We start from the raw sequence: 69,692 nt of genomic DNA on the forward strand, positions 1-69,692 counted from the left end.
GATATGGATCCATATGATATAATCCTGGGCATGCCCTGGCTTGAGAAGCACGAGCCCTGGATCGACTGGCGAGGCAAGGCAATCGGTGCCAGCCTCCCTGCGCAGTCCGACAGAGCATTAATGAGGCATGTTCCCACCTCTGTCAGGACCCGGGGCGCCCGCAAGGGTTGCATGGGTACCGAAGCATCCAGCAGATGCTTGGGAGTCGTCGACGTATATGACGACTCCGAGGACGCTTCGATGGTGGCGGCGCCCAGAGGAGGCGCTGACCCAGTGGGTAACTTAGGTCCACAAGCGGGTAACATAGTTCCACAGACAGCTGCAGCTGTCACGAACGCTGGTAATAGCGTGTACAAGGTGGGTAACAAAGCTCCACACACGGTCGCCCAGACCATAACTGAAGAGGAAGACGCAGGTTGCGCCTTCTGTGTGGGCAACATAGTATCACATGAGGCCTCGAGTGCCTCGGATGTCGTAGCAACGACATCCCTAGACGTAGGCAGCAAAGCTCCACGTCACGGTCGCCGTCGTCAACGACGCCGCCGCCGCCTCAAGTCGGATCCGAACTTTGTTCCGATCGACGCCGCTTCAAGCGACTCGGAGGCCAGGGCCCGGGCTCCTCCGACAAGGCCGGTGGAAGAGTGTTATCACATCTTCGATGGCGAGACCGGTTTACCCATCAAGGCATCTGGTGTTTACTCGGAACCGTTGCCAGAGGTTGCAGAAATACTGAACCTCGAGGAAATGACGGCCGAGTCTTTCCTGGCCAGCCTTAAGGCTGGAAAGGTTGCCGAGATGGTGCTCATAAGACCTGAGTCCACTTGGGAGGAGCTGAACTCATATTCTGTCTTGGACGAGGACGTCCTGGAAGAGCTGAGCAAGCAGCGTCAGACGCGCTTGGGTTATGAGATTCTTATGAACCCCAAGGATCCGGTGTATCCTTTGGTGACGGAGTATGCGGACGTGGTGAACAAACGCCCACCGACCCAACTCCCACCGGATCGAGGCGTTCGGCATGAGATCGATCTAGTGCCTGGCACAAAGTACTGTATCATTAGACAATGGCCTCTTCCACGTAAACAGTGCGAGGTCATCGATGCCTTCTTCGCTGCGAAAGCGAAGGCAGGCATGGTGCGTGACTCAAAATTCCCGCACTCGACGCCAACTTTCTGCGCTCGGAAGCCGAACGGGAAGCGACGTCTAGCTCATGCTTATAACAAGCTGAACAACGCGACGGTGCTGGTCCAGACACGAATCCCGCGAAAGGATGTGTTGCTGAACAACATGACTGGAAGCGTACTGTACAGCGCGCTGGATTTGGTAGACGGATACTACCAGATCCTGATGCGCTATAGCGACATCCCGCTCATCGCGGTGAGCACTCCAAGCGGCATGCTTTGGGAGTGACTCGTCATGTCGCAGGCCTTGTCTAACGCCTCGACGACATTCAACCGCCTGGTGACGCACTTTTTCAGGCCATTGCGCGCCTTCGTACAAACGTACTTCGACGACATCTTCGTCCATAGCCGTGCTGAGGGAGGCAATACGGCTATGGAGGTGCATCTGGGGCACCTCCGTCGAGTGTTGGGCGTAATGCGAGCGAACAAGCTCTACGCCAACATCGACAAGTGCGTTTTCGCGTCACCAGAGATTAAAGTTCTCGGTTGCTTCGAAAGCAACGTGGGCATTCGGGCTGACCCAGACAAGGTCCAGGCCATTGTAGCATGACCAACGCCCCGATCCCAGAGGGATCTTTGGAAGTGGTTGGGTTTGGCCAACTACCTTCATAAGTACAGTCCAGGGTATGCGGGTCTCGCTAAGCCCTTGTCGGGCCTCCTTCAGAAAGACGCCGACTGGCGCTGGGAGCAAGAGCACCAGGACGCCTTTGACAGCATCAAGGCCAGTCTCCAAGAGGCCCCTGTCCTGGCGCTGCCGGACGAGACGAAGCCGTTTAGCGTCATCTGCGATGCCTCCGACTATGCCATCTGTTGTGCACTGCAGCAGGCCGACACGGCTGGACACGAACGAGTCATCTCGTTCCAGTCCAAGCAGCTCAAAGCCGCCGAGCGGAACTACCCTGTCCACGACAAGGAGCTCCTGGCAATGAAATATGCCCTTGTGAAGTTTCGTGTTCACCTTCTGGGCACTAGGCCCTTTGTGATCTACTCAGACCACGCGTCCCTGAGGACGGCGACTAGCTCGCCTCACCTCTCCTAAAGAATGGCGAGGTGGCTGTCCTTCTTCGCGATATACAACTTCCGCGTCGAGTACAAGCCGGGCAAGCTCAACGTGCTTGCGGACGCCCTCTCTCGGCGTCCTGACTATGAGTTGGCCCACATCACGCGGGTGACAACGGATCTATATGATCGGATACGCATGGCGTATCGGGACGATGAGGCTGTCGCGCCTATCGTCAAGTTCCGTATAGCAGGAACGAGCGCGAAGTCCGACTGGCTCTCGTCGCGACAGCGCTCACGGCTCCACCGATATGAGTTGAAGGATGGCCTCCTCTATTACCGGGTGGAGGCCAATGATCTTCCACGGGTGGTCGTACCCAACGACGAGGATCTAAAGTTCGATATCCTCGCGGAGGCGCACGACGCGCCCTCCAGCGGCCACTTTCCCTCCAGCGGCCACTTGGGTCGCGAGAAGACCTTCCTGTCGATCTCTCAGTCCTTCTGGTGGACCCACGTGTACAAGTGGGTCGCCCGGTACGTTAAGACATGCGAAACATGTCAGCGGATCAAACCGGCAAGGCCCTCTTCGGCTCCACTACAGAGCCTGCCCGTTCCGGCTGACTGTTGGAAGTCGATGAGTCTTGACTTCATCTTTGGGCTTCCCGCCGACGGACACGGCAACACCGGGGTTTTGGTGCTCGTGTGTCGGCTGAGCAAGATGTACCATCTTGCTCCAGTACCGGTTAGCGTCACAGGCGAACAAACCGCGAGGTTGTTCGTCGATGGCGTGTTCCGCTATCACGTTCTCCCGGAGAAGATTGTATCGGACCGAGACCCGCGGTTCACGGCTGCGTTTTGAAAAATGCTGTTTCCTTTACTGGGAACTAGTCTGTAGATGTCCACTCAGACCATCCACAGACAGACGGCCAGACAGAGCGCGTCAATTGAGTGCGCGAGGACACTCTGCGCAGTGTGTGCACGGAAGCACCACGTACGTGGTCGAAACAGCTTCCAGTTGTTGAGTTTGCGCTCAAAAACGCGGTGCACGCGTCCACGGGGTTCACGCTGCTCCATTTGAACGGCCTCTGTCACCCCAGAGTGCCTCTCACTCTTCGAGAGCCACTGACCCCTCTATTCTAAGTGGGGGAGAGGCTCGGAAAGCCCGTTTCTTCCATGTCTCGGATGTGAGACTACGGAAACAAGTGGAATCCTTTATGGATACCAAGCTGAGCGTTGTCAGCAGGGTCCGCGATGCCATGGCAGCGGCCCAGGAGAGACAAAAGGAGTACTCTGACAAACATGGAAGAAGAAACTTAAGTGCATTTTAAGGTGGGGGGACTTAGTGCTATTAGACACGAGGAGCCTACCGCTAGATACTGTCAGCTCAGTCGGCAGCAACAAGCTGAAGCACCGCTTCATTGGACCATTCGCAGTGTTGGCCAGGCATGATGCGTCGTACACCATCGACCTGCCAAAGTCAATGACGACACACCCGACGCTCTACGTTGGACGTCTTAAGCGGTACTTTGATCCGCAGGGGGGTTGCTGACTCGGAGACCCACCTAAGCTTAACCCCTCGAAGCGAGGGCCGGCCACAGACATCGACGAGGGCATCGGAGCAGGCAACAAAGCCTCGGTCAAAACAGCAAGGCTGCGGCCAAGACCGTACGCCGGAGGGCCCTCCTACGAACGGACCCCGGAGCCATACGTCGAGCACGTTGAGTACGTCAAGTACGCAACATACGCGTACGACTGGGAGTGCGCTGAATACGGCACCGGACGTGGCAGCAGAGCCTCGATACGTCGGATCATGCGGAAGACCTCGTCAAGATCAGACGAAGAGACCCACCGGTCCATCCGCAGATGCAGGCTCGAGCCCGCACTCTCCAGCAGGTCCAGGCGGCCCGCAAGACGAGCGAGCACGCCTGATTCCCGGTCTAGGCGGCAGCATCTCCCCCGGCTCCAAGGCCAAGTGCAATCTCAAGCACGAGGACACGTTGACAGAGGCGGTCAACCTCAGGGCCCTGTGTCGAGCCCGCAGTCGGAGCACTCGAAAGAGAGTGGCTTTCGGGAGGCGCCGAGTACTCGTACTCGTACGAGGGCACCTCCGCCCCTGCTTGACCGGAATGTTGAAGTCCACTTCCCCGTGGAGCGGATCCTCCAGAAGCAACGGCGTCGCGGTAAGCGACAGCTCCTCGTGAAGTGGAGGGGTTATGCCCACTCCGAGAACTCGTGGGAGCCGATTGAACGGCTCTTGATTGACTGCCCGAAGGCTGTCGCAATCTGGGAACAGAAGCGGCGTCAGCTTCATAAGTAATTTGGGGTTTCTTGCCCGAACGGGGTACGGACGATGAATACATTCCTTACCCGCGCTCATCATGAGCGCTAGAAGCCGCGCGCTTCAGGGTGTCCCTTGGCAGCATGCGCTTGCTGATCAAGTGGGCAAACCTCACACAAAGATCACGCTGGTCCCGGATGCGGGGCAGCAGCTGATCTTCATGGAGTTCCCGAAACTCCGTGGGTGAGTACTTAAGAGACTCCACCCATGCCCAGAACATGTCCTCAAATGAGTCCCACGTGGGACAGCTCTCGGGCATAACCCAGGGGTATCCCCAAAGAGGATAGAGACCACCCCGGATCTCGGGCTTCTTACGACAAGTCGTGAAGTCCTTTAGAGGGATGCGGTGTGCCGCGAGAAGCACACACCGAGCAGCCTCCAAGCTGTCAACGAGCAACTGTTCTTTCTGAGCAAGGGCACGTTCGTAGATGCTCCTAGAAGTGTGGCCGCCCACAAGGCCACGAGGAGCGACGAGAAGCTCTAGGAAGAGGTCAGCCCCAGAGCTCTCCTCGGAAGGCCAATACCCTCTTGAGTTGATGGCAGCTCCCTGGCTGACGGGTGCCACCACCGAACCCCCACGCACATGCTGGGCAGCTTTGAGCTCCTCCCGCTGCTGGTCGAGGTCATTCGAGACCCCCCGGGGCTCAGCGATAGCACCCTTCCCCTCCTCTTTTTCCTCCTTCTCCTCCTCTACATCCGAGCCGTCGAAGATACTCTGATAGGAGTGTTGAGTCTCCTTCTCCTCGCGGAGTGGAGACTTAGAGGCTGTACGCTTCTTTGAGGGCTTGGCGCCTTCGGCTTTAGAGGCCTTAGCACGCGCAAGGCCCTCGGCAAGCGAGAGACGTTTGCAAGGATTCTCTTCCTCATCGCCACCGGCTTTGGGAGTGTCCTTAGCCTTGCCGGCCGGACTATCAGAGCGCACAGACGTCCTGGGGCTGTGATCACCTTGATCACTAGCGAGCGACTGCACGCTGTCATCCTTGTGCTCACTGGGCACTGGGCTGTGCCAATACCCTCTTGAGTTGATGGCAGCTTCCTGGCTGACGGGTGCCACCACCGAACCCCCACGCACACGCTGGGCAGCTTGGAATTCCTCCTGCTGCTGGTCGAGGTCATTTGAGACCTCCCGGGGCTCAGCGATAGCACCCTTCCCCTCCTCTTTTTCCTCCTTCTCCTCGCGGAGTGGAGACTTAGAGGCTGTACGCTTCTTTGAGAGATTGGCGCCTTCGGCTTTAGAGGCCTTAGCACGCGCAAGGCCCTCGGCAAGCGAGAGACGTTTGCAAGGATTCTCTTCCTCATCGCCACCGGCTTTGGGAGTGTCCTTAGCCTTGCCGGCCGGACTATCAGAGCGCACAGACGTCCTGGGGCTGTGATCACCTTGATCACTAGCGAGCGACTGCACGCTGTCATCCTTGTGCTCACTGGGCACTGGGCGGTGCCAATACCCTCTTGAGTTGATGGCAGCTTCCTGGCTGACGGGTGCCACCACCGAACCCCCACGCACACGCTGGGCAGCTTGGAATTCCTCCTGCTGCTGGTCGAGGTCATTTGAGACCTCCCGGGGCTCAGCGATAGCACCCTTCCCCTCCTCTTTTTCCTCCTTCTCCTCGCGGAGTGGAGACTTAGAGGCTGTACGCTTCTTTGAGAGATTGGCGCCTTCGGCTTTAGAGGCCTTAGCACGCGCAAGGCCCTCGGCAAGAGAGAGACGTTTGCGAGGATTCTCTTCCTCATCGCCACCGGCTTTGGGAGTGTCCTTAGCCCTGACGGCCGGACTCTCAGAGCGCACAGACGTCCTGGGGCTGTGATCGCCTTGATCACTAGCGAGCAACTGCACGCTGTCATCCTTGTGCTCACTGGGCACTGGGCTGTGCCCCCCTACAGAGCCCGCAGGAGCATCGTGCGTGCTCTCGGACTCGGCTTCGTCCTCACTGCCAGAGTTGAACTCACGTTCCACGAGCCGAGGGTTCAGACGATTGCCTGAGGCCGAGGGCGACGGACTGCGGCGCTTGCTTGCTCGCTTGTCCACAGCCGCGTCACCCGAGGAACCGATCGCCTCGGAGGCCACTTGAGTAGCCTCCTTGAGTGCCGAGCCTTTGCCGTGAGGCTTAGTGCTCTTGGCTTGCGCCTTACCGGCAGCAGCCTTGGAACGTGTCGTAGCACTGCTCTTAACAGTGCCACGAGGCCTGATTAACGGTCGAAGTGGAGACCTAGAAGAAGAGCGCACAGACTGCTGCTTGAGGCTCTAACTGTGAAGTAAGCCTCCGCCGCGCTCGCGCGGCCAAGTCGATGGTTTTCGACTTTGAGAATGAGAGTTTGTGACGAACACCTCTTCATTCTGATTGGTCGGTAAACCGAACCTAAATGGGGGAGGATGTAACGGGGTACGTAGCCCTAAGTGTACCCTGTGTACATGAAGTGTGACACTTCACACTTCAGGAGTATGACACGTCATACTCCGGGATATTTGGTACAAAGTACCAAGGTCGTTCAAAGCCAACCATTGGTCAACGACATTGCATTTCTATAGGTGACTAATAGTTTGTATTAAACCCAAACTTAATCTACCTATAAATATACTCAGTTTACAATCTATCTTATTTAGGTCACTTCGCTCTCTTTTAAATAAAGAGGGGACCTGTGAACTGCCGTTCACTGAGATTTTGTATACTCTCGGAAGATAACTTCCTCTAGCGCAAGGTGCTGTGTGACCCCGTCACACAAAGGGATTAAACCGTTTTGCGTTGCATGTAAATGCAGCTGTCATCCGTGTTTTGTCCTTCTTTTTCGCTTTCTGGTGACAAAATAGTACAAACACACGCTGGTGTGCAGCAAGCACACACAGATGTGGGTAAGATGTGGGTAAGAGCTGTCACAGCTGCAGTGGACAGACAGTGGGACGCAGCCACGGGCCATCCAATGCGAGGTCGCGTCCCCAATAAATTAACCAATCAGAGCTATTACCAGTGAAGAAATCTATCGCAGCAAGGCGTGCCTCGGACCTGAAAACCGGCATGGCGGCGCTCGCGTGTGGACTTACGGCTATTACACTACGAATGGACACTGTGACTACTCTACGAATGCATTACGACTACAACGTGGGCGCGGCGTGCCTCGGACCGGCATGACGGCGTTCGATTGGAGGAGATAATCGTTGAAGCCTGGTTGATCTTGTGCAGCTCGTGCGGTGCGAGTTGAAGGGGCTAGCCCCTATACCGCTTCAGCTAATGGCTGTATGGAGTTAGTCATGTTTCAATGGTTTGATCGTGTGCACTTCAGCGACGGCTTTTCCTGTGAGAATGCAACGAAGAAATTAATGTATTAATTGCTGTAATAGAATGTGATCTGTTTGTTTGTTCTTCTTCCGCTTCAGCTTCGATGTCAGCGCGCCCACTTTGCGACGTTTACGCTGTCGATACTTCCGCAGCTCGCATGATGGGAGATTCGTTGCTGGCTCCGATGTGGGTTTTCAAACAGTCAGAAAGAGAACCTTCCCGTCGACACGCCGGTTGTCAAGGATGGTTCTCATCTGGTAAGTCGGCTGTGCTGTCAAGGCGACACCAGCTGGCAACACCCATTTCATTTCGCCCGCATCATTCTCGTGGCTTGTCGCATCAATGTGACGGGCCTTAGTGATTCGGGCCCGCAGTACGGCGTCAATAAGGCGGCGTATGGCGCTGGCAACGTCGTTAGCCGAGCCTCGTTGAATAAGATCCCAAGACCTTAAAAAATGGGCGGCCGCTTGGTCGAGGCGGCCCCACCCACGCTCCCTTAAGGTGCTTCTGGCACCATTCGAAGAATGCTGTCGCGGGGGTGGGTGGAGTGGTGCTGTCAGCGTGGTCGTGCCCGGTGGAGTCCATCTTGAGGGCGAATTCAGAAGTGAACATAGAATGAGTAGACTTCATATAGTACATATTTATAGTTGCGTTTCGTTTATCTAGTTAAAATAATCAAGAAAGGTGTTCTATTCAGGTTTTTCATCTATTTAAAATTATTGAGAGGGCTGTTCTATTTAGGTTTTCCACGAAGGTTGAGCAGTAGCCGTTTTTTTCACTGACAAGGTTTATTTGTTAGCTCTAAATTAGAGCGAAAATGTCTAAAACTTACTCCAAGCTAAGTGCGTGCCCGTTTGTCAGAGGACGACCAGCAGGAACTCGAGCACTTGCTACGCCATGTGAGCTTGTTTGTCCAGTGCGGCGACGCTTCCTCACGACTGTGCGATTGACGAGGGTTCTATTTCCGTCCAATCCAGTGTAGCTTATAACTTGAAGAGCAAACAGAAGGTGAATGCGAATTGCAAACTTGAAGTAATACTTACACTCACACGTCATCGTAGTAACATCGACGTTCCATTCACCTTCCGGTTGACCCTTTGTCTCCATGCGAGCATAATTGACGCCCATCTGGGCCTACACAGGAGCTGTTTCTCGGTTGCGCTCCAGCTCAGGCAGATAAACGCGAGAACAGCCGCGTGACAGCACTCGAACTACATTTGGGTTTGAGGAAACCAGCAGAACTCAATGCTCGATCGGCCAGGAGTCATGTCAGCAAGAAGATCGCGACGCCGGAAATCTTTCACTCGAGCTTTTAGTTGCTGGGTTGGTTCCGCTAGCTCCTTAAGCATCTTAGGATTGACGGACTGGTGCTTGCAGCAATCAGCAAGCAGCTGGAGCAATGCTCCGATCTTGTGCTTCGGTTGTAGAGTGTAGTCGCGCTTGATCAGCCGGTTGAACTGTTCTACCGGGTTGTTCGTTGTGGTGTATCCATGTGGTGTATGAAACCACTGCCAGCACCAGAATACGCTCGTCACCCATGTGCGCTCGGATTAACTTCGAAATTTAGCCAGCTGCTCTTCACATAACTATTTCACCATCACATGCTTAATGTGTTCATCATAGACAGATGAAGTCGGCGCGAAATGAAGGTCATTAATGTCAGCCATCACATGCTCGCATAGGCGGTCAGGAATTCCCTCGAGCTTCTGGTGAACCTTGGCCATTACGTGGTAGAAGCACATCAGGTACACAAATAAACGGGCCACATTAAAAACCTTCACTGCTGCATTTTGTTGACCAGCTTCGGCATCCGCCATGACGAGCTTGACGACCGTTTGCCGCCCTAAGATTGACGCAAAGACCCTGCGCAGCTCAGTAAGCGCCAGCACTTAGATGACTTCCGAGCGTTTGGGATGTAATGAAGAGAGCCACAGGATGAAACGACCGACACTTGTCCGAGATGCCACACACAATAACGGGATACCCGACTTGGTTCAACTTGAAGGAGGCGTCCATGTGAAACACAAATGATTCCGGGTCGCGCGCCGTATTTAGAAGAAGTCGCTTGGTTGTCAGTCCCACCAGAAATGGCTTTTCGTCAGAGCCGTCTCCCACATCCGGTTTGCCGCATGCGTCACGTTTCCATCCGAACGATAATGGGTTCGTGTCTGAGACGGTCGGGCCATAAGCTATCTGGTCAATCTGGCCCCGTATTTCGTCATAGTCGTCATTGTGGTGCAGATTCTTCTTCGAATATGTGACGGGGTCACACAGCACCTTGCGCTAGAGAAAGTCGGCTTCCGCGAGTGTACAAACTCTCAGTGAACGGCAGTTCACAGGTCCCCTTTGCCTAAGGGAGCGACGTGACCAATTTAAGGTAAGTTAAAAACTAGATAATTTTATAGGTGGGCTAAGCTTGAGTTAAATATAGAAACTATATGTCACCTATAGAAAAACAATGCCATCAGCCAATGGTTGGCCTCGGACGACCCTGGTACCATTGTACCAGATATCCCGAAGTATGACGTGTCACAATTCATATAACTAGGGGTCCACTAGGGGCTACGTACCCATTCTCAAAGTCGAAATACATCGACTCGGCTGCGCGAGCGCGGCGGAGGCTCACTTCCCAGTTAGGGTCTCGAGCATCGATTGAGCGCTCTTCTTCTTGGTCGCCACATCGACCGTTACCATGCCTCGTGGCAATGCGAAGAGCGGTGCTAGGACACGCTCCAAGGCTGCTGCCAGTAAGGCGCAAGCCAAGAGCGCTAAGCCTCACGGCAAAGTCTCTGCTCTCCAGGAGGCTTCTAAGGTGACCTCGGAGGCGATCGGCTCAACTGGTGACGCGGCTGTGAGCAAGCGTGCGAGGAAGCGCCGCAGTCCGTCACCTTCGGTCTCCCCAGACAACCGTCCGAGCCCTCCGTTCGCCGAACGTGAGCTCACCTCGGGCAGTGAGGACGAGGCCGAGTTCGGGAGCACTCACGATGCTCTTGTGGGCTCCGTCAGAAGGCACACTCCATTGCCCAGCGAGCACAATGACGACTGCGTGCAGTCGCTCGCTAGTGATCACGGTGATCACAGTCCCAGGACGTATGTGCGCTCTGAGAGTCCTGCCGTCAAGGCTAAGGGCACTCCCAAAGCTGGCGACGACGAGGAGGAGAAACCTCGCAAACATCTCTCGCTTGCTGAGGGTCTTGCGCACGCTAAGGCCACCAAAGCCGAAGGCGCCAAGCCCTCTAAAAAGCGTACGGCTTCGAAGTCTACACCGCGAGGAGGAAAAGACTGGGTACTCCTATCGGGGCCTCTTCGGTTCCTCGGGTGAAGAGGACGAGGGGGAGGAGGAATAGGAGGAGGATGCTATTCCTGAGCCCCGGGGGATCACTAACAACCTCGACCAGCAGCAGGAGGACTTCCAAGCTGCCCAGCGAACGCGTGGGGGTCCGGTGGTGGCACCCATCAGCCAGGGAGCTGCCATCAACTCAAGAGGTTATTGGCCTCCCGAGGAGAGCTCTGGGGCTGACCTCCTCGTGACGGTTCTCGTCGCTCCTCGTGGCCTCGTTTACAAACGTACCTTGGTCCAGACGGTGCAGTTGTTTGTCGACAACTTGGAGGCGGCCCGATGCATGTTTCTCGCGCCGCACCGAGTCCCTCTAAAGGACTTCACGACTTGTCGTAAGAAGCCCGAGAGCCGGGGTGGTCTCTATTCTCTCTGGGGTACCCCTGGGTTTATCCCGAGAACTATCCCAAGTGGAACTCATTTGAGGACATATTCTGGGCTTGGGTGGGGTCTCTTAAGTACTCACCCACGGAGTTACGGGAACGCCATGAAGATCAGCTGCTGTCCCGCATCCTGGACCAGCGTGATCTTCGTGTGAGGTTTGCCCACTTGATCAGCAAGCGTATGCTGCCAAGGGACATTCTGACGCGCGCGGCTTCTAGCGCTCACGATGAGCGCGGGTACGGAGTGTCGTTAACGTCCGTACCCCGTTCTGGCAAGAAGCCATGGACTACTTAAGAAGCCGCCGCCGCTACTGTTCCCAGATTGCGACATCCTTTAGCAGTCAATCAGGAGCCGCTCAATCGGCTCCCACGAGCTCTCGGAGTGGGCATAACCCCTCCACTTCACGAGGAGCTGTCGCTTACCGCGACGCCGTTGCTCCTGGAGAATCCGCTCCACGTGGTAATGGCCTTCTCCGTTCCGGCCAAGCAGGGACGGAGGTGCCCTCGTAAGAGGACGAGTACTCGGCGCCTCCGGAACGCTACTCTCGACCGAGCGCTTCTCCTGCGGGTCCGACGCAGGGCCCTGAGGTTGACCGCTTTCGTCAACGCGTCCTCGTGCTTGAGATTGCACTTGACCTTGGAGCCGGGGGAGATGCTGCCGCCCAGACCGGGAATCAGGCGTGCTCGCTCGTCTTGCGGGCCGCCTGGACCTGCTGGAGAGTGCGGGCTCGAGCCTGCATCTGCGGATGGACCGGTGGGCCTCTTCGTCTGATCTTGACGAGGTCTTCCGCATGATCCGACGTATCGAGGCTCTGCTGCCACGTCCGGTGCCGTATTCAGCGCACTCCCAGTCGTACGCGTATGTTGCGTACTTGACGTACTCAAGGTGCTCGACGTATGGCTCCGGGGTCCGTTCGTACGGGGCCCCTCCGGCGTACGGTCTTGGCCGCAGCCTTGCTGTTTTGACCGAGGCTTGGGTGCCTGCTCTGATGCCCTCGTCGACGTCTGTGGCCGGCCCTCGCTTCGAGGAGCTGGGCCTAGGTGGGTCTGCGAGTCAGCAACCCCCCTGCGGATCAAAGTACCGCTTAAGACGTCCAACGTAGAGCGTCGGGTGCGTCGTCATTGACTTAGAAAGGTCGATGGTGTACGACGCATCATGCCTGGCCAATACTGCGAATGGTCCAATGAAGCAGTGCTTCAGCTTGTTGCTGCCGACTGAGCTGACAGTATCTAGCGGTAGGTTTCTCGTGTCTAATAGCACTAAGTCCCCCACCTTAAATACACTTAAGTTTCCTCGTCCACGTTTGTCAGAGTACTCCTTTTGTCTCTTCTGGGCCGCTGCCATGGCATCGCGGGCCCTGCTGACAACGCTCAGCTTGGTATCCATAAAGGATTCCACTTGTTTCCGCAGTCTCACATCCGAGACATGGGAGGAACGGGCTTTCCGAGCCTCTCCCCCACTTAGAATAGAGGAGTCAGTGGCTCTCGAAGAGTGAGAGGCACTCTGGGGTGACAGAGGCCGTTCAAATGGAGCAGCGTGAACCCCGTGGACGCGTGCACCGCGTTTTTGAGCGCAAACTCAACAACTGGAAGCTGTTTCGACCACGTACGTGGTGCTTCCGTGCACACACTGCGCAGAGTGTCCTCGAGCACTCGATTGACGCGCTCTGTCTGGCCGTCTGTCTGTGGATGGTCCGCAGTGGACATCTACAGACTAGTTTCCAGTAAAGGAAACAGCATTTTCCAAAACGCAGTCGTGAACCGCGGGTCTCGGTCCGATACAATCGTCTCCGGGAGAACGTGATAGCGGAACACGCCATCGACGAACAACCTCGCGGTTTGTTCGCCTGTGACGCTAACCGGTACTGGAGCAAGATGGTACATCTTGCTCAGCCGACACACGAGCACCAAAACCCCGGTGTTGCCGTGTCCGTCGGCGGGAAGCCCAAAGATGAAGTCAAGACTCATCGACTTCCAACAGTCAGCCGGAACGGGCAGACTCTGTAGTGGAGCCGAAGCGTGCCCTGCGGATTTCACCCGCTGACATGTGTCACATGTCTTCACATATCGAGCGACCCACCTGTACATGTGGGTCCACCAGAAGGCCTGAGAAATCGACAGGAAGGTCTTCTCGCGACCCAAGTGGCCGCTGGAGGGAAAGTGGCCGCTGGAGGGCGCGTCGTGCGCCTCCGCGAGGATGTCGAGCTTCAGATCCTCGTCGTTGGGTACGACCACCCGTGGAGGATCAGTGGGCTCCACCCGGTAATAGAGGAGGCCCTCCTTCAACTCATATCGGTGGAGCCGTGAGCACTGTCGCGACGAGAGCCAGTCGGACTTCGCGCTCGTTCCGGCCATAAGGAACTTGACGATAGGCGCGACAGCCTCATCGTCCCGATACGCCATGCGTATCCGATCATATAGATCCGTTGTCACCCGCGTGATGTGGACCAACTCGTAGTCTGGACGCCGAAAGAGGGCGTCCGCTAGCTCGTTGAGCTTGCCCGGCTTGTACTCAACGCGGAAGTTGTATTCCGCGAAGAAGGACAGCCACCTCGCCATTCGTTGGGAGAGGTGAGGCGAATTTGTCGCCGTCCTCAAGGACGTGTGGTCTGTGTAGATAACAAAGGGCCTAGAGCACAGAATATGAACCCGAAACTTCACATGGGTATACTTTGTTGCCAGGAGCCCCTTGTCGTGAACAGGGTAGTTCCGCTCGGCGGCTTTGAGCTGCTTGGACTGGAACGAGATGACTCGTTCATGTCCAGCCGTGTCGGCCTGCTGCAGTGCACAACAGATGGCATAGTCGGAGGCATCGCAGATGACGCTAAACGGCTTCGTCTCGTCCGGCAGCGCCAGGACAGGGGCCTCTTGGAGACTGGCCTTGATGCTGTCAAAGGCGTCCTGGTGCTCTTGCTCCCAGCGCCAGTCGGCGTCTTTCTGAAGGAGGCCCGACAAGGGCTTAGCGAGACCCGCATACCCTGGACTGTACTTATGAAGGTAGTTGGCCAAACCCAACCACTTCCAAAAGATCCCTCTGGGATCGGGGCGTTAATCATGCTACAATGGCCTGGACCTTGTCTGGGTCAGCCCGAACGCCCACGTTGATTACGAAGCAACCGAGAACTTTCATCTCTGGTGACGCGAACCAGCACTTGTCGATGTTGGCGTAGAGCTTGTTCGCTCGCATCACGTCCAACACTCGACGGAGGTGCCCCAGATGCACCTCCATAGCCGTCTTGCCTCCCTCAGCACGGCTATGGACGAAGATGTCGTCGAAGTACGTTTGTACGAAGGCGCGCAATGGCCTGAAAAAGTGCGTCACCAGGCGGTTGAATGTCGTCGAGGCGTTAGACAAGGCCTGCGACATGACGAGTCACTCCCAAAGCATGCCGCTTGGAGTGCTCACCGCGATGAGCGGGATGTCGCTATAGCGCATCAGGATCTGGTAGTATCCGTCTACCAAATCCAGCGCGCTGTACAGTACGCTTCCAGTCATGTTGTTCAGCAACACATCCTTTCGCGGGATTGGTGTCTGGACCAGCACCGTCGCGTTGTTCAGCTTGTTATAAGCATGAGCTAGACGTCGCTTCCCGTTCGGCTTCCGAGCGCAGAAAGTTGGCGTCGAGTGCGGGAATTTTGAGTCACGCACCATGCCTGCCTTCGCTTTCGCAGCGAAGAAGGCATCGATGACCTCGCACTGTTTACGTGGAAGAGGCCATTGTCTAATGATACAGTACTTTGTGCCAGGCACTAGATCGATCTCATGCCGAACGCCTCGATCCGGTGGGAGTTGGGTCGGTGGGCGTTTGTTCACCACGTCCGCATACTCCGTCACCAAAGGATACACCGGATCCTTGGGGTTCATAAGAATCTCATAACCCAAGCGCGTCTGACGCTGCTTGCTCAGCTCTTCCAGGACGTCCTCGTCCAAGACAGAATATGAGTTCAGCTCCTCCCAAGTGGACTCAGGTCTTATGAGCACCATCTCGGCAACCTTTCCAGCCTTAAGGCTGGCCAGGAAAGACTCGGCCGTCATTTCCTCGAGGTTCAGTATCTCTGCAACCTCTGGCAACGGCTCCAAGTGGACACCAGATGTCTTGACGGGTAAAGCAGTTTCGCCATCGAAGATGTGATAGCACTCTTCCACCGGCCGTGTCGGAGGAGTCCGGGCCTGGACTCCGAGTCGCTTGAAGCGACACCGTCATCGACGGCGACCGCAACGTGGAACTTCGCAATTCACATCTGGAGATTTCGTGGTGCCGACATCCGAGGCACTCGAGGCCTCGTGTGATACTATGTTGCCCACACAGGAAGCGCAACCTGCGTCTTCCTCTTCAGTTATGGTCTGGGCGACCGTGTGTGGAGCTTTGTTACCCACCTTGTACACGCTATTACCAGCGTTCGTGACAGCTGCAGCTGTCTGTGGAACTATGTTACCCGCTTGTGGACCTAAGTTACCCACTGGGTCAGCGCCTCCTCTGGGCGCCGCCACCATCGAAGCGTCCTCGGAGTCGTCATATACGTCGACGACTCCCACGCATCTGCTGGATGCTTCGGTACCCATGCAACCCATGCAACCCTTGCGGGCGCCCCGGGTCCTGACAGAGGTGGGAACATGACTCACCAATGCTCTGTCGGACTGCGCAGGGAGGCTGGCACCAATTGCCTTGCCTCGCCAGTCGATCCAGGGCTCGTGCTTCTAAAGCCAGGGCATGCCCAGGATTATATCATATGGATCCATATCGAGAACAGTGATCTGTTCGAGGCTGTCAAAGTCCTCAAACTTGACGGCCAGATCCACTTGGACGTTGGGGACAGTGACGACCTTCCCGTCGGCCAGTCGCACTGACACCGTCCCGTTGCCCTTGCTTTCTCTCAAAACATCGGAAAACTTGTTGCTATTACGTGCAACTGTCTGGCGGCGTGCGAAGCTCTTTGACGCCCCAGAATTGAAAAATATTTAAAGGGTGATCGTAGCCCCGTACACATCCGTGTACTACAAGCCACCCGCCACTGCTCTTTGCCGATTCGAGAGTGCGAAGCCTCTCAGGGGCTAAGTCCCCGTGGTACGCGCCACCCGCTCACCTCTCACGAAGGCTTAGTTCTTCCTTAGTAGGGCGCCGCGCCCCTACTGGTCTCTGGCGTTCCCCTGTCCCCGGGATCCTGGCTTCTGCCAGCGACTCTTGAAGATGGGCTTGGGGAAAGTCCACGTGCGGTGTCTCTTCGCAGGGCAGTCACGCTTGAAGTGGCCTAGCTTCCCGCAGCCGAAGCAGCGAATGTCGCGCTGCTCGGCGGACCCGAGTTCCATGGGAACTGGCCCGGTGGGGTTGGCTTGACCGGGATCGACACATAATTCTCTGGCCATGCTGAGGCTGGCGTGCGCCGCTGGCGGTGGATGTATTTCTCTTGAAGAGTCACTTGAATCGCCTCTTCGAGGGTGTTTGACGGCACCCAGAACAGCTGAGTGCGCGCCGGGCCCACTCGAAGGCCCTCCATAAACACTGTCATCTTGACGTGTTCGTTGAGTGGGCTTCCCTTTAAGGTTGCCGTGATCTCCCGTATCTCTTGGGCGTACTCGTGCAGCTCGCGCCTTCCTTGCTTGCACGAGAGGAAGCGCGAGCGCTGGTGGTACTCGTAGCTCGCCGGGAGGAACATGGCTCGGAGCTGTTCGCGCAGCTGAGCCCAGGATGTGAAACATCCAGGGGATGTTGCTTCCCGTGTGTACACCCAACTCTTAGCACGGCCGCTAAGGTTGGAGAGTGCAAAAGCAACACGCAGTTGCTCGGTCGAGATCAGAGCCGCGTCCATCGCGAGCTCTACCTCTCGGACCCAGAAGTAAAGGCTCTCGTCTTTCTTCCCTTCATACGGCTTAACCTTCAGCCGTATTGGCTTCGGGTGAGGCGGATTTGCTTCCGCCGCCGGAGCCTGCAGGTTCTCCCGCACATGCGCGATGAGGCTCTGCTCGTACGCGTCGAACGCATTGACGCGCTCGAGCTGCTCTGCCGGTGTTGACACCACCAGGCTCTGCAGGGCCTCCATCCCGAAGATGCCTGCCATCTTCCGAACCGACTCGAACTGTGAGTCGTTCAGATGGGAGAAGTCGTTCCTATCCATGGCGTCGAACTTCAGAGAGGTTCAAATAGTCTGGTTGCGTTGGCGTGGATTGACTACAAGTGCTACCAAGTGTGACGGGGTCACACAGCACCTTGCGCTAGAGAAAGTCGGCTTCCGAGAGTGTACAAAATCTCAGTGAACGGCAGTTCACAGGTCCCCTTTGCCTAAGGGAGCGACGTGACCAATTTAAGATAAGTTGAAAACTATATATATATCTAGGTAAGCTAAGCTCGAGTTAAATATACAAACGATAAGTCACCTATAGATAAGCAATGTCATCAGTAAATGGTTGGCCTCGGACGACCCTGGTACCATGTACCAGATATCACTTCATGAGACTAGGTATACACTTGAGGATACGTACCCCGGTACAGGCCACCTGGTCGCAAAGTTATCGTAATGCAAAGTTCGTGGTGGTGATGTAACATTTGAAAAGCTCTCGCCGGGAGGTCAATTTTCCCCGAAATATTAAAGAAACCTGTAGAGATGCAGTGCGTGCGATTCTCTATTGAACAGTGCCACGTAGATTGTTTAAATATATCTAGGGTCTCAACAGCATTTGTGTCATACTTAGGCGAAATACGACAGTACTATCAAATGACTTTGTATGCATACCGCACACCATTTCCCGACCAAGTTGCCAATTTTACCAAACATCGTGCAAATGGCCGTTCTTGTGTGATCTCATTTAAGGCAGTGTGGAGTCACACCATTTTTATTTTTAAAGCTTCGGTATTTGGCGATTGATAGGAAAAAGCCATTTTTCCGACGACTTGCATTTCTGTAAGCGTGGGCTCCATGTAATGGTGTGTGAAGCAAGGGAATTGTGTTTTCCACACCAGTATTTTAGTGCCGGTATACCGAAACGGTACTGGTATACACTGCTCCTGACCACACGTGGCGAGCTCTCTCACTTCGTATCTGGAAGAACAAGCAGCAAGCAGTCAAGAAATACCCGCCTCTCCTCGTCCCTTTCGGATCGAGCTGATGGTCATTGCATAAGCTCTCGTTAATGTATTTGTTCGTTTGACCGTGGCAGGTTTGCAACCTGCTTGAAAAGTGTGATGGGCAGAAATGCAAGTCGTGGGAAAAGTGGCTTTTTCCTACAAATCGCCAAATACCGAAGCTTTAAAAATAAAAATGGTGTGACTACACTGCCTTAAATGAGATCACACAAGAACGGCCATTAAATGGCAAATTTTGCACGATGTTTGGTAAAATTGGCAACTTGGCCGGGAAATGGTGTATTTTCGGGACAGATGCCGCTTATCTTTTCGGACGGAGGAAGTATCTCAGAACAGTCATTTTGGTAGTTTTGTATTATAAATTACAGGTGAGAGGTAATGTACTTCGGGACTACATCATTTCCCGGGCTGACTGAAAAGTTTCCAGGCATTATGAAAATGAGGTTTTAATCGAAAAAACCTAGAATGAGGTTTTAAGAAAAGAAAAGTGCATGTTTCCCAACAGCTGGACATTTGCCCATCACGCGTCCCAGGCAAAGTGAGAATTTTACTTTCCCAGCTGCATGTCGTCGCCGCATTTAGCAGTGCAGCCAAGTTTAGCCGCATGCCGCTCGAGCCTCCACACGAGGCGCCGCGTAATCGACGGCATCGCCATATCAACTGCCTCCTTCATGATAGCTAGTCGTTGCGCTGTGTAAGTACTGTACTCACCTCGCACAAGCATAGCATCCTTCTTTGACGCCATGAAGAGGCGCATCTTGGACTTGAGGACGTTCCAGCACCCCTCAATGGGGTTTAGCATTGGGCTGTAAGGACCGAGCCGCAGAATCTCAAGTTTGTGGCCGTTTAGGATGCCATCAGATACAAGCAACTGGCGGGCTAAATCTTCGACGCTGCTGTGTGCTGACGCGTTGTCCGTCACAATGACGATCTTGTTGTCGGCAGGTAGTTCTCGATACTCCTCAGCTCGCAGCGCTGCGACGAAGAGATCGGCAATGAAGCGGGCATTCTCTTCCTTGCTTATGGAGCCTTCGTGCATCGCAGTAGCACTAGCCCCGTAAGCGCTGAAACGCCACCTTGTACGTGCAGGTTTTTCCCCTGCGACGGTGAAAGCTGCACGACGGCTCTGTCGCCGATACGGGTCCAGCCCTGTGACCGTGACAAATAGAGATTGAAATTGGTTTCGTCTTGATAGACGATCATGTTTCCCTTAGCACCATGGTCGTCGAGCTTCTCTACGAACGCTTTGCGCTTGATCTTGTTATCGGAGCTGTTCATTGTGGACTTCTCAATGCGTATCTTCTTAGTGCTATAAAGCATGCCTTGGAGAGCACGATGAACAGATGTCTTGCCTACAACAACACCTAAGTCGCTACGCAGTCTGTCACATAAGTTAGTCAAAGTAGCCCTGCAATCCTCATCAATATACTCCTCGATCTTTGCCATTACTTCGACCGTCATTTTCACACAAGCCTGACGAACCCCACCTCGCGGCTTGGCCGTCGCAGCGCTGTTCAGGATAGCACGGCGAGCAGTATTATAGGGTATGTCGTTGTGGATTGCAGCAAGTTTCCAATCACCACCTTCGCGTAAGACACGAAGGACGCGCTGCTTGGCTTGCTCTCGAGCGTGATCGCGCAGAGAGTTTGTGTTGACGGTGGGAGAAGGCATTGCTAAAGTCGAATTGAGGAATGAGAATATTTTACCCCTGCGTCAGTTCCAACAACGTATCTGTGAGCCACTTGTTGTCTTTGTGTCAGCAGTACATGAACTTGTGCTATGGATTCGTTTTGGCGCCTAAATTTGGCGCCCTCACATTGGTTGGGACAGGAGATGAGCAAATTTGCTCGGGTTGGGAATAGTACTATTTTTGTCTGAGACGGTGACTTTTTTTTTGCCTCTCATCTCCTTTTTTCACATTGTCTGGAAAACTTTTGGGAAAACGTCAGAACGTGTATCAATTGGGCAAACGTTTGTCAAAAGCGGTTACAGAACCAGTCAGAGTGATGGTCACCGGCAGGTTTGAACCGAGCACACGTACTGTCACAAGTTTTGGGGATAAAAAGGGCGAAACCCATTGTTCAGCACAGAAGGCTCGGCCCATTTACGAGACAATCACATTCCAGCAAGTGAGGGACGCCGAGATGGCGCGAGCTGCGGCGCTGTCGAAGAGAACTGCGCCGTTGTACGCAGAGCAAGAGCGCATCTCAAGCGTTGCGTATTCATCTAAAGTTGGGTATTTCAAGGCGAAGAGCAGGAAACAGCGGTACATGAAGAGGCGGGCCCCAGTCCGAGATTCTAAGCGGGCTTACCGCTGTGGAGTGATGAAAACGGCGCCGCTAGGCGAGTTTGCCTCCTTCTGGAGGGGGCCATCCCGTGTATTTCGCGTGTAGGGAAGACTGGGGCGGAGAGCCGACGTGAAGTCGAAGCACTTTCTTTCATTACGGACCTGGTCGATTTGACTAAGGAGGCAGGAGAGGGTATTTTACCCCCAGAGCATGGTGAAGTAGGCTCTGTTGGCAAATATATTGCTAACCTTCCGGAAGTGATTGTTTTGTATGATACTAGCGACAATGAAGATACAGAGAGAGTGAGTGATGAAGCTAGTGATTGCGGCTCTAATACAGCACATCCGCCAAATGAATATCGCGAAGAGTATTGCGCTCCGCCTATTTCGCCTCGTGAGATTATCAGTTTAATGGAGAGTGGTGACATAAGCAGCCATGACATAACTGAATGCAACGACGTTGACACCGGATGTCACGATGAAATCGACAATGTGTACTGGACTGTCACACCAGATATAATTTATTTGGACGAGTTCAGCGACGAAAACGACAGCAGGTCTAGCGAACGTTCTCACGGAGCTTCTGAGACGGGCGAAAATGAGAAAGCGAGCATTTTGCTCCTACAGAAATAATGACGTAGTTGCATGGCCTTCTGATGTAATGGAGATAACCAGTACCGAGAACCCAAACAACATTTTGGTACCCGATTTAGGGCCGATGGATTGGTGTGGCTGCGACACAATTTGCCGACCGGATGGTTGCCCAAATGCACTGGGTAGCATATTTTGTGCTCGGAATAACTGCCTCAACGGATCTGACTGTGGCAATCGACTGAGAACTGTGAGTGGCCTGCACCTAGCGCGTGGAAATATTGGATACTCTGTTTTCACGTCTGAGGATATTGAAAGTGGAAGCATTGTTGCTGAGTACGCTGGTGTGTTGACAACACACGACTACCGTAAGGACAAGAAAAGAACCAGCAACTACACCATCGGTTCGGCCGCGCGGTCGTCGCGCAAGGAGAACTTGTGGATCGAGGCGAAATTCAAGGTAAACATTACGCGGTTCATGAATCATTCCTGTGCGGCAGATTGCCGATTTTACGAGGTTCAAAACCGCCGCTTCGTCACGGTGGTTGTCGTTACGATGGCGGATATTCGAGCTGGAAGCGAGGTCACTGTTGATTATGGCGATGAAGTATGGTTTAAATGCCAGTGTGGTGCGGATGGATGCTGTGGTGAATCTATCATTAGCAGTGACGATTCTTCTTAAGGGTTACTATAGCGCAAAAAGCCGGAATTGAGTAACTTTCTAAATGCACAAACAAAACAAAAAAACATGAAAGTGACTTCATTATTGCTCGATCGCGAATGAGGGACACTAAAAAAATCCCGGAGTTGAGTGACCATCTAAATGTTCAAAAAAAACAAAAAAAAACACGAAATTAACTTCTTTGTTGCTCTATAGCGACTGAGGGACACTCTTTTTGAGTGTGTTATGTGCCATCCGATTGCGTGCATGAACGCTTGTTGTGGCCTTTCTTGAGCAACTCTGTGAAGATCTATTCCCGTTTTCTCCAACACTTCTTATGCGCTTCGTCTTGGGGCGTCCCGGTTTCTTTGTGAAAACTGCAGGTAGCCATTCGGAACTCTGAGTGATGTCTGATTCTATCGGTATAAAGACAGCTTTAGCGTGAAATGCATTGGCATACACCGACACTTTATAACACGGCTGAAAGTGTGTGTACACGTCCAAACGGTTGCCAGCTACACATTTTGACACGCAAACCTCACTTTCATACACCTGTTGGCGTTTGTTTTGAGACTGTCACATACCTTCAATACCGATGGCAGCCCATACACTTATTGACACACGTTTCACACATACTGACAAAACGTTTCAGGATGATACACGTTCTGACGTTTTCCCAAAACTTTTCAGTCAGCCCGGGAAATGGTGTAGAAAAAAAGATATCGTGTGATCGTAGAGATTTACGACCGTTTAACAAATGAACGGAAGCACACCTGACCCTTCAAAAACATGTGGGAGCTTGCCTTTTGAGAGAAAATAAGAGAAACACACGTCCATCTCTGGGATAACACACACGGGGCTGGGCGACGTGGGTGCCATAGCCGCAACGCCAACTAAGGTGAGCGGGTGCGAGGCGCGTAGCCGCAGCAAACCCGCGCGGAGAGCCCGCGAAGCAGGGCCGCGCGGTATTTGCGGAGGCGGGCCCAGCGCTGAGCTCACCAGCGAGCCGAGCACTACACTTTCCAGAACATTCTATCTCCATATTGCGAGCGCAGCGAAACCGCGGGGCGCCGAAGGGGCGCCCAGCCAAGCGAAGCGCGGCTGGTCCCTTTTCTACTGTGACCTCTAATCGTCGATTATGTCTTATTGCGACACTCAGAAAGTCAAAAGTATACATAAGTCAAGTCAAATGATTTGCTGTGTGCTGAAAACAGTAAATACATGTGTTTGGCATGTTCTGTCGCCCTTTTGACAAATGCATGCATTTGAGGAGATGTCGTGCTTTAACACAATCAACTGGTTGCATAGAAGTTAGCGTACCAAAGACACCTGCCACGAAAGCCTTGCCTCTAGCCTAGAGTCTAGGATACGGCAAACGCTTTGAACTGCGCTGGATTGAAACGATGTTTTCGAAATCCATTTTTGGGTGGCTGTCTACGGAATGTGCGACGTAACTTTGGTCATAGGGAGACTCACAAGTGCTTTGGCTTTTAGAGAGCAAAGAGACCATGAAGTTCACACTCCCGGAGAACGCGTTCCCGCAGCTCGGTTTGTCCAAAGATCAACAAAAAGCTTTGATCCGAGAGGCAGAGACTGTCGTGCGCGAGACTCTGGCGGCGAATGAAGCTTTCCTCGCTGAAGGATCCAAGTTCTCCAACTCAAAGTGGAGACTGGTACGCGCGCGAGATGGCCTCAACGTGTACCGCGAACGACAGGCAGCTGATGGTTCAAAGGCACTGAGGAAGAAGGAGAGCACGGGGCCTCTATCACCCGTAAGCGAAGACCCCTCGTACTCCACGGATTCCAGTCGAGCCTGGAGTGAGCAACATGGGGCATCGGAGGCGTCTACCACTTCAGCGTTCGCGCACAATCCTTTGTTCCAGCGTCCAGTCATGGTGCTGCATGGTACAGTGGATGGCTCTCTGGACGACTGTATGTTTGGGACATTCGCGTCCACGGATGAAGCGTGGAAGTGGCGCAGCTCCCACATCAACGACCGTCTCGACGATGCCAGAATTCTGGCCACTATCCGCAAGCCAACTCATGATGACCCTTTCCAGTTCCTGGGCATCAAATGGTTCGCGAAAGAACGACCTGCAGTGCTGTCGAGTATTATGCAGCAACGCGACTACCTCATCATGGAGGCGACGGGGTTAACTCGTGATTCCAAGGGCCAAAAGATCGGCTACTACCTCATGCACTCCATCTCGCTGCCTGGCGTCCCAGAGCTCACGGATCTCGGTATCATCCGTGCAAAGTTGAGCTTGTGCTTCATCGATCGCCAGAAAGGACCTGGTAAGGTCGAGAAATACGCTCGAAACTACAGTAATCCGGGAGGGAAGATCCCGGACCGCGTAGCTGCAGCAGTCGGAGCTGACGCCATCATCAGCGCGTCTCGTGTTGTCGACTACGCGTACGTCAAGAAACTCACGTGGTTCATGAAGGAGAAGGGTAAAGAGCAACGTGAATCTCGTCGCGAGTCAGGACAGACGAAGCCCAAGCGCTGCGAGACGTGCTACAAGAGTTTCAGTATGTTTGCACTCACGTCCACCAGTGCCTCGTGCCAAATCTGCCGTCGTGCGATGTGTGCCAAGTGCAGCGTTGTCAAGAAGATGACCGTCGACGTGTCGAACACGGGGGCAGTCAAGCAATGCACGCTGCGGTTCTGCTTGAATTGCCTCATGGAGGCAAAGGAGAAATCCGTGTGGGAGATGGCTCTCAGTGGCGTGGACACGGCGTCGGAGACCTCCTCTGCGTCTGGCTCAGGTTATCGGTATATATCAAATATCTCGTAGAACCGTACGCCTGTTCTCTAAATAGACCGATGAGCTTAGATTAACCTAAATCTGGGACGACATCCCAGAATCTAATAGGAAAGTGGCTCCACCCCGTAGCAATCTGGGAGCCACCTTCACCCAGATTTTCCGCACTCACAGCGACGAAGGAAGAGGGCACCCCCTGTTCGTACGTGAGCTCACCGTGGCGGCGAAGGTAACATGTGGTCAACAAACGACAAAGTCACTAAGCTTACGAGTCACACATGCGATGTATAGTACTCTAAAAATTAAAGTTTTCACATACTCTATAATGACGTGTAACGCTTAATAATATAATTCTCAGTAATAATAATTTAACCCTTTATCTACTATTATTCTCAGTTAGAATATCTCATCAGGGTGATTTACATTAGAAAAAAAAGCGAGCCACCAGGCGTGCTGCTCAACTGGAGAAGGAATAAATTTGGAAATGAGATACTAGGTACGCGTAGGCTGAGAAAGTCTAATACGTTAGCCTCAAGAGATACTGCAAAAATTGCATTATATTAACGAGAGTGCATCAGTCCTAAATTAAAGAGTAATTAGCATTATTTGTTCATTTGAAGTAGAATTTCTAGCTAAACACGTTTACAATTGGTTTGTCCAGCAAGGACCGTTGGCGATACCAATAGCTCCTACCAGACAAAGTGAGTCCTTCTTTTTTAAGCAGCAACTTTATAAAAAGAGGTGTTATGTATGAGAGGGAGCGTTGATGAGCATGCAAGCGTGTATTGTACTAACAACCTGTAAGTACTAAAGTAATAGTACCGAAGAAGTTTTCGCCCGTAAAGTCTTATTCGATTTGCGTATCGTGTGTTGTTGTAGTATAGCCCGGGGATTTTGAAGCAACACAGGAAACACACGACGATGCAGGGGCCAACCCGCACGGAAGTAGCAGCCAAATGTATTGATATACTCTGTGTCGTGCAAATTGCAAAGTGAACGAGATCATGAGTATGGTGCTGACCAGCTCGTTCTCGTCAATGTGCTGCTATCCACTCATCTTGAGCGACTAGGCAGCAAGGGAAATGGACACGAATGCCTTTCATCACAGAATGGAAACATGTAGTTGGCAATACTAAATCCTAATGCAGTCCACAAGGACACTGGCAGTCTAAGTGAAATTGAAGTCCTCAGCTGACCACGCGTCGGACACAACGGAAGACATTCCGTACTCCACCCATTGACTGCAATGGCAGCCACATCCGGGTGAAATTGCCCCAGCCCGAGTCCAGCTGCAGGTGAAACCAAGGTGAAACTCCAGCACACACTACACAGCCCCCGAAGCTTGGTTTTACCGGCTCACATCGCACCAGTCTCTGCCGCAACCACGACTCACTGAGCAGTTAGTTACTCTGGCCTCGGTCCTTACGGCGACGCTGTGAACGGCGTGGCTGCACGCGTGAAGGCGTCTCATCCCGCACTACAGCTCTTGGTCGGCGACCTCGGGGAAGTGGAGGACCAACCTCGGCACCCATGTGTTGCTCATTGTCCCCGTCCTCAGTCTGCCCCGAACCTGATGGCTTTTCAGCGTGAAGATCCTCTTCAGCCGACTAGTCGCCGTTCCGCAAGCTCCTGCTTGCGGTTTGACGACGTCGTCGCTTTCGTCCGTGAAGGCGAGGTTGAACCTGCCCTGCGTCACCCTGAGGCCTGCGCAGATCACCGGTCGACGACACTGTTTCGGAGTCTACACTAGATCGCACTCCCTGCGCCATCCCGTGTCTGCGATCTCCTTGCAGCCGCTGCCAGTGCTCACGGAGCTACTGGTCATCGGCACTTGTCACATAGTTATTCACCAACACTCTGATCTCTTTAGCCAGGTCACCCATAGGTTCTAACGAGTCCTCGATAGGCTGTAGACCTTTCCAGCTAACCAGAATCTTAAAGTCTTAGATATCACAGCTCCACCTGTGTCCCTTAAGCTTCTCTACAGCCATGGCGATGCCTTGCGAGGACACATGCTCCAGAAGCTCGTCTGTCACGTCCAGGCTATCGTCAGAATAGAACTCCAGTCTCGATGCGTGCACGTCCAGCTCGTCACCGGTCACGAGGTGCTGCACTCGAAACGAGTGTGTGTCGGCTCGCGTCACTCTATACGGGCCTATCCACATCACCTGCAACTTATTACCATGTTTCTCGTCCACTCGAGATCGAAGGACGTAATCTCCCACAGTAAAGTTTACCAAATTATCGCCACGCTCACGTTTCTTGTTCAATAATCGCTGCTTCTGCCTCTTGTTCTCCATCGCACAGTGCATTGTTTGGATGCTTTCACGTAGATCGGTTAGGTAGCCCTTGATCTCGGTACTGGCAGGAATAGTCTGGAGGCAGCGATCGTCCGAGAGGTAGAATTCAGCTAGCGGTGTAGGGCACTCCAACCCCGTAAACAATTCCAATGGCGAGTGTTTGCCTAGTGAAGGCATTGCAGTGTGATTTAAATTTGACTGTACCAACGGCACAAGGTACACCCAGTCCTTCTGGCTGATCTTGTACTCCAAAATCATGACACGGATGACTTGAAGCACGTCACGGTTGATGCGCTCAATCGATCCATTCACCTATGGGCTGTATGCCGGCGTAAAGGACTGCTGAGTGCGAAGCCGTCGACTCAGCTCTGCTACAACTTCATATTTGAAATGGGAGCCCTGATCTGATACCCACGAAGGCGGTACGCCGAAACGAGAGTGCCACGCTAACAAAGCCTCCACAACTACTGGACTTTCAGCTGAATCAGCAACCACCATCTCACAGTAGTGCGTCGCATGGTCTTTTAGAGCCAATAGGTAGCTGCTCGATCCATAGCTGGGGCCCATAAAAAGAAAATCAAAGTGTAGAACCTTGTTGCGCTGTCTGCAGTCTATAAGCTCTCCCCACGGCCTTGGGATAATCCCCCCCCCCCGCGTGAATGCAGACAAAGCAAACAATCATTCACAAATGACGCCACGGTCTTCCAAAGGTGGCCAATCGAGAAAAACGTTGAAGGTGAGTCACCATAGCTTGTTAGCCTCGATGCCCCTGAACTCCACAGTGAGCCACAATGCACAGCCTCTGAACGAGATCCGTTGCTGCATCAGGCACCCAAATGCGATCACCAACAGTGAGAACGCCGTCGTCCGAGCGTACAGCATTTTCTGGTGGGTACTTGCTCTGCGTCTCCTTAATCTCAGCAAAAGAAGGCCGCACAAAATCGTCATCGTCGAGTGGGCGGAGCTCAGTGCGTTGGGCTGTCTGTCGGCGTCGGATCGCCTTGAGCCTCTTCACGGTAACCTGGGGAACATGGTTGCCTGCCCACCTTGAACCCATTTCGGCCCAAACATTGCCCGGCCCTGGTACGTGTTCCGTTATATACTTAAAACACATGAGCTTCATTGCCCATCGTAACAGCTTGCCCTTCACATGCTTCTTAACGCTCTCGTCCGGCGCGAACACGTGCACCAAATTCCGGTGGTCGCAGAACATGCGAAAAGGTTTGGGTCGGAGGAGAAGGTAGTCAAGCTTCTCGCAAGCAGTGACTATAGGCAGAGCCTCCTTCCCGATTACAGTCCAGTTAAGCTGACTGCCTGTGAATGTACAACCCATACAGGTTAGCTGCTTGTGCTGCTGCTCCGTCACAGGGATATTCGAATCAAAGTTCTTTTACTTGGGTCACGATCACAGCCCAACCAATGTCGCTGGCATCAGTGAAAAGGCATGTAGTCGCACTATCGTCACTGAATGCAAGGGTGGCTGCTATCGCTAACATCTCCTTCACTTCATCGTAGGTCACACGTTCTTCCTGAGTCAACTCGATCTTGATCCCAGCCGCAGCTCGCTTCGTTCGCTTAGTGTCCGCGAGTGCAGCATCAAGTCGTTGCTGGAGAGGAGCCACTCGACGAGCGTAATCCACACTATTCTCCCTCATCCAGTTAATAGCACACACACATTGCTGTAACTCGCCAGCTGTCGTAGGGTATGGCATGGCACGGAGAGTGTCGATCCGTGTTGGATCATGTCTGACGCCGTCACCGTTAATCAGTCGTCCACACCACTTCACCTCTGTCTGGTAGAGACTCGTCTTCTTAGCGTTCAGCTTGAGCCCAAACTGGTTCAGCAGAGAGAAAAACTCGGCGAGCTTTTTGAGGTAGGTGTCGATATCCTCTGCGTACAACAGCAGATCATCGATCCAGATGTGGAGGTGCTTGTACAGCAGGGTAGCAAAACACTCCTCCATGGTCTTCTGGAAGTGGATCGCCGCGTCGCTGCATTCTTGAGGAACTCGCCGCGGAGTAAAGATCTCCTCGTCTGTCATATGTGAAAACCACTCTTGGCACAACTCGGCCAACGGCAACTGCCAAAAGCCTTTAAGAAAATCGAAAATTCCAAAGTGTTTCATTCCGCTAGCATGTCCCACAACTAACGCAAGAATAGGCATAACAGCGGCCATAGTGTCGGTCTGGGCGTTCGTAAGTCGGTAGTCCACCGTCTGCCGTAGGTCCATAAGATCTGAGGATTTCTTGACTGGGAGCACGGGGTCGACCATCGGCTCTTCGGATTCTCGTGAGCCAATCCTTGTTCGGCAAGACGATCGCTAAACTCGTGAAGGAAATCGCGGATGTGAGGTGGGTACTTTCGGGGCTTACACTTTGTAGGCCGAACCCCTTCCCGCAGTTGCACTACCAACGGAGGCACACTTGCTGGTGGATCTGCACGTAGCTCCAGACGCTAAACGTCAGACGCATGTACGATGGTACGTAATTTCTCCACATGGTCCGGCGGGAAACCACAGCTCACAGCACGATCAATTAATTTCTCAACGGCAGCGAAAATATCATTGTCACCACCAATAGAAACTAAATCATTCACGTGCACTGGCATTTCGTCAGCCTCTAATTCAGTCAGATAACCGGCCATCTCATCATCTCCGCGACTCGCCAGCTGCTCCAGTTGACGGTCCACGTCGATCCCCAATGCTGTCAAGAGATCGTTGCCGACGATGAACTCGTCATCATTCACGTCCACCACGAGAGCTTCCACGAGATTCATCGGTTCCACCGGTCCCACTGCCGTGTGGATGCGTACTCGTATTTTTGCCATCTGCGTTGCTGTCACTTTCTGGTCACCGAAAGTCTGTTTTTGCACAGGAACCTCGAGTTGCTGGACTTGAATATCAAGATCCAACATCCGTAACTTTTCCCAGTGCGAACGGCCAATAACAGTGTAGTCCGAACCACTATCGGGGCAATATGGCAGCTCAAATACTCCATTAAGCAATACAGTACGCGCAGCAGTCGGTAGGAGTTCACCAAGTCGCTTGGTATTTGCCTTCTTGGACTTCCGTCCATTGCGAAAACGTTTGAGCAGCTCAGCTTTCTCCACTTCGGTCGCTACAGGGCACTCCCATAGCCAGTGCATCTCATCGCACTTAGGACAGGGTCCTGGCGGCGGTCTTGGCTTGTTCAAGAATTTGGACTTCGGGTTTGACCCGGCGATAGTCTTCTGGTCAGCCTTAGCCGCAGTCTGTGTTTGGTCCCTTTAGTTCTTTGTCTTAGAAGTATACTTGACCTTGGGCTTCTCTTCGCCACCCCAGGCCTCACGTCTCTGACCCTTGAGACGGATGTGCTGGCGTTCCAGCTCGGTCGCCTTCTCCACGATGAGCCGGAACAACACCTTGGGGTCTTTCTCGGCTTCAGAATGCGTAGAGCGGATACACTACTTTACCTCCGTCTTGAGTATCGATGGCTTCAACGCTGAGGTCAACATCTTGCACTTCTCACGTTTCCCACGCTCGAAGACGAAACACTCGCTCAACCCATTGTCGTCGACGATGGTCTTGAAACACTTGAAGTAATCCACGACGCAAGCAGTCACGTCACTCTCCGCCCGATTCATCTTGAGCTCCTTCTTGAAAATCAGGCAGCGCCTTATTCTTCACACTAGCCATGATGTGCTCGATTTCAGCCGTTATCATTCCTTCTGTCACTCCACCCATTGACTGCAATGGCAGCCACATCCGGGTGAAGTTGCCCCAGCCCGAGTCCAGCTGCAGGTGAAACCAAGGTGAAACCCCAGCACACACTACAGTTGTTTGAAAGCTAAAAGCGATTTTTTTGGAACAAATCAATCTGTGTGAGGCTGTCCATACAACTCTTCTATTAATAAGTATCATGCAAGCAAAAGAGGCGCACTAAAGGGTTAAAGACACACATTCCTCTAGAGACCGCTTTTTACTCTCATCCAAGGGGGATTTTATCGCGGGTTGATACTTTGCCAAAGTAAAGGGATTACTACCGATATGATTGCCTGTACAGTTGTCGTCGGGTTCATTCTTCAAATGAATCGCTTGCGCACCATCTTCAAAACTACTCAAATATTTAAATTTATCAAAGGCATTTTTTGAAACTGGTTGAAAGTCATATTCATAGAGGAGCTTCGACACGGCAGATACAGCGGCTGCGAAGCAGGCGCAGGGGATGCTTTGGCGCAAGAAGCCCCAATTTTTGGACTCGCTACGTCAGATTATTTTGCAACTGTGGTGATGTAATTTTTTTTTAATTTGTTTAGGAACATGAACAGGTTGGGCTAAGATAAGCTTGCCTAATTTTCTTGATATTTAAATTTTGTACATCTTTTGAGTAATAAAATACTTACGCGGCTGCGAAGAAGGCTTTGCTACACATGAATAGGCCGAGTAAGAAAAGCAATCCAATGCACCCTATTTCTTTTTTTATACTTAAATTTGTGCTTACAGCATGTGAAGAATATGGCACACTCACGCATCTACTGCGGCTGCTTCACAGCCGCTTTATGGATACTGTTTTAAAAAATTTCTGAGGCATGCTTTCGACATTTTTTTTCAGACGCATTAGACATAGCCGGCATCATTTCCTGCCGAGTGAATTAGATTCATGAGTGTACCGGTTCGGGCTACCGGATTCGGTAACCGGCTCATCTGAATTCATTTGTCTGGGCTGTCCCAGCAGCACTTTCCCAGAATAACAGCTCATTACGACATTTGAGTACCCGCAGTTAAAAGTGGAATTTCGGAATCCGAGATTCCAGTCGGATGGTGCCAAGCTTTCAAAGAAGGCTTGTTGACGCATGATAATGTCCTGCGCTATGGCTAAAACCCAGTACGAGTCTTATTGTGGCTCTGAGATTCTGTGCCATCTTTTTCATACGCAGGATCTAAAATGACTCGCTGAAGTCAAAACCAAAGGCTGTCTGGAACCGCCATTTCGCAATACAGTTCAGCGTGCTTCGCTTGTACTTTAAATAAATAGAAGTCGCTGGCAAAACTTAACACAACGCTGGTCGCATTTACTATCGCACAGTCTACTAGATGCACACAGCAACAGGTGCTCCTAAACTACCTACTCAGTCGTTTGATCTTGCGGTGTTGAATGACAGCAGCCACTCACTCTACGTTGTGAAGCCCGCGCATCCAACCTAAAAAAAACCCAGGTAAACATGATAAAGACCGATGTGATGCCGTGCAAACGGTTTTAAGGAAAGCCGGATGAAAATTCTGCGTTTTTTTTAAACATGTCCAAAAGCAGTTCAAGAGCTATTGTAAATTAAAAGGGCATATATAGAATACACCTTAAGCTTAAATTAATGTTTTGGTTTGTAAAAAGAGAAAGAAAGAAAATTATGGTTCCGCGTCGAAAGGCAAATGGAGTAACACGAAACGAACAAGAAAACAATCTGCAACCGTGTAAGCTTATCGGCGCGCTGGATTGTAAAATACGTCATTTTGTGCCCCTGGTCACAGGTTTAAGCTGGATAGCTTTAGTACACTAAATTTAGTACTTCGAAGTACGAGATTATTTAATACCGAAACTGAAAAGAGTGTGGAATAACCCCATTGGCGGCAACTTTAGAGGTGCGAATGGCGATAAACGCCGTATACTGGTTTTTCTTTCTGATTCATTGTCATTCATCACTTCCGACTCTGCTGATGCTTCGTCACATTCCAGTGTGCTTATGAATCTCTCGTAAATACCTTACACAAATTATCTCTTTGGCCAGGCTCATGGTGGCGACGAGGAGACATACCGGTTATTTTACATGTACATGGTATTATTTGTGCACCAGCGTAGACACCACATGAAGGCAATTGTCGACTTGTCGACAGCTTTGAAGCAACAAACTCGCGTTACCAATGTTAGGTATCGTACAGGCGATGGAGTGTCTCGAGTTTCGTCCGCCGTCAGGGCATTTGCCTTCTTCGCTGCGAAGTATTGACGAGTGTTTCTCTCTTCATAGTGCAAACCAACTGCTTCATGTCACCAGCATAAACGTGGCTGCTATTAATATCTGTGGCACGCTGCATACTGTACATACTGCGCCACAGCAAATAAACACTCCGACCCATCTACTTATCTACGCGTAGATGGGTCGCGACCGATACAGGCGAGGGCTACACGAAGAAAAGCTTCCGACAGAGCAGAAAAGCACGTTTAATCTTCCGCCGAACTGATGAAAGGCACACCGCACACTGTATCAGCGTCGTCACCTTGACTCAAGGTCCTCAGAAGAAGCCGATGATGTTGAAGTTTCAGCGTCCATTCGCGCACAAACGAGACATTCGCAAAATCTCAGCCAATCATTAACGCCAAAAGTGGACATTCAGTCGCTACCGCTACATGTACTACATGTCATGTAGTGACTTTTTAGCGCATATTCCGCCGTCACCTTTTTACCGGGACGCACGCCACATCGTCTATCTGGGCCAGATTCTGGCCACCCGAACCAACGCGAATTTAGCCGCCGCAATGAGAGTTGGCAGCGTTAATTACATGTAAAGCTTAAGTTAGCAGGAATATTTCAGCTCGTCGGACTTGGACATTACATCTACGTGTATAATTCATTTTCAGGTCTGCAATTCGACGACTCAGTTGGCTTTGCTCTGTCCACACACAGATACCGGAACTGTACGAGCAGCAAAACGCAAGACACGGTGCCCCGAACAGTCTTTGCTGGCTCTCGTCACCAGATGGAAGTGCTGCCTGCAAGTCGTGTGTTCGTCGTGGTAGAGAGGCCCGGATAGGCGGGTCCCCAGTCGCGTTGTTGGCCTCTCCATTCAGGAATTCTCCCCCACGCTCTTGCATATTGTCCGTCGAGATCAGCAACAGCGTACAGACTTGTCGACATGGTCATGCAGACGCTCTCGCGCGCCCTCATGGGCCTCGCGCTGCTTAACGGAGTCGCACAGGGATTCAACGTCTACGTGAGCAACAAGTGCGATGAGAGCATGACGCTGGCTCACTTGACGCCCAACGGCGTGCAGACCGAGCAGGTGGCGGCCGGAGGCTCCACCACCAAGTCCATCGCGCCCGGTTCGGCTTCGCACGTGTTCAAGTGGGGCACCGGCGCCCAGGCTACTTGTACGTAGTGCTATTGCAAATACAGCCACCCGTCACCTAAACGACATAGTACTAATAATTTCTGCGCTACAGTGGCCGAATTCTCGGGTGAAATGGGCATGTGTTGGTACGACATCAGCTGCATCCCTACCGGTCCCAAGAGTGGCGTAAGTAGCACGTTCTTTGTTGGTGTTCGCGTAACATGCTAACGTTGTGGTGTCTTGCAGCCCGAGTACTGCTCTAGTCTGCAGGAGTGCAAGGACCTCACGGGCGGTGTGGGCTTCAACAAGCCCATGCAGATCACGCCGCACAAGCAGGACGGCGGACGTTGCGTCGAGCTCACGTGCATGCCCAGGGTTGGTCAGGACGCCTACTTTTTCCCTAAGGACGGCCCCAAGACGCACACGTCTCCTGTGGCGCGCGAATTTCGACCTTACGTTCTGTCTGGGTGTATCTGGAGGTTCCACGCAATCTCCAACGCGGGCCCAGACGCGGGCTCCCACGCCGTCTCCAACGCCGACTCCTACGCCGTCTGCCACGCCTACACCGACCCCGACTCCAACGCCTACGCCGAACGAGGAACAGCAGCAACAGGAGGAGCAGCCGGAGCAGCAGGGTCAGCAGTCGGCTTCGGCTTCAGCTGGTTCGGCCGGTCAGAACCAGAACCAGAACGAGGACCAGAAGCCCAAGTCCGGCTCTGGCTCAGACACCGAGGCTGGCGTCAAACAACTGCGTAAGGTCGACGCCGAGAGCGTGCAAAGTCCCACGACGCAGCAGACGCAGCCAACGACGGAGACGACGGACAGCGGCACTCAGCAGATTGGCGGCCAGACTCCTGCTGCCGCGTCGAAGGAAGGTGAGGTGCAGCAGATCAACAACCAGGCCTCCGGGGGCGGCGCTAACGGCACGCCGTACATTGTGGTGGGCATCGGCTGCTTCGTCGGAATGGTGGCCGCTGCTGCCATCTTTGTGGTGCGTAAGAAGAAGGCGGCGCTGGATGATCTGGAGACCAAAACTCCCGTCTCGACGACGGCCCACGGCGCGCTCGCTAACTTCCGCACTCCGCGCGACAACGTCAGCGTGCTGTAAGCGGGCGTCGCAGTAGTCGTGGATGTGAACATACACACTTTTTTATCTGTAGATACGGTAGCTAGCTAGTCGCGCGAAGTGGCAGCGCTCCAAGTGGCTAGCGACGAGAGAAGACGGATTTTGGTCATACAATCCTCGTGTGTGTGCTTTCTTGTGTTGTCCGACAAACCTTGCCCGTGATTGCATCCTATTGTTTGTTCGTCTTAGTTCTAAGAATGGAACCACAAAACAACTTCCCAGTAAATTTTTCCTACTTGTTCAGGCAAATCGTCATGTCGATGTCAGCGACCGAGAAGACTGCGGCCATGGCGCCTACAACGGATACAGAAGATGAACAAGTGCCTTCAGAGGGTGAAGGCGCTCTGCGGCGGAAGTCTCTTCTGTCCAAAGCGAGCGGTTCTCCAACAAAAGTTTATCCCGGACTAGAACACACTGCTCTCGAAACGAAGGCGAGCAAGTATACGAAGTCTGAGATGCAGTCGAATAGTAATATCACTCCTAGGACCAACCACGATTCAAATTCCGTACTACTACCGAACATGCTTGCAGTGGTAGTACTTGCCTGTCTGTGCTGGACGCTCTGGTTGATCTTGCTCAACATTGCGCCGAATGACACCGTAAACCATGTTATGGACACTTCAACTTTCGACTATGGCTCTTTTTGGCTAATGGTCGATCCACCGATGTCACTGATGATCGCCGCTACGCTCGGTCTCGTTATGGTAGCTGTCGGCTATCTTGGTGTGTTCATCAAGTTGATTCCATGTCGACGAAGCTCAAAGCAAGCGTATTTGGTCCACCAAGTGCCAGACACGGATGCGTTCATGAAGAAAGTGGAAAGAGCTTTGGATGACGCCGCCACGAGACCTCAAAGCGGGAAAATCACGTCGACTATCGTGAATTTTGCTGCCGCACTAGCGCGTCACGACAGCGCCGAAAGAAAAATGGGCGTACGTACACTGCTGCGTCTAATAGCTTTACGTATTAGTGTTCATTTTCGTCCTGTGTTTTAGAAATTATTGGTGAAATTTGGGGATTTAGCTTTGGAAACGTTTCTACTCTACCAGATGCTCGAGTCTGGTTCCCCAGCGGTGCTTGTAGTAGTTTTCAGTGTTGTTGTGGCCTCTAGCGCACTGATCTGTGCTGTCATGATGTACATTCCGTACGAGCGAGCACCACGCGCAGAAATATTCATCGACATTCTGTAAGTATTATTCCTCTTCTTTTTTTAGAAATGTGGCAATTCTCACAGATTAATGATTGCTGTTGAGGTTAGGGCCCGTCACTCTCCATCGTGCTCTCTATAAACTAATAATGAAGAGACACGGGATTTTTGACTCTAATAAATAATGTACTAAAATGTCTGGAACATTTTAGTACGATGAATGGTAGCGGCAATTCTAGACTATGTTTCTGAATGCCGCATACTAATTTCTTGTTAGTAGCCCGCTACTTTCTTAAACATTAATCTTACTTCTTCTTTTACTCCTTCCTACCCTGACTTCCTTCTACCTGCGCCCAAGTTACCCGCAACAGGTCATGAGCCCTCAGCAAGCCTCCGGTGACGACTTCCCCCGCCTCTCTGGCGCCAAAAATTTCGACGTGTGGAAGGCCCGAGTCAGTGCGTCACTCGATGGCAAGCATCTGCTCGGTTTCGTCACCAAGAAGGACTACAATGGGGTCAGTGAAGACGAAGATGACGACTCCGACGACGACTTGGCTGAGTCGGACGACGACGACGATCCCTCCAAGCCCAGCTCTCCGGCTGGTATTGACTCGGATGAGGTCGACTTCGAGGACAGCTCGGATGAGCTGCAGCCCCGCGACGACGACGATACTCCATCGTCCAAGAAAACGAAGCGTGCTGATCTACCAACAGTTCGGCGATTTGCGGAACGCCACGTCAGCCGTGATCGGGAGCAAGTTACGCGGCGTAAGACGTCTCTACCATCTGCTCGTCACCTTCGCCGTATGGAGGCACAAACCAAGGCGTTCCTGATGAAGACGATGGATGATACTCATATCCGTCTTGTCAAGAATCTGTCAACGGCCTTCGACATCTTCCAGGCCATCTGTACCAAGTATGAGGGTGCGGCCTTTCATGGCGACCCCTACTTCATCCAGCATTTCCTTATGGAGATCAAGTACGAAGAAGGTGGTGATCTGACTAGCTTCTTCCTTGAGCTGGAAAACGCGATGAAAGCCGCGTCTGAAGCAACCGAGTCTCCCTTGACTGACGGGCAGAAATCACTGTACCTGTTCCACTCGATGCCGAAGACTTGGAAGGACGATCTCCGAGTTTGGAAAGGTGTGCGGAAGTATATCCCGTATGACGAACTCAAGATGAGTATTGAGACCAAGGTTCGCGAAATCCAGGCTCAAGAACGTTACAGCCGTATCAAAGGGACACCTGAGAGTCAATCAACTCAGGCTGAACGGGCTCTCATTGCTCCTTCTCAGGATTCTGCGTTGGCAGCTCAAGCGACCGTCCCTATTGATGTCTGCAGCTACTGTCAGAAACCACGTCACAACATCCGTCAGTGCCGTGCTCTACAGAAGGACTTACGTGATGGCTGCGTTAAGGCTGGCACTGTTCTCCCTGCTAACTTTGAGCTTCGTTGGACCTTACAACTTTCGGTTTGCATCCCTTCAAACAACAACCACAGCCACCAAGAGCGATCTGGGGGTTGGTGGGTCATGGCATCAAGTTGGCCGAGGTGGTCGTGGCGGGTGGTCGTGGCGGTGGTCGTGGCCGCGGTAACTATGGTGGCAATCGCAACAACAACAACGGCAACAACAACGGCAACAACAACAACAACAACAAATCCTCTCGTCGCGATGAAAGTTGCCTACGATCAGTCACGCCGCAAAGAGGCCCTAATTGCTGTTGTATCGGATGTGCAAAACAGCTCCATCCGCTATTAGCCTCACGGCGCAACCTAGCCAGGACTTTGATTCCAGCTGGACGATCGACTCCGGTTGCAGCAGTCACGTTACTCAACATGAGGACTGGTTCAAGACTAAAACACCTGCAAGCGGAGGCATCACTGTTGGTGGAAAATCGCAGGTCCCCATCGAAGCTATTGGTACTGTGGAGCTTCAGATCACCGACAGCAAGGGCCAACCGCGGACGCTTACGCTGCACGATGTCCTCCTAGCGCCGAAACTACAGTATAACCTGCTGTCGGTCGCTGCCGCTGTCGACGATGACTTCCGTTTTGGCTTCAAGCGTACTCTGTGTACTGTCCAAACCAACCAACGCTTCTCTATCAAGGCGATGAAATCCGCAACGTCGAAGCTCTATCAATTCGAAGCCTCTCCGCTGACAAAGGCCGAAGCTCACGTGGCTACCACAGGTAAGCCAACCCGACTCATGCTATTGCACAAACGTCTTGGCCATCCTAACATCCGTGTTTTGCAGGCACTCACTAAAGACCAAGCTCTTCATGGACTGGATGCACCGGCTGTAGTAAGACCAGATTCTCTCTTTTGCACTGCATGTACTTACGCGAAGTCACACCGCGCTCCTTTCCCATCCAATAGACATGTTGAACGCTCTACTAGCCCCTTGCATAAAATTCACTCTGATATTTGTGGCCCACTTCCCGTCCCTAGTCTTGGCGGATGTCGCTACTTCGTAGTATTCATTGACGACTTCAGTCGCTACATGTTTACCTATCCGATGAAGGCACGTAGCGAGCTCTATTCATGCTACACAGACTTTCGCATGAAAGCTTTGAATATTTTCCGAAGTGATATTCATACTCTTGAATATCTCCTGCCACCGCCGGATGTGGACATCCAGGCGTTACAGGCTGACAATGCTAAAGAGTACGAGAAACTGGGACGCATTATCTTCTCTAAATATGGGACGCACGCTCAATTTACCAATGCTTATACACCACAACAGAATGGTGTTGCAGAACGCCGCATGCGCACAATCATGGAACGTGTCCGTGCGCTACTGCTAGATGCCTCGCTACCCAAACAACTGTGGGCAGAATGTGTTTCACATGTTACGACACTCCTCAACATGACACCAAGCGCTAACACACAGGATTGCACACCGTTTGAGTTGTGGTACAATCGAAAACCAACTGTTCAGTATCTGAAAGTGTTTGGCTGTGCTGCGTATGTCCATGTCAACGACATATACAGGGACAAACTTGATCCCAGAGCAAAACTCTGCATCTATCTTGGAATTCCTGAGCACAAGAAAGGATACCGACTCATGGACGTAAAAACCCATAGTGTCGTTTACAGTCGCGACGTGGTTTTCAATGAGATTGACTTTCCTACTGTTGAAAATATTGAGGTCACTTCAGGCCCGCTTCAGCTGCCGGATCACTTAACAGAAGCCCCCATTACTGACGTTGAACTTCCAGCATGTGTTCCTTTGGAAACACCAACCAATCCATCTCAGCCTGAATCTCCGGGTGACTTAGTTGTAGAACCACAACATGCATCTGTTACCACTTCGAACCAACTTCCTTCCCTTGGGGAGGCACTGGAACGTGGCGTCTTGACATACTCTTTCGTTACGGAAACACCCTCTCAACCTTCGAGGACAGGTGTAAAACGCCCTCGGTATGAGGAAGAAATCAACCTTAGCCAGTTAAATTCCCGCGAAGATGTTCAGGAAGAGGAAGAACGCATGTCTCTAGTCCTCAGTCTCCTTGCGATTCGCCATGTGCCGGAACCAAAAACATATTACGGGGCGATGCGTTCATCGTATGCAGACAAATGGCATGCAGCTGCTGACTCGGAATACCAGTCACTAATGAAAAACCAGACGTGGATCCTGGTAACTCCTCCCAAAAACCGCAAAGTACTCCAAAATCGGTGGGTCTTTGTTGTTAAATACACTGGCTCTGGAGAAATCGATCGCTTTAAAGCACGGTTAGTTATCAAAGGTTTCTTACAGCAATATGGAGTCGATTACAATGAGATATTTGCCCCTGTCATCCGCATGGAAGTCCTACGCCTGCTACTAGTGATTGCAGCTCTGCTTGACTTTGAAATTCACCAGATGGATGTCAAGACAGCGTTTCTCAACGGAACCCTCGACGAGGAAATCTATATGAAACAACCAGAAGGGTTTGTAGTTCCTGGTAAGGAAGGCCTCGTTTGCAAGCTCCTCAAAAGCCTTTACGGTCTCAAACAGGCACCCCGTATCTGGTATCACACCTTGTCCACGTTTTTGGAAAGCCTTGGATTCCACAGACTGATTAAAGATCGGTGCGTATTCATGGCGGCTTTCGAAGGCGAGACATGTTACATTGCAGTCTATGTTGATGACTTACTGATCATTGCACCAACTGTCAACCTCGTATGTCAAATCAAATCTGCCTTGAACAAACGTTTCTCCATGACAGATTCAGGGGAGGTGAAGTACATCCTCGGCTGGTCAATCGAACGAAACCGCGATGCACGAACGATATTTATCCACCAACGCAAGTATGCTCGCATAGTGTTAGATCGCTTTAAGAACCTGGTAACATATCCAGTGGCAACTCCATCAGATCGTAATGCCAAGCTAACAAGTCAAATGCAACCAAAGACACAACTTGAAAAAGAAACAATGCAAGACATTCTCTACCGTGAAGTTGTTGGGAGTGTCATGTACCTCATGGTTGGCACAAGACCCGACCTAGCATTCTACATGCGTGATGTCAGCCAATTTCTTGCTAATCCTGGGCAGGAACATTGGAAAGCAGTGATTAGAGGGCTGAAGTATCTCTCTGGTACAGAGGATCTTGGTCTACTACTAGGAGGATCACAAACGGTTAACACAGAAAATCTTGCAGATCACCTCACGGCTTACACCGACTCAGACTATGCTAACTGTCCTGACAGTAGGCACTCTGTAGGTGGCTACATCACTATGTTAGGCCAAAGTCCTATATCCTGGCTTTCGAGAAAGCATCACACGGTTGTGCTCTCGACCACAGAAGCTGAATACATTGCATTATGCCACTGCATGCAGGAGCTGATATTCCTGAAGTTACTACTTAAGGAACTCGGTTTCACAACCACGAAAGCAGTCACGATTAAAGAAGACAACCAAAGTTGCATTAAAATCTCAAATAATCCTGAACTACACGGACGATCAAAACACATTGATATTCGATATCACTTTGTACAGGAAAAGGTTGAGAGATGCGAATTTTGTATTGAGTATTGCAACACCAAAGTGATGGTAGCAGACATTTTTACTAAAGCCCTTGATAAGCACCAATTTAGAGACTTAAGAAACAAGTTAGGTATGCGCTCTCTCGCTAAACTTAACAGTTAAACATACTTTAAAATACACGATAAATTAACCATTTTTATATTACCTCACAACTTTTAAAGAGTCACGTGGTAACATGAGTTTTTTTTCCTTTAAGAACTTTTACATGCAAAGGTTTTCTCGTGTTACTTTTCGATAAGGTTTTTACACTGAAAGTGTTTTTCCCTGGCACACAGCCGCCAAATATACATGTACATTTAATTTTATAATAGAACAAAAGTGAAGGTAAACAAATCAAAAAATTATATTTTGATCTTAATCTAAAAGTGAAACTTTACGAACGAACATCACTCTGTCGATCCACTCACCGTAGTCCTTCAAAGGGCACTGAGACGAATCGTCAAAAACTGTCCTCTGGGCTCCACGGACCTGGAGGACAAATGCATGTCCAACCGCCATAGTATTACAGGCAGCAACCAAGTAAATACCATCTTCTAATGGCAACCGTACTATGGCAGCGACACCTCGGTGTCCAGTACGGTGCCTGTTGTACTCAATATCCTCCAATGATAGCCGAGAACCACCTACATGTAACTGTAAAATAAAAGCTCGAAAAATTGTCCACGGCACTCCACGAGACAGATCTTGCTTTAATTCTGTTGCTCTCGCAAGGAACTCCTGAACATGGGAGTTCCGAACACCAAACGGCTCACCCACTAGCAGCAATGCGTGTTGCAGTGCGAGAAACATGCATGTACCCATCGGGTTGGCACCAGCAACCGATGGGTACAAGTTGCTGACGAACTGAAAGAAGTCGGTTTGCCGACCTCCATCAACCCACTCGTCCACAACCTTTATAGCGGTTTCAAATCCGTCCTCAACTAGCATGGCACGTGGCTCCCATGTGCGTGGTAGCCGGCCATACTTGTGGGTCCTCCACAAAACCCTGTAGAGTAAGCCACCAGTTGTACTCGTTTTTCGGTCCTTTAGGAATGCTACACCCCAAGTCTGGGGCACGCACGGACGCTCCTTGCGTCGACGTCGCCTTTTGGGTTTGGACCCTCGTATGAACGACAGGCTAAAGGCGGCCGGAGGTTGCCGGGATCGAGTACTGCGGCGAATCTTCGGTACTGTTGATGTCGAAGTCGTTGGCTCAGTGCATGTAGATGTAGTTGAAGTGGGTTGATCTTGAGTTGAAATCGTGCTCGAAGAATTAGCCGTAGCCGTGTCAATAACCGATAGAGAATTCGTAGTCGAAGGTAGCTGCTTTGGGGCAGCCATTGTAATGAGATGCTTGGCGATAGTAGGGTCCATCCGGGCCACCTGCGCCGACCGAGGCATGATCCTCAAAGCTGGCGTTAAATAACTGAGCCTCGAGCCAATCTGCCTGGTCTCCACAAGTATCCTGAATGACGCCGACTGAGCGAGAATGAAGCGTTGCAATACCCAAAGCTGGCTGTTGAAGCACCGAAGTTTGTTGGTGTCGTGGCCTTGACGTGCGTGTCCTTGACGTGCGTGTGGCTGGTGCGGTGACAGTAGAATGTAAATTGTGATGTGAGACTACGAGATCAGCTCAATGAGCCCCCGAGCTGCTGATTGATCCTATACCGCGCGCCGGACCATAGAATAAGACCTTATGCCGTCCCAGCATCATCTGCGTTTGTCGTCTCTTCTAAATTCAAGGCTGTCCGTCATGTGGGCCGATTCTGTTGGCATTGAGCTTCTCTAAGTTAACATACACGCTCCGATAAGATGGCCACTTGTTGTAACTGCTATTAACTTCAATACAAATGTACTCTCAAAACCTATCACTGTCAAAACTAATTCGTTTTGAACTCTCGAGTCATTTTTCAGTCTGCCACCTGGTGCACAGGTGGTCAAATGGCGATTTGGACTCCACCTCCCCAGAAAACTGCCCTGGCGAGTAGAGTCCAAATCCGGTCTCCGTTTGGCTGTAGGGCCTCTAGGAGCTTCAGAAACGCAAAAAACACGAATTCGTGTAGCCATTTTGTAAATTGACTGAACACTTTTAGCAGGGTTTTTCGTAGACCAATCAAAACACGTGTATTATATTATCCAATGACGTTCCCTGATGTCGATCCAGGGAGGCTGTTGAGGTTAGGGCCCGTCACAGGGACCGCCTCTCCATCGTGCTCTCTATAAACTAATAATGAAGAGACACGGGATTTTTGACTCTAATAAATAATGTACTAAAATGTCTGGAACATTTTAGTACGATGAATGGTAGCGGCAATTCTAGACTATGTTTCTGAATGCCGCATACTAATTTCTTGTTAGTAGCCCGCTACTTTCTTAAACATTAATCTTACTTCTTCTTTTACTCCTTCCTACCCTGACTTCCTTCTACCTGCGCCCAAGTTACCCGCAACAATTGCTGCAGATTTGACTTTTTGATTGCCATCGCTTGCCCGATGCTGACGATTGCCTACTGCCTCTCCACCTTCACGTTTGATCGAGAGAAGTTTGCCATAAACCTTCGTGTGTTTCCTGCTGGCTGGTTCGAGCAAAGCGCCAGCGTCGTAGCCGACCCCGTACAGACTGCTGTGATCTACAAAAGTCTTAAGTCATTACGCATCATGTCAGTTATGGATTTCTTTTCTCGCTTAGGAGTCAATGGCACTCTGTGCTTCAGACTTCGCAGCGTAGTGGATCTCATTCATAATCCTAAGAAACAGCAGAGCAGTGTGTACCCGTGTGGGTGCTGCTGCTCTGGCGATTTTTACGGCAATGCTGACAGTTTTCGTCGAAGAAAGCATGAGAACGTCTTCTCTGGCGTGTGCACCTCATCCTGAGTGTGTGGTGAAGGCAAGACGGTGGGTTATTGTGGAACATGGCTCACTAACGCAGTGTCCATGCTTGACAATGATCGATCCAGATATCGCACCAAAGACGTTCGCAGAGTGGCAAAACCCGACGAATGTAACTGAGAAAGTGGCACAACTGGCTGCAACAGGGGATCTCCAGACTATTCAAATAACGAACCGCTACCTTGCACAGCTACCAGAGGAACTGCGACTCTGTAAAGACCTTAAACGCTTGTACGGTAATGTTAGCTGTGAAAAGCGTGAGCGAGGTGGCTGACTTGTTATGGCGATGTGTTTGACAAGGTCACTCGAGTACACACACACTCAAGTGTTTCCAGCGTGGGTTAAAGAGTTCACCAAGCTCGGATATTTGTAAGTATCTTAATGTAGTTTTTCTTGCGTGCTCTGTATTCCTAAAAAAAAACTAAATGACCTACAGACATTTGGAGAGCAAATTAACGAGCCCAATGATAGTTTTACCAGACGACATGTTCGACGACATGTCTTCTCTCACGTTTATGCACCTCGCAGCGTTTATGACAATGACCGAATTGCCGTCATTTGAAGGCTTCGATCACTCACATTAGCATGCTTCCTCTCAATGGTAGAGCTCCCAGCATTCGACGATCTGCAGAATCTCGAGCGACTGGTTCTGGCTTCCATGCCAGCGATGGAAAGTCTGCCAGATTTCTCGCCTGTCGAAGATCTGAAGTCGTTTGCAATATCGGATCGAGGCGCTTGGTGCTGCAACGGATTCATCGGAGACTGCAATCTGAATGATCGCAAGTGTGGGGTAGTGCATCCAGTATGGGGGAACCCGGCAGTGACTTGCTTAACTCTTAATCGCACCGAGAAACTGGCTGCTACTGCAACACTAAAAGTGGTCGACAAGTTCTCGTCCACCATCTGTGGTCCTGTACTTGAAGCTGGTGTATTGGAGGGTCCACCAACAGAGGACCTCATGACTCCATGCAATGGGATAATGTATCGACAGTGTCCAAGAACAAATAATGTCGAATCCATGTGCTACAACGCTCGATTCATGGGGATTGCCTGTACTACAAACCCGTATCCGATTGAGATGCGGCGTCAACAAATAGCGAAAGGGGTAGGTGATGTATGTATTTCCGAAGTCGAAGCGTGGCTGGGTTGCGCGTAAATAACAACTTAAAATATGCCGCATACCGTATTATATGTTCGTTTTATTTTTTGTAAACATTTTAATGTACGTACATTTTAATATACCGGTAAGTAGATAGATTTTTCGAGAAATAATGGATACCTAAGGCTCTCCACTCGAGTTGCTATTGGAGTTGCTATTGCTAAAATAGCGACGGAATCAGAAAGAATATATTCTGCTATCTCCACTCGGAGTTGCTATTGCTATTTGAAAATAGAAATTCTGATTCGAGTTGCTATTCGGATCCCCAATAGCAACTCTGGTGCACGAATAGAAACTCACTCAGCTGAAAGATCGCAGGCGCCATGGGGAGAGGTCGGAAGTGGTGTGCTCAGGAGCACGAAGCTCTGGCTCGCGCGTACAAGATTTCTGCGGAGAACCCAATACAAGGAACGGACCAAAAAGATGCTGCATTCTGGGAGGATGTGTGCCGGCACACGGCAGCAGTATTCGACGGTGAAGCTCGATCTCTACAAGCCGTCAAAAACCGTTGGAGCATCATATCACACGATGTAGCAAAGTTTTCGGGGTGTGTATCTCGTGTAAAAGGTCGCAACGAGTCTGGTAAAAGCGAAGACGACTTGACCAATGACGCCGGCACGTTGTATCAGGAAACTCATGGTAGTAGGTTCGAGTTTTTGTCGTGCTGGATGATACTGAAAAGCTGTCCCAAGTTCACGGCATTTGGACTACCTGCTCATCAAAAACGTGACCAAAAGTCATCGAGTGAAGAGCAGGAAGAGTCCAGCCTCCGGCAAGAAGGAAGAGATAAAGCAAAAAAGGCACGACTACAACACACAGCACCAGTCTCAGCTTCAACGCAGCTCCAACAACTACTCGATCACAACAGGGAGAAAAACGAGAAGATACTGGAAGAAATAAAACGCAAAAACGATTTGCGTGATGAAGAACGAGCTCTTCGGCTTTTTGAAACGTCTCCCGATACAGAACAAACATGGCACTTCCGAGAGCTGCTACAAAAGAAAAAGATGCTACAACCGCAACTTCATATTCGTAGCCTTGAGTCTGCACAAAATTCGCCTTCTGAAGCTACTACCGAGCGGGCCGCCGACTTTGTGGTGGTAACTGAAATTCACGATCAGAACAGCAATGATGCAGTGGTTACTTCGGCTTTGATCTAAGTTCGCGCAGAAGTTCCATGAAAGTTTCAGTAGTGGTCGACAAGTGCATTTCGTAGCTCTTCATTTTCGCTCTCGCTTGTGATTTGACGTAAGCGAGCTCCATATTGATCAATGCGTTCAGGGTTATATCTAATATACTCGTTATGCTCACCAAATGAACGTTCATGTTGCTCCTGTTGGTCTCCACCGGTAGTCTCAAGCGGGGAGATGGTCTTTCCTTTGTGAGAAATTCGCATGTTGTGCAAAATTATGCAGCAAGGTATCACATCTTCCATTTCACGCAAATTCCACTGGCGGCATTGTTGTTTTAGAATTGAGAACCGCTTTCTCAACATTCCAAACACACATTCAACTTCTTTGCGCACCGATTCTTTTACTTTTGTAAAGCAGCGCTGTTGCTTGTTGGTCGGGGTTGGAATTGCGGCTATTAAAATGTGCCACGAAGGATATATGCCATCGACAAAGTAATATGGCTGGGAACGAGTTTTCGTGCCCAATTGATACGTCCCAACTGATATTCTTCCATTGAGCAAGTTGGCAATAAGCGGCGACCGGTCCATAACATTTATATCATTTGCTGAGCCTGGCATACCGAAGAAGGAATACCAGATCCATCGGTCGGCAGTAGCGACTGCCTCCAAAATTACAGTAGGCTTCTTCCCTTTTTTCTTGGTAATAGCCCTTCCATGCGTTGGGGCACGCTGACCAGTCCCAGTGAAAACAATCTAGCGAGCCAAATAATCCAGGTAATCCTCTGTTTGCGTTTTTTCTACCTCTGAAGAACCGGAACAATCCTACGCGTCAATATCTCAAGGCGAAGCCTCACAAGTGGGGCACAAAGCTTTTTCTGACGTGTTGTACAGATACTTCCTACTGTATAAGGTGAGATGACTGCGAGTCCGTTTTTTTTTTTACCAAGTCTATCATGTTGTATCTAATGTTGTATGCTTGTATGCTGTATCCTACAACAAGAAGACTTGAGGTGTATTGTGGCAAAGCGCAGCAAGTCCATGAAGTAGGCAACGTTCCAGACAGTCAGCGATCTGCAGATCCAAACACCGGGCCGTCAGCAGTTATCCGAAACTTGGAAGCTGTCCTGCCACCACCCGAAGATGACGTCTATCACATTGTAGTGACGGATCGATTTTATACGTCAGTTCAACTGGCTTTCAGCTACTACATAGAAATGTCTACAGTATCGGCACGATAATGGGTGACAAAGTGGGCTATCCTCAGCAAATTGTTGAAAAAATTCGAGACCGACCCAAAAGCATACCGCACGGTACAACAAGAATGGCAGTGGCAAAAGCTTGCCCCCTAATGACGGCTTTAGTGTGGCTGTGGTGGGATAGAAAACCCGTGCAATTCTTGGGGACTGGATCGAGCCGTGCGATGGAGGAGTGTCGTACGTATATGCAAGAGGAGTGCTGTTTCCTATTCATCTAATCAATGTTGTGCTTGTTATCAGAGAGGCGTACACGTGGAACACACGGCAGACGGACTGATGTCCCCTGTCCTGCTATGATTCGAGACTATCACAAATGGATGGGGGGCGTGGATGTCCATGACCAGCTGCGCCTCCAACGTTACTCGTTGCAGTTGCAGACTTGGTGCAAGAAATACTACAAGTCCATATTCTTGGGGCTTGTGGATGTGGCGATTGTGAATGCGTATATCATCTTTCTTGAGGCACATAAGCGAAATGGTGGGTCTTCAATGTCGCACGCAGAATTCCTAGTGGAGCTTCATGCCCAGCTGCTTGCTCTGACCAAGTACGACTTCGATGAAAGTGTAAGTCCTGATGTTGTATCTGTATCATGTTGGATAATGCTGACATATTGTATGACCCACATGCTGTATGTTGACAGCCAAGACCACAAGAGACCGCAGCTGGCGACGAGCTTCCACCCTTGCCACCTGGCCACGAACCTCGGGAATGTCCTGAGTACCAGATCGTGAAAGGCGTGCGCAAGCGCCGGCAGCGCCAATGCAAAGTGTGCGCAATTCTGAAGCGCCGGGTGGGAGAGCGTCGAGCCACCAAATACTATTGCGATGCCTGCAGCACTTCTGATAAAGCTCGGTACATACGAATTCGATATGGCTGAAACGACTACTAACTGTTGCTCGTTATGTACAGCATGTATCTGTGTACTCGTATTTGGCCGCACCACTATCCTGGCAACGCTCTGAGCTGCCACCAGATCTGGCATCACAAGTGGGCAAATGGAGCCAAATGCCCCAGGGCGCGATGTGGACGAGGATTCCAGAATCGCGAGGCTGGAGGAAAGGGTAAGCGCCGCCGCCGAAGTAGTGACGGAGAGGAGGAGGACGGTATTAGCGAGGGGAGCGACAGCGACAGCGTAGCGCACGACGACGATAGGGAAGGTAGCGAGACTGAGTGAGCCGATAACTGGTGGTGGATGAACGTAGTGCTGCAATATGTGCTTTTTCTTACTGTATTCAATTGATGTGTGTTTGGTTTCGCTTTTCATTGTCTTCAAACCTCCCGGCTTTGCACCGGTTTGATAGGCTTCGTACAGTCTCTTGATAAAAGATACATCGACACCTTTTTTTGAAACCTCCATCATGCTGGATGTACGCCATATTCAAGCAGTCTGCCGGTGTATATACAACTTTGATCTGGTGTACATACAACATGGTGACGGGATTTGCAGAAATTGTCTTGTTGTGCATGTACAAGAAAGGTGCTCGGAATTATACGAGACTATAGTAAATTCAAGTGTTGCACGGTTTTACATGTTGGATGAGTACTATGTTGGATGATTTGAAATAACGTCAAAAACGGCTTGGGCGCTGGGGGGTTAAGGCACATTTTCAGAATAACGCATCTACAATTTCAAACTTACGGCGACCAGATGCTCTTTAGGAAGACGAAATACGATCTAGACTGGATTAATACTACAGGGAAAGAGCTGAGTTCAATAAACAATATTTAGAAGCCCTTACTCTTTTAGTGACCCTCTCTTCAAAAATGATTGATTTTTGGGGGCACTAAAAATAGTAGCCCGGGTACTATGTGGTAAAATTCATTAATAGAGTTTGATTTTCCGAAGAAAACCTGCTCACTACAACATTCCGTACACCACTTCATCTGGATTGTCCCTCGGTGCGAGTGCCGGAGGTGCACTCCGCGCATTATCGAAATATGCCTTGCTTCCGCCTCGAAAAGCCAAAACAAAAACAAAAAAATGTTTTGGTTTTCGAAGCTGAAGCAAGGCAAATTACGAGCTCGAGGTAAAGAGCGAACAACCAAACTTGGGAACATTACATAGCTACAAAAACGTACTTCGAAGTACATGACCTGATAGGAAGACCATCAATGATGTTGAAAGTTACGTCACCGATGATGATTGACAGCTGTCTATAATGAACGGAAGAGTAGTTGCCTTGGTACAATAATCTTCTTCCAACGTAGTTTTTGGTATGAGTTTTCCCGCCATTACTGCCATTATGTGACCAATTAAACTATCACTGTAGAGAGGGGTGAAGTCGCTTTGCCATAATATGCGGAATCAAAATTTAAAAAAAGTATTTGAGAACGAGCTTAATCTAGCCATAGAGTACTAGAAGTAATTGATTCTATTTTAGCGCAAAGAACTGCCAATCAGTTTGCTTTCAAATCTCTCCGATGTACATAATATGTACATCTGAGTAGTATATTAAATCAACCAATTGTTTGAAAGGAACAAACCGATTCACTTAAGATGATGTTGCTTGAAGGGTAAATATTTTTTTTTGTGAATGACCCTATTGGGTAATCAGTGACTGCATGCCAAACATTCAGCCTTTTGCGAAGCTCTAGTGATGCTGCGCTTCCGTTAACATCCAGAGCTCCCCGCGCAACGAGATCCTAAGGGAGCGAGCTGCAATCAAGGGAGAGTTGGAGTCGGTCGTGCACAGGACGCCACTTCAGATAATTTTTATAACATGAAACAAACACCCCACAAACCACACAACCCTGCAACACGCATCACCAACAATCGCCAACGACACTGCGGATCGCACACTCCATCCTGTCTATCAACAGCTGACCTCCGATCCCTACAGCCATCGACGCGTCCGCAGTTGTCCTCGATACCAACGACAGCTTCCAAAACCGACCTTCCACGCACGACGAGCAATTTGCATGGTTAGCTAACGAGCGGTAGCATAGCGCGTTGAACTTGATGTATGTTGTTTGAGTATATGTAGGAAACATTAGCCTTTACAAATGGTATTTTGTATGGTATTTAAGATCGCAGTGTTGCCTCTACTCTTGCTCATCGATCCCTTGCGCGCGGTCGGTGTCAAAAGTGAATCAAGTACAACACTCTCTGGCGTCCCAATCGTATTGTGACCAATTGTGGGTTTAAAATGGCCAGGCAAGACGCAGTGTTGATTGAAAGTTCGCGTCGTTAAAGGGAACCTTTGGTTCCCCAAAATCTGCCGTATTGAGAGCGGCGCGAGCTTCGTCCGTAAGTTGCTCCCACATGATGAGATCGGGATATTGACCATCAGAATACGAATATGATAGCGCCAGCCAGTTATACGTGCCGTCCATATAGTGCGTTACCCTGGTGGATATGTTAGAGCCAGATATATACTCATACGAATAGCTCCATCTACCCGTTCTGTTCACAAGATTTCTTTGCGCTCCAACAAATCCGGTTATTGGTATGACGGTTCGCCTGTCATAAGGCTCTCTCGGTTCTGTGAAGTTAAACAAGCCAAACTGCCTTCGTGGTTTTAGAAGCCGTTGAGACAAAGACGCACCAAAAATTGTTGGACTCTCCAACGCTGGGTTGTCAAGCCATATTACCATACTCTCCCAGTAGTGGCGGATCCGGGGGTCAGGGCCTAAAAATCCTTTCGGGAAGTACCAAGCAAACACCATCGCCCACTTGTCCTGGTACCACGTCGATCGGCAGTACGTTTGAGACCCCAAAGGAGCTTCAGTACAGCCATCCGTTCCTTTCGTTGGTTTGAGTCCTCCAGTAATCTCACCGGCAGCATTCACTGCTGCAAAGGAAACACAGCCAAAATCAATGTTTAGTTGTGGTCTGTACTTGTAAAAGCGGCCTTTTCGGATATCGTTACTGGATCGGGTTGAGCAAACGGTTGAACTTGATCGTGATTTATCGTGCCGGCGCGTGCGGGGAAGAGTAGTGCGTAACAAAGGACCAGAGTGATAACGAAATTCATCGTTCTGAAGAGTCGTGGGTTGTACTGATTAGCTCTTGAGCAAATCGAAAAGTGAAGCGAACCTGGCCGTTTTTCTTTGCCAACAATAAGTGCAATGGAAAAGTCATTAGTAGCATGAGTGGACACAACACACCCGAATAATGACCCCTCGCCGGGCAATAATGAGTATATTTGAGAGCAGGTGCACACCAACACCGTTATAATTTTACTCATGAAATTGTACAGATTTGCATAGCTGACGATCTTCTGTAACAGGGGCGTTTTGCAAAACCTCAAAGTTTATTTTTTAAAATCTAAGTGGCAGTGTTAGCAATATACATCACCCCGCAGACTGCTTTCACAGACAAGCGACATGTGTTGCTGTGCTGTGTTAACCCAACTTTTTCTCAAACAGAAGTGATATTCGGCGAAACACATTTTTTACAGAGCATACAGAAAATCTCTTTATAGAACAGATTTCTTCGTGGGGTTTCTCTATGCATGTAAATACGCTCTAATAAATTCTGCTCCTTCATGGAGATAGTTTGCTTGTATATGGTTTAATTTTTGATCACCGGGATTACCAGACCCCCGACGTGGTGGACTGCCATTAAAGATGTCGTGAGCTACGCCATCCAAAATGACCGGCATCTGTTTCTTCACTGACTAGTCAAGGAATCACATGGGTTAGTGAACACAAAGAACACTAATGCTCTTTTTCACTGCGATGCGGCTATGCATTATTCACCTGGCAGAATTATTTATTTGCGTTGGTAGCCTCTTCATCTAATTTGAAAGTGCATTTTTGCCTAAATATTCCTGGCATCACTCTGATATAATAGCTACATCAAGCTCTACAGTTTAGCTTATTGACTACGTGGACCAACTATTTTGACATGAAGCCAAAAACCATATAATTTTCCAACTGATATTACACTGGCTTTGCACTTTTTGTTTATTAATAAATATATACTTTCATCAACTCTACACCAGCTCTTCACCAGCTATCACCAACTCGCCCTACTGGCCTTATACTGACTATTGCTCACCAGACAAGTATAAGCTCGTACCATGAACGCGTGAAGATTTCAGCAACTATCGAATGAATGCATACACAACATGTATTTCACTCATTTATCACCATACCAAAAAGCACATAGCAGAACAGCTTGCTGCGGACTTTCTCCAGTTCTGTTTCGGAAAGAGTCTTGGTCTTGGGTACCACCGCATCTTCAGGCCAGAACGTGACTGGATACGTAATGATCAAACCAATGTGCAACACACACGCCACAGCTGAAACCATCGCGTTGGCGCCACACCTGGTACAGTCGGATTTCAAATTGACAGGATTTACTAGGGAAAGGTACACGTTCTCGGCCAACATAGTCACTTCGCCTCCGTAGTATTGTTTGTAAAAGAAGCCGTATATCCACAGTATCCGCCGCTTCATGTCAAACACCGCACCACACCAGTGGGCGACGTCAACATTAATGTGGGCTGGGAGCGGTATCACCATACTCTCGTCACATTTGCTGGAAAATACGTCATTTGTGTCAACGGGCCTGTTTCGTCGATTTTTATCCTTAAACGGAGCGAACGTAGGGTTGGCAACGTATACCTTAGGTAGTGGACTCCATGACGCCTCTGCAGCGATTCTAGGTACTGCAGCAACTATAAATTCGTCGCTTAACCATCATCGGTCACCGAATTGAGCGATTTCTGCGAATTCGACACTTTGCCCGCTTGAATTGATAGAGCTACGCATGTCCGTAGCCGCGATATCTTGCAAATTTTGAGCGCGTCTCCTTCTTCGTCTGGATTATCCAGCTGAACACTTTTGATCCACGAAATCAAGGACCTTGCCCTGGCAACAAGTTTTGATTTTCTTGTCAATCGCTTATAATCTGATTATCTGTGGCGCAAAATGTACCCGCGTTCAGGATCGCTACATCAATGTTCAGCTGCTGATCAAATTATCCAGTTTTGGATTGCTGTCAAGTATTTCCTCACCAGCGCCTATGTAGAATCAGCAACATAAACAATAGTTGGACTCCCTTAATTTCAATACGAAGCAATGGTCAGGCATATAGTTGGTAAACGTTGGTAGGCGTGTGTATGTTTGGCTCAAATATGACATAGTTGGCATACCAAACTAACACCAACTCAATGCCACATATACCAGCTCTCACCAACTACGTAACAACTCACGTAGGACATAACTGATAGAATGCCTTGGATATTGGCCTCAGCTACTAATTTTGATCTATGCTGTGCGCCTTCGGACGTTTAAACACTGCCTTGTGATGAAAGAGGCGGAATCCATCGCATTTGGTATCCACATCCACAAGATACAACTCCGCGTTTTGCTGAACGGCAACAAAACCTGTTAAAGTCACATCTCCATGTTATGTAAGTCCCTCGTTGAGCTCTTTACTGTTTTTCAAATACGGCTCGTTTCCTAGCGTTTTTCTTCGCTGGCTGGAGACGTGGCCGTCGTGACGGGCGTCTGGTTTTGTTCAGCTCAGGTTTCGCCACAGTGTTGGTTGCAGGGACATCCGGTGTCTTCTCCATCGTAGATTCCTCAGATATAGTTGCCTCCTGAGTAGCCGTTCCGGATATAATTGGTGGTAGTCTTGGTTTCACGTCGGAGTATGGCATGGTACTAGCATTAGTGTTGCTGTCACCCAAATCAAGCTAACGCATAGCGCTGCTAGTGAGGTTTGAGTACTTGCCGGCAGCGTTTAATCTAGTATGGGATCATCTTCTAGACTTGAATCTTCATGCTTATTCAGCAGCTCCACTGATCTGGAATCATGGCTTCTGCTCCAAGGAAGTTTTTCTCTAGTCCTACGTTTAAGGACTTTCAGGTGGTCAATCCAGCAGTTGAAGCTAGACGCCCCCTTGTCGGTAATGCATTCTGCGATTTTTTGGCAGACCTGAAAAGCTCCTTTCTCTTTGCATTGTGTGACCTTACTCGTGGTCGCTGAGATAGACCCGTATTCATAATCTATAATCCGGATGAGAAGCTGTCGCTATAAAATCAATATTGATCATCCAGTAGAACCCAGCGAAAGGGAACGGCACCAACTGGTATGGTAGGAGATCCAGACTGCTTGCGTCGCAGATAGATGATATGACGGCACGATAGAGGTTATGTTTGGTTGAAGACACAACCGCGCGTATTGTTCTCACGACTCACCGCGTAGCTTTTATTAATTTCCAGGTTTACAATCGTGTCGTTTATAGGCAGAGCACTTGTTAACACCGTATACGCCACCATCGTGCTGGCTTTGTATTGGTCCTCTACGAGGTCACATGCGTGATGCGTGGCAATGTGAGCAAGCAGCTTCATCTCGCTGTTGTACTAGCTATTGACACGAACTCCAACCCGTTTGGTTTTGAGCTTGTAATTATCCTCCCCGGATTGCTGCTGATATAACAGCATTTCAATACACTCGTCGATAGGCATGTGCTTTGCCAATACGTCTTTGGCAGCACCCCAGCTCGCTTCGAGCCTGTTGTTGGTACTGTGGTTAAAATGAGGTATATGGTCGCGGCGAAACGTACACCTTCGCTCCTTGCACAATAGCCAATTCGTTTCAAAGTACCCCATAAAGCTCATCTTGCCAGCACAAATCTATTCTAGCGCCTCCAAGTAATGGTTGAATTTACTGTCGTTTGACGTGCAAAACATCATCGTAACAAAGTTTCTGATATGCAGCTTCTCAAACCCAGTATACCCATATTTTAGACCCAGGGTTCCGGTAGCTTCAGTAAATTCTGACTGTATTTCCGTAAACGCCTTGTCAATGACGATCACCTTGACATCACTCTAGCTTCCGTTGTTACGCCTAAATGCGGTAATGGCGCTCTTCATGTTTTCTTATGTCTCCTTATCGATAAGTACATGCTGAGCAAAAGCACCACTACCAAATTTATCCGTCAGCATAAAACTGAAAAGGCGGTATCTATTCACACAGGCCAAACTTGTCAATCCCCAGCTGTTTCCATGGCCAAATAAGAGCAAGCACCAACTAGTATCAACCCGAACCAGCAAGTATCAACCAGAACCAACTAATACTAACTAGTTCCAGCTAGTACCAACTAGTACCAACTAATACCAACCGTCATCAACGCTCACCTGTTGATGTTAGTGCCGTGGGCTGCATCAACACACATCACCTCAGGAAACAGTTGCGTCATACATCTCATGTGGGCCGTTTGAAATGTGATGCAGCTTGTCAACTTGGTATCGGCATCACGAAACACATTGACGGCGTTCCCAGGCCCCTCACTGAAATCTTGCCGTACTTCCATCACGCGTACATTATAAACAGGCGACGTAAACGAGTTCTGGCGCATTTCAGCGATCATGTTACTCAAAACGTTGAGCATAAGCCGGTTGTCCAAATCCTCCTTTAGATAGCGGAGGAACTTCTTTCGTTTAGCTTCACCTCGAAAAATATATCACGTTAGGATATGTATGTAAATCCTAAAATCATCGCAGTAACGAGCGTACATTGCCACATTGTCCGTACGACATTACAACCCCCCGGAGAACTGATTTCCTCATCTCGGCGTACGTGTTGAAGATGTTCATGGAACCGAGACCAAGTAACAGGAGGAGGAGTGTTATCGTCGCTGCATGAGATCACGGACGACGCCAGGCTGCTCTTCTTCATTTTGGCCGGTGAAGTGGGGCTCTTGGCATCTTCTTGTTGACGGCAAGCCGGGGTAAAGGGAGCCTGGCGTACAGCAGCGTCGTCCTCGCCGTCTGAGCTGTCGTCGACCCTCGGAACGCGCCGGTCGCGCCTGGCCTTCTTCTTGGTGCTGATCCCGCCATCGGAGGGGGGGATAAAAGGACAGGGGTAGCTGCGTTTTAGAGTTTTTCGAATTTCAGAAATGGCGGACTGGGAAATACCGGTATTGGGGTGTACCAAATAGTTGGTCCACGTAGCCACTTCCTTATTGAATGCCCACCTTTTTTAGTGCTGAGAATAACAGTATCGACTTATTGTAGGCATAAACGCACCTCTGTAAAAACACTGGAATCCAAATCGCTATATTCAGAATCTTTGTAACGGGGTACTTAACCCCATTGGTACCCCTGGTAACATGAAGTATGACACATTAAAACTTCAGGATATCTGGTACATGATATTAGGGTCGTCGGAGGCCAACCATTGGCTCATGGCATAGCTTTACCATAGGTGACTTACAGTCTGAATATTTAGCGTAGGCTTAGCCTACCTATAAATACATTCAGCTTACATTTTTACCATAAATTGATCACTTCGCTCCCTTAGGCAAAGGGGACCTGTGAACTGCCGTTCACTGAGGGTTTGTACACTCTCAGAAGCCGCCTTCCTCTACCGCAAGGTGTTGTGTGTAACGGGCCAGGTATTTACTCCGTGACTTGCTTACACTATAGTGTTGAGGAAGCTCGCAATAGGACGACTGAGTCTTAGGTTTAAAGAAAAATCAACTCTGACTTTACTTTAGGACCAAGGCCACAGCCCTGGTCACTCAAATACACGTCATAGTCCAATTGGCTAATAATGGGTCTGGCTCCCCATATACCAGCCAATGGCATGACAGCATTTCAGCACACGCTAGTCGTGTGCTGATGCACCTACTTTTGTAAAGAAATCTACCTACTTATGTAATGGAGGGGCCCATTACATTGTGTGACCCCGTCACACTTGGTAGCACTAGTAGTCAATCCACACCAGCGCGGGTAGACTACCTGAACCTCTCTGACGTTCGTCGCCATGGATAGGAACGACTTCTCCCTTCTGGACGACCCACATCTCGAGTCGGTTCGGAAGATGGCTAGCATTTTCGGGATGGTGGCCTCAACACCGGCCGCGCTGCTCGAGCGGGTCAATGCGTCTGACGCCTACGAGCGAGGGCTCATCGTACATGCGCGGGAAAACATGCGAGCTCCGGCGGTGGAAATGATTTCACCACACGCGAAGCCAATACGGCTGAAGATGAAGCCGTATGAAGGGAAGGAAGGTGAGAGCCTTCACTTATGGGCTCGTGATGTAGAGCTCGCGATGGAGGCGATTCTAATATTGACGGAGCAACCCCGCGTTGATTTTAAACTCTCCAACCTTAGCGGTCGTGCTAAGAGTCGGGTGTACCCGGTGGAGGCGACATCGTCTGGATGTTTCACAACCTGGGCTCGGCTGTGCGAACAGCTCGGAGCCACGTTCCTCGCAGCCAGCTACAAGTACCAGTTGCGTTTCCGCTTGCTCTCATGCAAGCAAGGAAGGCACGAGCTGCACGCGTATTTCCAAGAGATACGGGAGCTCACAATGTCCCTTGTCAAAAACCCACTCAATGAACACGTCAGGATGATTGTGTTCTTAGACGGTCTTCGTGTGGGCCCGGTGCGGACGCAGCTGTTCCGGGTGTAGTGAATCACCCTCGAAGAGGCGATATAAGCATCTCTCCAAGAAGAATACAGCAATCGCCAGGCGCGTACGCCGGCCTCAGCGTGACCAGGGAATTCTGTACTGAATCCCGGTCGGGACAACCCTACCGGACCAGTTCCCATTGAGCTCGGGTCCGCCGAACAGCGGGAAGCTATGCCACTTCAAGCGTGATTGTCCCGCGGAAAGACACCACAGGCGGACTCTCCCCAAGCCCTTTCTAAAGGGTCGCTGGCAGAAGCCAAAGATTAAGTCGACCCCAACGCACCGGATCCGCCATATCTTGGACACACATGCCTACCTCCTGATCATCCAGTATATACAGCCACTCATCACAGAGCTGTCGGGCATCGAGAGGACGAGATCAGCATAGGCGACACAATGAATGAAGGCATGTTGAGCCCGATACACTTCCAAATTGCCCATCGTTCAAGGTGTGCACTGGGAAGTTTATTCGCAGCCCGATCCGGTTACGGTAACGTGGCAAAGAGACTGCGCAGCACATCGCCATCCACGACGGCCTTTGCTACGTAGTCCGCCATGAACCGAACCCGGGTTATGTCGTTCGTCTCACCCGCTCCCAGCACTGTATGTAAGCAGTCCTATTAGCTTGTTGGCCAGTTGGGAGCTGGATGGATTGGACCGGCGTTAAATCCTCGATCAGGGGCGATGACAGGATTTCCCAATACAATTTAATAGTCCCTCTCCGACGTGATGGGGGCCGGGGGCGATACGGAGCCTTATAGAAGGGCAATCCGAGTGTTGCTCTTTCCCTCACCACGTACTCGTCGATTCCCAATGCGAGATACAGACAACGACAGATTTAGGCGGCGCCCCTGACAGCAACCCCCTATAAAAATTGTGCGACGGAAAAGTCGGCATCTATAAAACATAAAGAGCTTGATTGGTCGAAACAAATGAGGTCAAACAAAAAAAACGATTGCAAACCGAATATTCTGCAAAAAAACGTTTTTTAAATGCTAATCGCAGGATATTGAGGAATAGCCTTCTTCATGCTACGAACTACTGTCTTCGCCAGAATGTCGTTCCAGGCATCAATTGGCACCCGAATCGCGCGAATTCGCTTCTGTTCAGCCGTACCGCCTGTTATGCCAGACCAATTAGTCCGCATTTTCGCTTTTAGCGGCCCCATGACCCCGAAATTCAGTGGCTGGCACGCTGCTGTGCTGTTTGGAGGCAGTGAAACTACGGTGGGATTAACTTCTTCAGCTACAAGCCGCTGTCCGGCTTCTGAAACGTGACACTCAAAGCTGTCAAGAAGAAGGACAGTGGGTCCTTCTAGCTCATATTTCAGTAGCTTCTTAGCGTAGAATTTTCAAGTTACTCCAGGCGCTTTCTGGACAGTGTAGAAATGCCCGGGTGGATAATCCTGGAGCTGGTTGGCTTCAATTCGACCTCCAAGCTTACCACGCACGATGAATAGAATGGATAACTTTTTCCGGAAAAAGTAGAAATAACTAATTAGTGAAAAATAATACAGCATTAAAAAAGTAAAAACTTACCGTCCGCGCGAATTGTAAGTACTGCCGTCATCTATCCTGCGTGCTTCGACGTGTTTGCGAATCGGGCAGCGTCCCGCCGACCCCGGCCAGCCCAAATGCGTGAGGGCGGGACGTCGAAGTTAATCGCAGTTTCATCAACGTATAACATTTCTGACGACCCATAAGCTTTGTAGATCCTCCAAAACGCAATGGCAAAGTCAGCACGAGCTTCCGCTCAGACATCAGTACTCGTTTTCGTTGTTTGGAGCTTCTGAGACGTAAACCCATGTCTACAGCCAAAACAATCAAATATTTATTAAAATTAAATTTATTATTTTTAACATACCGGTTTGCGAGACATTCGCACTTACACCGCAGTGCTAGCAGACCGCTCCTCTTGTCATCCATGTAGTTTGTCACCCAATCAGGTTCAATTTGCCACATGTACTCCATTATGCCACGTGTTTTAACAGCCTAATACTCACAATTTTATGGACAAACTTAGTAAGAAAAAAAATATTATACAAAAGCACACACACATTGTATTCTATACTTATCTGCTCTCCACGTCGCTTGTCCTTCATATAAGTGATGATGGCAGAGACGTCCGGGAACAGCTCCTTACGTCCCTGCCCCTTCGTCGTCTTGGAGGTGGCGTTTCCGTTAAAGTTCAGCAGCTTGTCAGCCTACTACCACCACCTGTGGGCGGTGCTGCAGCGCCTAGCAGCTCACGGGTTACCTCTGCCACCCCAATCTCTTGCATCCTGCGAACGGCGTTCCGCTTTTCGCGGATAGTGTAACTTCGATGTTTTTCTTCTTCTATGGGGAAGTGTCGTCCATTTTGCAGAATGAAAAAAATGTGCAAGTCATACAAAGAATTAGGTAACGAGCTGATCGTTTTATCGTAACCATTTAATTTTACGATAACATGATTGGTTTTTTTATTTAATTTGATTGGTAATAATTGCCAATGTTTACTATGGAGCAGCTTTGAAATGCCGGCTTTTGCGTTCCCGGTTTTATCTGTCGTTGTCTGTAGGTGAGTTGTTTCTCTTGCTGCATCATGTTTTCCATGTCAGCTTCATCATAGCCCTCCGAGTCGAGTACCGACCAGCCTAGTCACAGGTGGACCACATCCAACCTCTGATGCATGGATAGTCCAAAATACAGTAGTGAATTGATGCTCTCAGTGTCTTCCAGCAAGTCTATCGGGGTTCCATCAAGATGGGCCACCCGCGCTACGTGCTGCTGCGCATCCGTGACGCGTGTGAATGTCAGTGAGTGCGGGGGTTCTAATCATTCTGCCAACCAGTCGTATTGTGAAGAGATCGTAGCCGCAAAGGCTGGATAACCTTCGGCCTGCCAGCTGCGAAAGAGGCCCCCCATGCCGCATTCCGTAGAAATGCCTTTCTTCATGTTTGAGTAGCAGGAATGACGGCAGAACGTGGAGACGGCCACCAGTCTGCAAATACTCGGAAGCATCCGCATCCGGCGGCACTGTACAACAGGCTGACACCTGCGTTGCGGCCGGAGGCGCACCGTCCGATGAGACTGTGAAATCCTAGTACCTGTATATTTGGATTTGAGTATCGCCCCTGGCATCTACGACGAGCATCAATATAGGTTGATGTAGGTATTGCGCATACGCTCTCAATGCAAGGAAGTCTGCCCAATATGTACTGGGTATCGTATACCTCCTCTTCCTTCAAGGGTCGGGTAGTCCGCGGCTGTTTGGGGGGTAAGGTCTTGTTCAGTGGCTGCAGGAACGGTAGATAGGGGCACCTGGAATATGAAATAGAAGTTTGTTTATTAGCTTGGCTTCCTCTTGAGTAGAAGGAGGGAAATATAAGACTGAGCGCTAGCTGGAAGAGAGGTATAACACCTTCTCTACCTTACATACACTACACCACTTCTCTTATACTAGAAAGAAGAGTTCACTTCACTTGTCGTCAGTCCTCGTGGGACAACAGAAAGTTGTAGAAAGGGGCTTGATGACGCTAGGTGCTTTGGTCCCACTCCGCCAGAGAATCAGCGTTCAAAGATTACCTTATAGAACCACCCTAACGGGCTCGGGCAGGGGCACGCGAGCCGTCGAGTTCAACGGGAACCATCCTGACGGGACGGCCGGGCGAGGAGTAATCATAGGGCCTCGGGTCATCCCGCCGGGATGCACAGCTCTTGTAAAGATTCCTTCGTTCCCGAGTACGGGACATCCTCCCCGACTTGTCGTTTGCCGTCCTCGGCGAACGGACCCTCTGCGTACATTCTTCACGTTAGCCATATCCACTCCGTCGTTAGTTAATTCGACTGGTAGGTGGGCCGGAGCGCCTCAGGGTAGGCCTCGATGCAGTCCTCCATGAAGTCGGGGTCGGCGGCCTGAAAGTCATATAACACTTCGATGTCGTCGTAGACCCGTTGACGTTCGATGTTCCGAGCTTCGGTCATACTGCGCTTGGAAGCGTTTCGGCGAGTGCTTGCCATGCCAGAGCTAGTTCAACCAGTACTTTAGGAGAGACGGTTCGTAGAGGATTTCCCTCGTCCTATTGACGACAAGCGTGGTATATCACACCGGCGATCACCACAATAAGTGAGTCAGCGAGACCCCAGCCGGTCCTCTCGAGGCAGTAATTGGAAGCCAGTAGTAATAACCGTACAGCACCGACACCTTTAGGTCCCAGGGGTACGATGTCCACCAGATCAAACACGCTGACTAGTATGTATAGCAGCAGAGAAAGGCATAGTAGTAGCAGCCAGCAGGTGGCTTCTCCCACAGCGTACCGGCGCATCCAGGTGACCTTGAAAGCGTCCTCGAAAGCGTACCAATAGCGTACGCTCGAGTCTCGTGTACGGGGGAGGACCTCTGGGATGTAGTCGGAGACCTCACCTTGCCGGCGATCCACCAACTCCGCAGTATCCGTCCACAGCGACCATACGTTTCTTCTCCTTTGAGCAGAACGATTGGAGCCTCAGCGAACAGCGCACTCTATACTCCATACGCGTAGGTAGCACCTCGGAGCTGTCGAAGCTAGCTCGCTTAAGGCACGTCTCGGTACAACGACGCACCGTCGCCACAAATATCACAGTTCATCTTGACCACACGCCACACTTGGATCCGGAATTCCCAGGTAACGTTGCGTAGAGGAGTCTTTATAACTCAGACCGTTACGGCGCCTACGTACACCGATTACAGCCCCCAGCGGGCGTACTCGTAGAACACGCTAGCTTGAGGCTCCATTATAGGAGAGAACACTCGCCAAATAAGAAACTGAGTACACCCGAGGTGACCCTTCTTGAAGTTGGTCGACCCCCAATAGTCAAGGCATGTTGCTGGGAAAGGAGGACACCGATTCCTCGTCTCCTTCGAGAGTCCCTCTTGCCCCAATACGCATTATTCACAGGAATTTCGAGAGAGACTAAACTGGAGGTCCAGGTACGGACGGTCAGTCTTTCGGCTCATTCAGCAATTTCGCCTCGACCCCAGACGCTTCCCTCAGCACCCTTCCTCTTCGTCACCACCCTGTTATGGGCACTTCGCACGGCAAGGCGCCGCGCAAATTCAAAGTCGTCTCGACCGTCGAGTCGTCCGACTCCGACGGCTCTTCTCCCGACGATACTCCGACCGAAGAGCGCTTCTGGGTCATCATGCGTGACATCCTCGCCGCGAATGCCAGCTTCATCGGCCTCGAGCTACTGGATGACATCGCTGCAGTAATCGTGGACGACATGGGGAAGGCCGCATACGCTTTGACTGGGCCGATAGTGATCATGCCCAAACCGTCTCGGCAACCTACTCGTGGGAAGCCGCCTCGGCACCCACGCTTCACGCAGGACGGTCGATTTACGCTTAAGAGCGTCGGTACCGGCTCGACGAAGAGGAAGACGATTACGGAGAGTCCTCGCTCCGGTAAGAAGCGTCCGACCCGTAATCTTCATTTGTGCTGCCTTTTAAGTTTTGACACGACTCCTTCTCCAATTGTCGACGACTTAAAACGGGTTTATTACGAGGCGGCCGAGCTTGGTCAAGAACCGTACCAGCTAGCGTATCCGTGGCCGAGCTCGCACTTGTGGTACAGCCCGCAATAGTACCCGCACGTGCACGCTTCTCACTGACGTTTCTGGAATGAGAATCATTCCAAGTTCTGTGACTGGCAGACAAACGTTCCGTTGAAGACCTCCAACGCTCAGACTCAGCGGCGCAAGGCTAAGATGGCGGCGTGGTTGCACGCGTCTGCTTTCTGAGTATTTGCATTGAGACCTGGGGCTACTTTGGCTTCCTTCGTTTATTCGAGAGCCGCGCGCAACGACGCCGCCTTATGTGGAGGGGGGGGGGGGACAGCCTGGTCGGAACGCTCCAGACGCCAAGTCCTACAACGGCTCGGTCATCGACAACTTGTCCAAACTCTACTTGCGTGACTTGGGAACGTACTCGCGTAAAATGAATAACGCTCTTAAACCGTTTCGGATCGATGAGGGAGGTTTCACCACCATCACGGAGCTGTTGGAGCACACCGGAGCCCTGGACCCGAACAGCTCGAAGCCGGACAATCAGCTCACGGACCGGGCTCTAGCTCTCGTTCTGCTGAACATGAAGGCGAAGGAGGACCACGAGCCTCATTGGGTGGAACACCGTTCGAAAGGGGTCTGGCATGCGCTAAGCCACTGCCCACGTCTCGGGAAGTTGTCGGCTAAGCTTTCATGCGAACGCGAGAAAGCACCTCTTCGTACACCCAAGGTAACACCTCTAGACTCGTCCGAAGCGGACTCCGCGGGATATACGGCTTACGCGTGTACGGACGGTACTTATACGGCTGTCTGGGAGGAAACGAGTGAGGAAGCGTCAGCTAATGAGGATGATAAAGTCGAGAGTGACTCCGAAGAACTCCGCCCCGTTAAGAAAACGCTGCGCCTGGCTTCCAGTTCAGACGAGAGTTCGGACGACGACAAGCGTACCAACAAGCGTCTACCGCTCACCCACAAGCCTCTGAAGCCGAAGGAGCGCGCGAAGCGTTCCCGCTCTCCGTCACGTAGTTCTTCATTGCTGAAGATGGCTCGTGTTAGTTCGTTGCGCAAGCGGTGCCCTTCGCCCTATCGCACAAAAGGAAACCTCAAAGCGCGCGCCGTGTCGCCTGGACGTTTGGTATCTCCTCCGCGGTCACGATCGAGGTCTTCAGTGCGCAAGAAGTATCAGCGGTCACGCTCGGAGGAGCATTCGGCTTCCCGTTCGAAGTCACCGACTAAGGCTTCGACTAAGGTGAGTAAGGAGCCTAGGCGGGATAAGACGAGATCACCTTCACACGCGAAGGGGCACAAAGCCACACCCGTTAGGCTAACCGACGGCAAAACGACGAGACCCCCGCCAGTCCAAGCGTCGCGGGACGGTCCGACCAAGCGTTCGCAGTCGCGTTCAGCGTCTTCGTTGAAGAAGGCAGTGTCTCCTAGGGGACGCTCGGCCTCGCGGTCTCCGTCAGCACCTCAAAAGTCGAGCTCACCGGGAGAGCACGCGGCCCCCAACTCGCCGGCTAAGAAATCCGACAAAACCGCCTAACGTAAGGCCGCCGAGAAGTTTGTGATCCGTACGAGTCCGGAACCGCTCCTATTGGACGAGCGTATGAGTTGTAGTATCGTCTTCTTAAGTTTTTTTTTTTCATCCGCGATTCATCCCTCATTTACCGTTTTTGTTCTTCATCTTGAAATCGCGGTTTAAGTTTTCCGCAGGTAGTAGGGTAGCAACTCGTAATCTAGAATCCAAAAATATACAGAGTGCCGTGAGAAGCGTTCTTCAGGACACTCCCGAGGAAGGCGGGGCCGAGAGTTCATTTAAGGTCAATCAATCGGCCCGTCACGACTCTCTTCCCCTAGAAGAGTAGTTCCTCTTCGTCTACAGCGGCGTTAGCATCTTCCAACCGCGCGCTGCGACGTAGCTCAGGCAAGCCTTCCTCCCGACGACGGGCCGCTTCAAACGACTTGATCAGAGCAGTGTAGGTGGGCAATAGAGTGTTCCGATGTCTTCAAAGAGTCTTATAGGTTGCCAGCAACGCCAGGAACAGCTCTTCACGGTTCTTTTTGCGTCTGGCGATTGTGGCGATCACGGGGCAAGGAACCCCAGTCAGGGCTGTCTCTTCACCTCCAATCAAGTGTCACTCCACAAAGCTAGTAGACGGGAGGTCTTCTCCCGACAAAGGACCGTCGTCGTCGGTACCAGGACTCGTCTGGACTCCATCTGGTACTGCGGACGGGAATGGTCGGCTCCACCTCCGTTGGAAACGCTTCAACCTATGGACGTTAATAGTCACTACTCATTAGGGTGGGAAGGAATAGCCGCGCGATAGGAGTTTTCCCCCACAGCCCCGACCACACGGCACGGACCATGCCATGCGAAAGCGAGTTTCTTCGTGGTCTTCCTCCCGCGAGGAGCCCGAAAGTACTGGTAGACCCATACCGTGTCTTCCTCACTGAACTTAACTGACACTTGGTTACTCAGTCGTTGTTCGTGCCGGCCCTGGGCCTTCAAGAGTTGGCGTTCCACTAAGCGTCTCGTATCTCGTAGGGACAAGAATAATTTTCGACGGTAGCTAGCGACGTCGTTACTCTTCCACTCGTTGTTCGTGTTGAGAAACGCGAGGCCCAGAGGTAACACCGGGTCCCGCTGAAGAAGGAAGAGTCTTTAAGAGCCTCGTGGTGAGACGAACGGTACGCGAATAGTACACGGGGTAGATACAGGCCCAGTCGTTTTGAGCTTCATTGACATATATCTTAAGCATTCCATCAGCGTACCATTGACGCGTTCGACTAGACCTTGCGTTTGAGGGTGATAAGCAGCTCCGAACAACTTCTTAATTCCAAGTGTTTCGTAGAAGGATTGGGCCAAATTCGATATGAAGTTGGGTCCCTGGTCGCTCAGCAGTTTCTCGGGGACTCCGTTCCGTGAGATCACCTCGTTTACCATTATCTCCACGAACGTCACGGTGTCTAAGCAAGCCACAGGAAACGCCTCGACCCATCGGGTAAAGTAGTCGGCGAAGACTCGTACGAACTTGTTGCCTCGAGGAGTAGCCAAGCGGGGACCTATGGCATCCACCACCAGTAGCGAAATAGGCCCAGATAGTTCTTGAACTCGCATTCGCTGCATCCGGCCATTCCTCTAAGGGCGATAGCCTTCCCCACTGCCGCAAACGGTGCATTCTCGAGCATATTCGGCCACATCCTTCTTCCAGCCGTGCCAGTAAGGGTGCTCGCGTACCTTGTCGAGCGTCATGTAACTCCGACATGCACGGCAAGTACATTCTTATGACAGTGATGCAGTACGGTTGATATGAAAGGCAGGGGAATCCCAGGTACTTCAAGGATAGCCGCGGGTCCGGCGCGAGCTTTCAAGTACACGCGACGCATGAGCACACCGCTCTTTACCGAGTAGCTGAGAGGCAATGAGCAGGATCTTAGTGCGCATCTAAGGGTCCAGAGCTAGAGCTCCATCGCTTAGGAACGCTATCATAGATTGGATCCAAGGAGTCCTCGTTTGTTCTTCCACGAAGCGAGTCTTTTGTAACCCGAACACATCAACTGGGGACACCAAGCGTTGGTCAGTAGCCTCTTCTTCGTCAGCAGACGCTACAGGACCAGAGTCGCCCGCATTTTCTAACAAGGTTTCCGTAGGGAGCGGAGCCGAGTCGAGAGGCGTATTAGTTCCGCCATAGCGATAGCATTAACGGTTTGGGTATGAAGTCTGGACAGATCATCCACACGACCCATAGAAGCACCGGGCTTGTGGAACACCTTGAAGCGTAGTTGAGACAGCTTCATAGCCCACCTAGCCAGCTAAGCGCTACTCGTGCGGTTAGTCTCGTTGAAGACCCACGTCAAAGCTTTGTGATCCGCGTACAGGTCGATCTCGCAGCAATCCAGGTAGCAGCGGAACTTACTTGTGGCCCATACAATGCCCCAACACTCGATTTTCGAAGTACCGTCCTCCTTATGGACCCAGTGCTTCTCGGAGCTAACTAGTAGTTTGCTCGCATAGGCTACGACTCTCTCGCGCCCATCCAAGGTTTGCGTCAAGTACGCTCTCACAGCGAGTTTAGATGAGTCCACGTATAGATGGAAACGCTTTGAAAAGTCTGGATACGCAAGGATAGGAGGTTCCAATAGCTTACGCTTGAGTTGCAGGAAAGCGGGTTCGCAGTAGCTGCTCCAAACAAATTGCGCTCCCTTCATCTTGTGCCGTTCGATCGGGCCAAATATGGCCGAGTACCCCGGGATGTACCGCCTAATGTAACTAGTCAACTCCAGGAACCTTCTCACAGTGTGCAAGTCGTGCGGTCTTAGCACATTCATCACAGACTTGACTTTCTCGGGGCTGGCCAGAATACAGAAGGGGTGACGATGTGTCCCAAGAACGCTACTTGGTCCCGGGCCCAGTTACAGTCCATCATCCTGAGCTAGAACCCAGCCTATCGAAACAAGTGTCGTCGCCGAGGATCAGCCAAGCTGCGTCCTCAAACTACGAATCCGCCGCTGAGGATGAGTCAGACACGTCGTCTGAACCACGACGCATGACTTTAGGACCCTCCGGGGCATCCATGCTGGAAGCGCGGGCGAGGATCCGAGGACAGGAAGCCCCGGTGAACGTGAAAGCTCGGGATCCAGTACGCCCTACGCGTGATTTGACACAATCCAGCCAGGATCGAGCCAGATCCGGCAAGAAGCCAGTGGGATTATCGTCAGATCAGGCTCGAGGTAATCGCCTCACGGATCCAGTCCCGCCAGTGGACCAGACGGCCACAGGCTCTTCCGACACTTCCGCGGGCACCCTGCAACGGCACTTTGAAGCTGCGATGAATCGCCTCCTGGCCGAACAGGGTATGAGAGAGCCCGGGTGCCAAAAGTGCCAAGTGTCTCCATGGAACATGGAGCACGCGGACGGGGAGATGTGAGTCCCGTAAAGGGGGGACCACTCCCAAGTAAGAGTTTCCACCCACAAGATTCTGGAAGTGCCCATTCACTTTCGGCAGCCGTGGTAGCCAACCGCCACAGCCGGGGCAGGTGGATCGTCCATGATCCAGAGGGTACGGATCTCAGCTATATCGGACTTGAAGGAGTTCACGGGCAAGGATCAAGATGAGGACCGAGCGAGAACATGGATCAGCAAAGTCAAGTCGGCCCTCATGAGAGATCAAGCGTCGGATGCTGAGAAGTGTCTGACCTTTGCGGATCTGCTAGCGGGGCCAGCCCAGGAACTGGTATCGGCAGCTGGGCAGATCAACCAGGAACAAGTGGCCAGATTTGCTGCGCAGTTTCCAGACCCAGTACTGTGGATTAGGAGTGTCGGTGGCACGACAATACTACCATGCTCGCCGCAGATCGGATGAATCCCCGTTGGAATACCTACATCGACTAAATGTGGCCGGTCTACGGGCCAGGTTGAAGATCAAGGATGGGGGATCCAAGGTACTGCGGGAACACGTGGATCATTTCATCGAGACGTTGGGAGATGTGGATCTGGCCGACAGGCTGACCCTGCTACGACTTCCCGACGCAGACGAGCTTGAAGAAGTACTGCGGGCGGTGAATCGCGCGAAACACCGCCAGAAGAAGGCGGCGGTCGGGTCCGGCAAGTATCGCCAAAAGGCTCCGACGCCTACGGCCCCAGCTCAACGTGTCCACCAAGTCACGGCGCCCGACTCAGGAACTGAGTCAGGATCCGACGGCTCGGACTCCGACCCTGAAGATTACCGCTCGAGATGCGTGTCTCACTGCGTCCAACGATCGAACGGCGAAGCCTTGAGTACGCCTCTCGACCGGGGGATACCGTACTCGGGAGAC

At 51.0% G+C, this 69,692-nt stretch overlaps 4 protein-coding genes and 1 pseudogene across 4 annotated transcripts; 4 read left to right on the forward strand and 1 right to left on the reverse strand.

Moving 5' to 3' along the window:
• Positions 1-23,633: 23,633 nt before the first annotated feature.
• On the forward strand, positions 23,634-24,920 carry PITG_14516 (uncharacterized protein; the record flags this gene model as incomplete). Its single annotated transcript, XM_002898921.1, has 2 exons — positions 23,634-23,850; positions 23,938-24,920. The coding sequence occupies 2 exons, from the start codon at positions 23,634-23,636 to the stop codon at positions 24,918-24,920; spliced, it is 1,200 nt and encodes a 399-aa protein (XP_002898967.1).
• Positions 24,921-34,071: 9,151 nt separating this feature from the next.
• Positions 34,072-34,529, forward strand: PITG_14518 (uncharacterized protein; the record flags this gene model as incomplete). Its single annotated transcript, XM_002898922.1, has 3 exons — positions 34,072-34,306; positions 34,379-34,456; positions 34,513-34,529. 3 exons carry the CDS (start codon positions 34,072-34,074, stop codon positions 34,527-34,529), a joined length of 330 nt encoding a protein of 109 aa, XP_002898968.1.
• A 9,509-nt stretch (positions 34,530-44,038) lies between these two features.
• Positions 44,039-44,779, forward strand: PITG_14519 (uncharacterized protein; the record flags this gene model as incomplete). Its single annotated transcript, XM_002898923.1, has 3 exons — positions 44,039-44,325; positions 44,381-44,646; positions 44,745-44,779. The coding sequence occupies 3 exons, from the start codon at positions 44,039-44,041 to the stop codon at positions 44,777-44,779; spliced, it is 588 nt and encodes a 195-aa protein (XP_002898969.1).
• Positions 44,780-44,898: 119 nt separating this feature from the next.
• PITG_14520 (uncharacterized protein) lies at positions 44,899-45,590 on the forward strand (the record flags this gene model as incomplete). The annotated part of the gene is made up of 2 exons (XM_002898924.1): positions 44,899-44,945; positions 44,999-45,590. The coding sequence occupies 2 exons, from the start codon at positions 44,899-44,901 to the stop codon at positions 45,588-45,590; spliced, it is 639 nt and encodes a 212-aa protein (XP_002898970.1).
• A 5,538-nt stretch (positions 45,591-51,128) lies between these two features.
• On the reverse strand, positions 51,129-51,952 carry PITG_23019 (annotated as a pseudogene; the record flags this gene model as incomplete).
• Between the last annotated feature and the right edge of the window lie 17,740 nt (positions 51,953-69,692).

The sequence above is a fragment of the Phytophthora infestans genome, genomic scaffold (assembly GCF_000142945.1).
Source record: "Phytophthora infestans T30-4 supercont1.34 genomic scaffold, whole genome shotgun sequence".
NCBI classification, from domain to species: domain Eukaryota; phylum Oomycota; class Peronosporomycetes; order Peronosporales; family Peronosporaceae; genus Phytophthora; species Phytophthora infestans.